The sequence below is a fragment of the Lagenorhynchus albirostris genome, chromosome 1, assembly GCF_949774975.1.
Source record: "Lagenorhynchus albirostris chromosome 1, mLagAlb1.1, whole genome shotgun sequence".
NCBI lineage: Eukaryota > Metazoa > Chordata > Mammalia > Artiodactyla > Delphinidae > Lagenorhynchus > Lagenorhynchus albirostris.
Window position 1 is genome coordinate 39,342,913 of NC_083095.1, and position 72,089 is coordinate 39,415,001.

The window sequence follows — 72,089 nt, forward strand, 5'->3', positions numbered from 1 at the left end:
TTAAAACAGATTTCCCAAGTGCTCAGAAATCTTATCTCTGATATGCTTCACTTCTTCTAACTTGCAAATTTCTTGCCCTTAATGAAAGAATTGTTTTGAGCCAATTCAGAATCCTAAGATTTAATCAAATTCCTACACCACTTAGTTTAGCAGATTACTAAGAAGCTGACAGTGATCAACAGGCAGTGACCACCATGGTAAGTGGTCCCTGGAAGATGGCACTGTTCTTTTCACGCCTGGGATATTTGATGGGCTAACTAGTAAGCAGTAGGTGATCCCCTTTTTCCATCTTTCTGTCCTTCTCTAGAAGTTAGGGTGGCATAGCTGGACACCCCATACTTCCAGAAGTGCTTTGCTTTGTGCTTGTCAAACGTATGGCTGAGGTCAGACAATCTTGAAATAGGAAATTTTGAAAATTTACCTTGAAAAAGGAAACTAACCCAGCCACACAGGAATCAAGACTATGACCTCAGCATCTCCAACTCCAGGCTCTTATAACTTCAACCAGCCAGCCACTCAGGGGGCAGAGCACCCACCTGGCACTGTGTGAAGGCATCTCATGGGAAACACGGGCTGTTAGTGCCGAAAGGTACAGAAGCAACTGTCAGACCCTACACTTCTCTGCAGGTAAAGGACTAAAGCCTGGAGAAGTTCAAGGACCTGGAAAAGGGGATATAACTAGTTAATGGCAGAGGCAGGACCAATGCCCAGGTTGCAGCTCCTAGGTTTTAAACTCTTACTAATTATGGAAGTAATTAAGAATGATATGTGATATGACTTCAGCAAAAATTAAAATATTATAAATACATGTAAAGAGCCTTCTGATATCACACATATGCAAAAATAGTTCAAAAATTCACATAATTAATTATAGTTTTCCTATGGAATCAGCTGTATCACAGCAACTACAATTTATTGAATATTTACCACATGTAAAGCACTGTGGTAAGAATATGGACATTGTTACCCCCATTTTAGAAATCAAGGCTGAGGAATAACTGAATAACTGTATAACTGAGTAACTGAATACGGGTAAGTCATTGAAAAGTTCATTAACTAGTAGGAGGCAGAGTCTGAATCCAGGTCACTCTGTGTTCAAAGTGGACCCTCTTAGTCACAATGCTATACCTCCCCTTTGAACCACATCACCCTCCATGGATGGCTGGATTTCTTTAGGGTCCTGCAGCAAGCTCAGGTTCCTGCCAAAAGTAGATCCCCTATCCTTGTGACCCACCTCCAATCCCCCCCAACACACACACACCCACACCCTGCTGCCCAACTTCAGATCTCCGGGATTCACTATCAGTTTACCACGGGAAGAGTCTACACACCTTCTAACCAGGGTCAGCAACGCCCTTTCCTAAAGGTCACCTGATGGCTAGATTGTCCTCTTTGGAGAGCACTTTCCTATAGACTTCAAGTGTAGATACCTAGGATGTCTTCAGGGGAAGGAAGCAGGAAGCAGAGTGGCATACTGGAGGACAGGACAAACGTACCACCTCCCTCACAACTCTGCACAAACAAGTCCAACTTTGAAGACAAGGGAAAAAAGCAGTTTCCTCAGGCCCAAGTTCTCCTCTCTTGAGGAATCTCACCTTCATACCCCAACCTCTCCTCACCCTCCTCTCAAGTCCTAAAGTCTGACCCCCTTCTCTTAGCGGATGACCTAGCTGAAGACCACTCACGACTGTAAAGTTTATCATCCCAACAAGGACACTTTGATAAGTGTAAGGGAGCATTATTAATAAATACGTTGGGACATTCAGACATAAGACAAACTGTCCTCGGCCACCTCGATGAATAGTCACCTTGTAATATCTCCCTGTTGCCTTCTAGGCAAGACAAAATTTTAATGGGCAGGGGAGGAAAACGGTCCATCTGCAGGGACAGCACTTTCCCAGTGGGGGCTCTTGTCCAGAGTGTCCACGCCCACGGCATCTCCCCAGGTGGCCACCATCCCTGACACGTAGAACCTACAAGGGCAACAGTTGGCAAAGCTGGTTGGCTTGTCTTAATTCAGATTTCTTTCCTTCTTCCGACATCTAATTTCTTCAGAAGGGGGTGCTGGTTGAGGATAGCGTGTATGGAGATGAATTTCTTAGCAAACTAAGGCATCAAAGAGAAAAGGTGCGACACTTGTGAGCCTTCAAATTTGGCTGAGACTCACTCCGGAGGGGAGCAAAAGCGATGGTTTGCTGCCCCCTGCTGGTGAAGATGAGTCTCTACCAAGGAGAGGACAGCAGCTGGGCTCAAGGCATTTGAGCGTTTCACGAAGTCTTCAGGAACCCAGACGCTTCAACTTATACCAGTACTGAACCACAGAACTACCATTTCAAGCATTCATTCAACAAGCACTTACTGTGAACCAGCTGCACCCTAAGCCATTGGGGAGACAGTAAGATGATTAAGATGAGACTCTTGCCCTTGGTTTGATTGGTTTAAATCTATTTCACGAGAGGACAGATGACAGAGATATCGTGTAATACACCTTTGTATCTTACACACACACACACACACACACACACACACACAAGAGCCTATCCCTTGATATGTTGAAGTGTTTAGGAGTTTCCCAAGGACGATGCATGTTCTAGTAATTTCTCTCAGTTCATTTTGATTAGGAAATAATGAACGTGCCACACACAAACTAATCCTAGGGGTTACCTTTATTCCTACTTCATGCTTCTACTTTCCTTATGACCTCTACCTTTTGTCCTATTACCATAATACATAGGTACCCAACTGTCTCAGATTAAGATGGGGAAGTAATCTTGTAAGATTATTTCTAAAGTGTAATATTAAATCCTTTCCAAGTATGGTAGCAGTAAAGGAGGGAGAAGCAGGAAAAGCAGAACAGAGCAGGCATAATACTTATTAACTGGTTAAAGAGCAAAATGCCATGAGGTTTCAAATAGGTTTTGGGTTTTGCTTTGTTTCTGTTTTGTTACCTTAACTGCTGATTTGGGGCTGAATTGAGAGGGTTTCCCAAATTGGATTGTATAGATCGTCAGTATAGTCTTTAAGGCATGAACTTCAACTTGACTGCCTAGGAATTATGTAGGCTTAGGCAAATTACTTAACTTTCTGTGCCCATTTCATTGTTTATAAAATAATGGTAACAATATAACCTACCTCAGAGGTGAGGACACTTTGAAAGTGCAAGGGGGAAGTACTAATAATTATTGTTATTATTCTGATGGAAATCATCAGAGTATTAGAGGAATTAAAATATGTCAAGCAGTTAGAACAATGTCTGGAACATAGTAAACACAAATTGTTTGTGCTTGTACATGTCTGTATTTTTTGTGTATGTCCCTTAGGCCCATTCTGTCAGGTACCTACAATCAGGGAATGAACTAAAATTTCTATTGAGAGTTCAGTGACTTCTTCATATTAACCAATGGTCAAGTGGATGCTGGAATCTGCAATACAGTCATTACAGCACAGTCTGTAGCCTAGAATAACCTCCATACCATTGTTTACCACTTGCCTCTTAAGAGGTCTCTATCTTGAGAGTTTGTGAATCACAAGCAGAGGATACATGAACTGGTTAAGCAGCAAAACCCCATGAAGTAGCAACTGGGTCATTTTAACTGCTGATGTCAGTTAGGGAAACCGATAGAGCGAAAAAGAAATAAACTCGTGTCAGGCTTTCAGCAGCGGGAGAGATCATTTTAGATGTACTCTGGCTGAAAGTCATTCCCTTCTCCTCCAAAAACAACAGCTTATAAAGCCTTTCCACCTCTGCAGCATACATATTTTGTCAGCAGTAGCTACAATAAGCATTTTATAGCATCAGAGAGGAGCTGCCTTGAAATCCCCAGCTTTATGTCCCAATACAGAGAAACACGTTGGTAAAAACTCAATTTAAAGTTTAAGCTTTGAACAATTGCAGACAGCGAAACTGAGAATGCTCTAGAATTGGTAAACTGATCCTGGCAGCTGAATGTGAGCGATCTCAGACCAGAAGGCAAAGCAGAAGAGAATCAGAGTAGGAACACATTGGCCCTGACAAAGGAAGGAGATGCACAGAGAACCAGGAATGAGACATTTCCTCTGGGTGAAGTCTCTTCCCAGATTTTAGTGAGGAAGGAACATATTGTAGATGTAGTTATAGCTGTGTGTTATTTATAATGTGTTTTCTGGGTGTATTTAAACGTGTTTGGGAAAATGAACATAAGTCTTTCCAAGGTCTCTTTCCATTTCATCACTTATGTGGTCTTCATAAAATCCCAAGTTTAAAATAATTCCTTTAAATTTAAAAAAATGCCTAAAACAAGTCCATTCCTGCTTGGGTATGTGCTACATTACACTTGTCTTTCATTGGCTATGTTCTTATGCCCCAAATGCAATTCTTAAGTCATCAGACTGATAAACAAACCTCAGTGATCCAGTAGGAAACAATAGATTTCTGACCCAGTGAGTGTCATAGAAACTGGTCATCAACATGACATGAAAACAAGTAAAAATTAGTACCTACAGAACATCAACTCCTTAGCTTCAGACTCTATATTGATGACTTGACAATTTGTCCCAACGTTGTTTTTTTATACCAAATAAAGGAATAAACCCCTTCTCAGTTCACTTGAAGGATGACAAATTTATTCCTAATTCTACTGAGGCTACCCACATAATAGTTCTCAGAATCATCTACCACTTTATTACCTTCACCCTGAATCCTAATATATTTTTATGTTAACTTTTATATTAGAATATTTAGCATGGCCCTAGCAATGTTTCTAATGAAGGCAGTTACTGGAAATGGAGGGAAAGGCCAGACTCTGAGTCATCATAAAGAAGAGCTGATGTGGCATTTCGAGAACAGGTCACCCTGCTTCACGTTCACTTAAAATAATGCAGGAAACAGAAAAATCAGCTATTGATTTAGACTGAGCAAGAATTTCCAATTTGAGCGTGTGAGGTCGAAAGCATCCGCTAATGAATTGCTCAGTCAAACTTAATCGGTGCACACTCTTGACCTGTGACAGGACTGAGGAAATCTCAGGCTAGTGCTTCTTTCCTGACCTGAAGAGACTCTGGTTAATCACCTGAATAACTGTCCTGAACATCAGAGATGAACCGCTCAGAACCTGCCCTTCGGCACCTACACATCAGAGCCGAGACGCCACATGTCACAATGCGGTTGTTTGAGGTTAAGACAAAGGGAGACTCGGACTCTCTGATCCAACATTGTCTCTCTCAGAGAACACAGAATAAAGATGCTGAGGGGAAAAAAATATTTCAGTGGAAGAAAACGAAAAGCTTTACTAACCTTTCTCTCCATCTCATTAATTAGCATAGCCACTAACTCATCATCTCCTGGCAGAATGCCAACTGTGCCGCATGGATTGAGAGGGAGGTAATTCCATTAGGTCTCTGGAGTTTTCCTCCTTTAAAGTCCACTTTTTAAAGATTCTTTCCAATGTCCTGTTCTTTCTCAGCTCCCAGTTATTGCCTCTTCTTTACAGAAAAATTTCCAATGTAGGGGTAATCTAATCACACGAGGAACTAGAAAAGGGGTGTGGTACTGACTCCTCCTAATGGGTATGTGCTTAAGGAAGAAGGTAGAAGGAAGAAAAGAGGCAAACAGCTACTAAAGGCCTGATAGAACCTAAAAGTGGAAGAATATATTTAGTAAATATTTAAAGAGTCCCTAGAAAGAAAGAAATGTTCTGAAATGTCTTTAACAGTTGGCGGTAAATGAATTCTACACAGAGATGGCATCTATAAGTTCACAGTGACACTCAGTCACCAAATGACAAGTCATTGATGAGGGTTAAACCAGCTGTTTGGCATCGTGTACCAGAGAAAAGAGATTCCTATCCCAATCCAGAGAAGCAGGCATCAGAAGGCTGCAAGCAGTCCTTCCTGGGATAGAGAACAAAGTTTCTGATGGCACAGCCATTTTTGTGCACTAATAACTAAGCCACTTTTATCCCCTGAGACGGCTATGTTTGCCTAAATATCCCTTCAGTCCTAGCATTCTCTGAGCTTTGACCTATCCTTGCATTTACTCATTCAGCCAACAGTTGGGTAAGATACTCTACAAAATGCTAGAAAGGATTAAAAGACCCAGAACACACCCTGAGGGTCTCATAATCTAATAGAAAGCTCTACAAATAATTCCGTTTTAGAAAGGCAATCATTCCTATCATATACATATATAAACACACACATATATACACAATATACGTACACACAGAGGGAGGAGGAGAGAGGGGGCGAACAAATGCACTAAGAGCATAGACCAGAGTCTCTGTCAGCCTAGGAAATTCAGGACGTGTCACAGAAATGGGAAGGAATGTTTGAACCAAAACTTAAAGGGTGGGAAGATTTTGTCAGGTCAGCAATGGAGGGGACAAGGCAAGCGACGTTCAGCTAAAGGAATACCATGTGCAAAGCTCCAAAGACATAAGATAGCGGAGCTGTTCAGGGAACTAAAATCCTGTAACCACCCTCAACATTTTCCTATTTCCTCTTTGGTTGACTCTTGATGGACAACCATCAGCTTCATAGAATGATCCAAATGCGTTCACCTCATGTAAGAGTAAAAGCACTGGCTCTTTTCATGACCATGATCAGTGGTGGCTGATCAGTGAATTCAGTAAGCTTATGCGGTGAAGAACGGTGGCCCTCAAGACTAGCCACTGGAAGGGGACACGGGGCAGAGGTTAGTAATGTGGGCTTTGGAATCAAGGCACCTGCGAGCATTATGCAGGATAATGACACTAGGAGGTATTTAGCACAATGTCTGGCACAAAATCAGTGCAATTGTTGAAGCCTTTACAGCTGATGAACAAGAATTGGAACAAAATGCATTAGCTAACTTTGAGGGGAAATAGAAACTAAGGACAGTGAAATAGGGTGGCTGTTGCCAGCTGTTGATACTCTGGATTAAGACAACAAAAAGCTGAGATGGACAAATTGGCAGTTAAAAGCTAAGTTTAAGGGTTTCCCTGGTGGCGCAGTGGTTGAGAGTCCGCCTGCCGATGCAGGGCACACGGGTTCGTGCCCCGGTCCAGGAAGATCCCATATGCCGCGGAGCAGCTGGGCCCGTGAGCCATGGCCACTGAGCCTGTGCGTCCGGAGCCTGTGCTCCGCAACGGGAGAGGCCACAGCAGTGAGACGCCCGCGTACCGCAAAAAAAAAAAAAAAAAAAGGCAGAGTACATCCTTGGTCTTGAATGAAGTGGTTCTTATCTCCTCAGCGGGAGAGAAGAAAGAGATATGGACCTCACCTAGGAACAGTCAAGTTTCATAGAATAAACGCCCAACTAAGGCAGATCAGCTGTGCCACAGTCAGGACCCTGATTTCAAAGAAATGAGATGCTGACACATGGGATGAGGACATTATGCTGATGGGCTCAAAAATCTTGAATCACTGCTGTAAACTCTCTAAGCCTGCAAAAGTGGCCCAATCCTCCCAGTGAAGGGTTAGCCCTCTTCTTTTGCTTGAAAGGCACGCAGAGATCTCACCCATGCCAAAACATATGTGCAGCTCAGAATCTGGCCCCACTCTCCCTCCTGCCCACTTGACCAATAACTCTAGTAAAATCACAACATAACTCAGTTGGAGACATGCTAGAAGGAGGGAGGCAGTACCCCAGAGTAACTGCCTGGTTCAGTAGCCAGAAAAAGCATAAACAGCACTGGATTCTGAGTGCGCTGGACCAAGGTGGGTAAAACATAAATGGGAATCAAAGTATTGATATTGGAGTAATCCTTCATGATACAACAATTAATCTGACAAGAACCCTTGGAAATAATGCAAACACAGCTAGGATGGCCTCTAGAAGCATGAAAAAGGTAATGGCCCAAACTAAGTGAGATAGAAATAGCAGCATTACTGTGTCAGACAATGGAAAAGGGCTTAAAAGATGTAGAGAAGTGGTTATGTCCACATGGATATACTACGTAAGACCAGAAAATCCGCCAGATCACTTTGTTTCACAGGAGAGCTAGAGGGTATACCATTTACCAAAGCAACAAGGAATGACTGGTGAGAGGGGCAAGGACATCACTAGAAGTTTGGTGGTAGCTCCCCTACGAAGGCCAGGAGATGCAGAGGTGGGCTCACATCTGATAACAATGAGCATGCTAACTCGCAGAAGCAAGCAAGCCCCTTATGTCAGCACTTAAACAATAGAAGCCAGGTGGATGCAAGTACTGTGATGAGTGGCAAGGTCAACGTGGCAGTACACGGAGGGCTGACCAGCTGTGGGATATGAAGATCGTTAACAGAGAGGCGTTTGGCTAGGGGTGAACTAGATGGGCAGTCAACAAAGGTGCTTTTCAATCTGTATAATTAGAAGAAATCCAAGATGGTTAATCAGGAATCTGAAGGCAGTCACCCCAATACAAAATCATGATTCCTTTATCAGTTTCTAAATCTGAGCCAGGTTTCAGCATCAGAACCCACTGATCGAAGGAGATGCTGGGTCTCCAGGAGGAAGAACCCAGCAACACCGTGGCAAGTATCAAGAAATGATTCCCCCAATCTTTTCCCAGAGACATAGACAATGGATTCAGGGAACTGTACACTTGAGAAAGGGAAATCCAAACATTTTAAGGACTTTTGACAAAGGGTCTGAGTTGACAGTGACACTTGGATACTCAGAGAGTCTGCACCAGTAACTGGTCAACACAGTTAAAACACGACCAGGCCTCTTACCAGAAACTCAGGGGATTCTGGAGGGTCATCCAGGCCCAGAGCTCCCCATGTGTTTGGCTGAGGCCTTCTTTGGGACTACTTTGCGTCTCATCTCTTTCTGCCCAATTCTTCCTCCTTCTCTTCCACCTGTGTGTATTGATTGCAAAAACACTTCATACTGAATCCTGCAAGCTAGTCTTCTTAGAGTCCACTCCCAGGTTAATCTACAACACTGGGTGAGTAAGGGAAACTGGTGGGAAATGAGAGGTTCCTTGTGTGTGATCTCCTCCTGGTCTGTTCTCCCCGCTTCTTTCTGTTTGTTCTCTGGACTGTGTCATCTAAGCCCCTTTTGCCCACTGGCTTCTCAAGGGAAACTAACAGGAGATTGACAGGTGGGAGAAGAAAGCAAAGCCTCCCTCACGGTCTTGCCACAGGTTGGGTCATGACTGCAATCCTCTCCTGAAGACCTTAGCTCCAGAGGGCGGCCTTCTCCTATGTCTAGAGCTACAGCTCTCCCCAGTTTCCCCTAACTGTCCCCCACATCCTCACTTATACCTTTGGATCTAGGAGTATAAATGACTCTTTATTGCTAGCCCTGGGAGCTTCATTTAACTTTTTTGAGGGGTTTCCCTTAATCCTGACCACACCTTTGTAAAGGGCATACTTAATAAACTCTGCTAAATACCCTACTTGACTATGCAATGCTTCCTGCTGTCCCCTCAAAAATACAGACCAGCTAGAGCCTACTGTTCAGGAGATTAGAAGTCAAGCAGATCTGGATTCAAATGTCTACACGCATGACCTGAAACAAATGATTTTACCTCTTCTATGAGCCTTAGTTTCCTTATCTAGTACCGGAGAGCAATGATACCTGCCTATAAGATGCATTCAGCTCTAAGAAACAGAAAATCTGAACCAAATTGACCAAAATTATCATGTTTACCTGGTATAGCAGGAAATTCAGAGGTCATGCGGACTGAGTGAAGTACAACCAGAGTTCCAGCACCATTTCTCTGCAATTCTCTTGCTTTAGCTTTGCCCTCCTTTGTGTGTAGGTTTTGTCTTGCAGCCAACACCCTTCACTACTGAAAGAAGATCACGAGCAGCAACGATGGCAACATGATTTCTGGTTCCCTTCCAGTGGAAGAGCGTGAACAGCTTTCACCTGAACCATGAAATGAAGGCTTTCCTTCATTCTGATTGGATCAACTTAGTTTGCTTTGCCCTACCCTTTCCCAGTGAACATTGCTCTGATTGGCCAAGGCCTAGATACTGAACCAATCACTGGCAAGGAGAATGATATTACCATGATTCATTTAATATAATTAGGATCCATCCCCTTGAGTTGGCGTTTCATAGGCTGCCTGGAGGAAAAAGAGATGCCTTTTGGGTGAGGGGCTCAGGTAAACACTGTCTTGTGGAGAGCAGGCTTGGGCTGGTATAGCTGTATGCAGGGTACAGCTGTGCTCTAAGGAAAGACTATCATTCCATGTCATTCTCCCTTTCTCTGATCTAAAACAATTGAATTTGGTCATCAACTTGTCTGAGTTGAGCCAAGTCCTTGTGATTTGTCCTCTTTTCTATACGTATGCTAAAATACATACAATTTTAAAAACTCAACTTCACCTTCTCCATCAACTACCACCCATCTTTCACATACTGTTCTAGCTTATCATCTTCCACTCATTCCTTGAGCCACACTCATCGGGCTACTTGCCCCATGATTCCCTCATAATCGGTCCAGCTACCATCACCAATGACATTCATGCTGTGAAGCCAATGGATTTCTTTCACTCCTAGTTTTATACGACTTCTGGGAAGCAGTCCACCCATTTCACCTCTCCCTTGTTTGGCTTCTACGGCTCCATACTTTTCCAGTGTTCCTGCCACAACCCTTGTCATTCCTTAGATCCTTTCATTACCCTCCTCTACAAAACTACTAAATGTTGCAGATATATTCTAGTAGTTCTCAAACTTTAGCATGAATCAGAATCACCTGGGAGGTTTGTTAAAACACTGAGTTCTGGGCTCCACCCCCAGAGTTTCTGATTCACTAGGTCTGAAATGGAGCCCAAGAATTTGCATTTCTAATAAGTTCCCAGGTGATGCTACTGCTCTAGGAATCATACTTTGAGGATCACTATCCTACCCGACTCTCTTCTGGACTCCAGATCTATATATTTAACAATACCATTTGGATATTTCCCTGGCATTGCAGATGCTACTTGTCTAAAGCTGATGTCATAATCTAGTGCCCACACCTGTTTCTCTTCCAGTTATCTATGACTTAATCAACTCAACTACTTGCTGAAACCTGATGCTGGGATGATTACTTGATTCCTTGATTACTCCCTTCTCCTCATTCCCCATATAATCAATTACTAACCCCTGAGTCATCCACCTCTTACATATCTCTCAAATCCATCACCTTTATACCCACCACCACCAAAACCTTTTGCCTGGAAGATTGCATAGCTTCCCACCTAGTCTCCTATTATTCATACACTGAGCTATTCTCCACAAAGCTGCCAATGATCTTCTCTAAACCTAATTTGATCCCATTATTTTCTTATTATTTTCTATTTTAAACCTTCACATAGCTCTCAGATAAATTCAAAAGTCCATAGTATGGCCAACAGGCGGCAGGGATTCCCCCCGCCCCCCGCCAGTCACATCTCATGCCACTCTCCACCGGGCACCAGCCATCCTGGACCCACTCTCAGTTCCCTCCCTCCTGGGGTCCTGTGCCCTGCCTGGCTCCCTCACCCTGTTCTTTCACCAAACTAACTCCTAGTCTCTCTTGGCTTCCCAAACTAGATTGTTTTAACTTCTGTAAGAATTTATTTGTAAATCTTGTAAGAAAATTGTCCTTTATGAATTTTTTCCAAAATATCATTAGTAATCAAGGGGCATTTCATTTACTACAGGGCTCTGAAAAGCGGAATCCGTGTGTGTCTCGTTTTTGTGAACCCCAAAAGTAGTTAGCACTCACTAAATATTTTTGAAGGAAGAATGCGTGAATGTGTGTGGGAGTACAAAGGCGGTAGCTAACTATCTCTGGATCTAGAGGGACCAAGAGAAGCTGTGTAGAGGATGAGATATTTGAGTTGAGCGGTCTTGAAAGATGCACAGTAATTTACTAGTTGATCGTCTCAGTGATTTTCCCCAAAGAGTGACAAGGTTCTTACCCATTTCTCCTATCTAAAGGATTAAAGAAGTCTCAGGCTATCCTGAAAGGTGGCCATCCATCCAGAAATTTTCATATTAAAATTCAATTTCTGCTCTGTTCATGTAGGAGAGAGGCTACCACAAAGAGAGAAGCAGGTGAGAGTGATTCACAGGGCACACCACCAATCCTGTCCTCAGAGAAGTGAAGATTCTCATACCTGCAGATCAGGAGGAACCCGGAGACAGAAGATGCCCTGGAGAGCTGTAGTTGGGCATAAGGAGGAAAAGTGAGATGGTGCACTGCCAGGTTGCCCTGAGCATAGAGAGGAAATGTGGTAGGGTTACATATTAAAACAACTTTGTGGATGGGAGCATATTTCCATCTTTTCAAGCTGCAGGATCTGCATCCTCACTGTACCCATGTAAATATTTACCCCCTTCCCCAGAGGCATGTCACAAAGAGCTAATGCCAAGATAGAATTTGTGGAGTCTTGGCCTTAAATAAATGCTTTAGAGACAAAGTGTATGTGACCACTTCCCCACTGTTGTCTCTCTTCTGTTTTAGCCGATCCATATACAATTGCGAAAACTGTCCTTATCCCTTCTGTGTAGTGACAGAGCAGGATTTTAACATGATGAAACATTGCCATCTACAGGAGAAGAGCATGCACTGCAGCATGTCGCCCAAAAGAGAATCTGACCACAGAATCCTAGAATCACAATACATAACCCTGCAAAGAGCAAAGTGGCCATATGGAGTAACGTGAAAAGCCTTGTCTCTTGGATCCCCTTTAAGGTGGAAAAGCCCCCTTTCAGGAATTTATTCAAAGGAACTTATTCACAAGCTGAGGTCAAAAAACCACCAGAAATCATTAGAGACCTTACAGGCCTGTAAACGCTAAAGTTCGTGAAACGATCTTAAAAATTAATCAATGGTTGCATGCAAAGATTTATACATTTCTTATCAGAGAGATATTTTTGACACCAAAAGAACTGAAAGAATAGCAATGTCCAACAATAGAGGTTTTTTCAAATTGTGGAACACTTTAGAATCACTAAAAATAATATTATGAAAAATATTGAATGACTTTAAAACATTTTTATAAAATATAGTGTATTATATGCAAGTGTGTGTGTATGTGTAAAAGTAAGGTTTAAATAAAAAACGGGGGCTTCCCTGGTGGCGCAGTGGTTGAGAATCCGCCTGCCGACGCAGGGGACACGGGTTCGTGCCCCGGTCCAGGAAGATCCCACGTGCCGCGGAGCGGCTGGGCCCGTGAGTCATGGCTGCTGAGCCTGCGCGTCCGGAGCCTGTGCTCCGCAGCAGGAGAGGCCACAACACTGAGAGGCCCGCATACCGCAAAAAAAAAAAAAAAAACGGTATGTCCAGTATTATCCTACCCTTGGGAGGGAAGGAAAGAGAAAGAGAAGGAGAGAGACAGAGAAGGAGGAAGAGAATGATCTATATGAAAATTCAGAGAGTGGTTATCTCTGAATGTTGAATTAAAAGTGATTTTTATTAGATTCTTTTTCCCTACCTATATTTTTCAGGTTTTCTACAATAAACATCAATGTTTTCACTGAGTTGTTTATGTTTTTCTAATGGAAAGAAGCATTAATCTGACAAAGTGTTTATGAGCACAAACAAGTTCCCTGCAACTCTGAGCTCCTATCTAGACTCAAAATGATACTACAGGGGAAAGAATTCAATCTCAGTCATCAGTGGGAACACACACACACACAGTTGTGCCAAAGTAATTCTGGGTCTGCATAGTGACAAGACGCAGGGACGCCCACTCTGGTGACAGCAGAGATGAGCACTGTCTAAGCCTGCGTAACCCCTTCAGATCCAGCTGTTTCAGGATGTGGAAACATCTGGCATAGACAGAGCTCCCCATGGCTGCAGTTCTGGCTCTCACCTTTACCCAAGCAGTGCACCCCTGCCTGCTCTTTTCTGGTTACATAGACCTTTATTCGCCTTCCAAGTCTAAGGGAAATCTCTCCTCTCCACAGTTTTCTGAAAATTAGTTCACTATTTTATCCTAATTGAATATTTGGAATGGAGATATTTCTTTCCCCCTATACTTATATACCAGGTATATCGGCCAGTCACTGTACAAATGAAGCTTTGTGCTTGGTGACTCCTGAGACGTGGTCCTTACATGTAGCGGGGCAGCCATTCCAACTGGGAAGGAGCTGGCTTGTGAGGAACAGCCCAGGTCCCTCCCAGCGCTATGGTAACATTGTCAGTGCCAGCAGGGGAACATCAAAGAGACCGATGAGATGGCCTACGAAGATAAAGGGATAGCTTAGACTATATCAGGCTTCGAATTCTGGAGGAAAATGTACAAATCTGCCTAAATTCTTTTTCCTTTTGTTCCTATCATTGGTGCTTGTTGCCCTTTTTGATGATGCCATTATAATTTTTAACACAATATTCGGTGATGTTGCATACTTCCTTTTTGTTAGAAAGGTGGCTAGTCTTCTTTTTGTTGACTTTGGAATTATCTAACTTCCCATACTCGCCATATAGGCTCTATGGAGTCTTAACATTTGCTTTGTCCACGGGTGTTGCACGTAAGGAAGCTCACCTGCAGCTCTGAGCAGTGTCCGCAGCATCTACAATGCTAAGGGAGGCTGCCAAGTGCTCCTTGACTGTGATGTTATCCATGCCTAGAGCCCAGAAGAAAGTAAAAGTCTCTCAGGATTGGCTTCCCAAGTACAAACAGTGCCAAAGGCGGGAAATTTGCATTTATAGGATGCAACACAGATCAAGTTAGCAGTGGAGTTACCAGGTTTTACATGGGAAAAAAAAAAGAGCCCTTTGTAAGACCTTTATACATTTTAATAATTCACAAAGATGATTTGAAAATGTCATTGATTCTACCACTGCCACAATTTCATACTTACCAAAAATAGCAGGGAATTAAATTCAGAGGTATTGATCAACTGGGCCCATTAATTCATTCAACAGATATTTATTGAGTGCTTACCATGCACAAGCTTGTGGCTTGAAATTGAAGAACAAGACAGACATTTTCCCTAGGATCAGGGGTCTAATACTTTACTGGGGAAACTGATGTTTAGAATGCAGAGCTCTACGAGTTATCATATCCACGGTCGCCAGGCACACCACTTTGGTGTCCTGACTTTTTATCTGGTATCTATTCCATCTCACTTTCTGTCTGAGGGTAGGACATGTGACCTAAAGCCAACACTATCAGCTCATTTTGCTCCTCTCTGTTTAGGGATAGGTTCTGGATTGGGTTCATAATCCAGGGAAAGCCAATAAGAGCTAATTAGGAACAATTCCCAAACTTTGGTTTGCGCCATCAGAGCGGAGGGTGTTCTTTTCCGGCTGGACTGTGACAGCCACCTTACCACCACCAGGGGGAGATGTTGGCGAGCAGGGGCAGCACAGGGAAGCCTGCAGGGCAGCGACACCCATGTCTGAGAGGTTGTCTAAGCCCCCCACATTTCCCCACCCCCCCGCAAGCCAGCTATAATTCCAGCACTTGTGTATCACTTAAGCCAATATTTTCCATGTTTGGATTGTGTGAAAATATCCAAATGGATAGGTGAAGCTCAACACACCATGGAGACTAACAGTCACCAGAAAAGGTTTCCCTGAAGTTTCTAGAAGTTCCCCAGAATGAGTAGGAGGGGGGAAATTGCTCCCAGAAGAGGGAACAGCAAACACAGGACTAAAGGCCAACAGAGCAGGGAGCCTGGGCTACCATTTGTCACCCAGTACACACTGCCTGCAACTGTTTCAACTATATATCTATTAGGAAATGAGCCTTGTGTGCATTCCTCACTTTCAAATGAAAAAAGAAATGTTTTGAAGCCCCTGAATAACCCCATCATTCTTAATGAAAGTGTGAGAAGTCTGTAAAAGAAGGAAAACAAAAAAAGATACAAAAACATCAGAAGCAAGTCACAAAGAAAACTCACATATACCAGACTCCCACCGAAGGACTCCTTTCCCAGAATGAATAACAGACAGACACACTCTCACCACACTTATGCATATGTATACATATTCCAGTGATGCTTCATGCTTTAATAGTGGTCACTCAGGGCTTCCCTGGTGGCACAGTGGTTGAGAGTCCGCCTGCCGATGCAGGGGACACGGGTTCGTGCCCCGGTCCGGGAGGATCCCACATGCCGCGGAGCGGCTGGACCCGTGAGCCATGGCCGCTGAGCCTGCGCATCCGGAGCCTCTGCTCCACAGCGGGAGAGGCCACAACAATGAGAGGCCCGTGTACCGCAAAAAAAAAAAAAAAAAATAGTGGTCACTTATTTTGCCATCTTTCAATGAAAGATAATAAAAATAGTACTACTAAGGTGTGGTGATACAAGCACTTTCAGATGCTACAATACAACCATTCTGAAAAATAATTTGAGAATACATATCAAGAGTCATAAATAATAACTTAATTTGACATAGTAATTCTGCTCCTAGAAATCTGTGATGAGAAGACTGAAAAAGCTTTAGGTATGATATAGATACCATCACCATTTGTAATATCAAAAAATTAAAGTAACTTAAATATCCAACGAAAAGGTAACATTACTGAACTTCTAATTGAATAAATATTTTATACCAAAGGATGTTTATCAAAAGTTAATAAAACAGAAGAATACATTTTTCTACAATAAGTGAAAAGCTAAATAAAATTTGCATGTACAGCACAATCTTGATTCTGGGAAAACAAGATACATTCACTTCAATCTTTTTGTTGATTCATCTTTTAATTTTTAGGAATAAGTGAGAAATGGATTAAATATAGTTCCCAGTGAGACTAACCTTAGCTTTTCAGGTGTGATCAAAGTAGTCAGCTCAATTCTCCCCTCAGTTATCTGGGTGTTCAATGTGGTCAGCTCCCTTAGGTGGTTTTATTTATGGCAGGAGCCCTGATAGCTCAGTACTAAACAGCTGACAGCAATACCAGTCCGGGCTGGGCTGCCGGCTTGTGAGCTGAGTAGTTGTTGATAATCGACACAACTTCTGTTAACAGTGTGATCATGTGCACTGCTTAGTGCTTTAAAAATAGTTTGTAGTTTATATCCTCATTTCTTCCCTTCTTTTAAGTGTGTATCATCGATATGTGTGGCCAAGAAACTCCATTACTTACATTCAGGCAGAAGTTACAATAACCTTAATTAAAAACACGTTTTCTTTCTTCCAGGATGTGAAAAAATAATTCACCTGACATATAGCCCAACTATCTGGCCCCTACATTAAAAACTAGGCAGTTGGCTGTTAAGAGAAGACAACAAGAGACAGTCAATTCAGTTCCCTGACGTACAAGGAGCCATTAGTGAAAGACATTTCCTTATGTCACTTTGGAGGATGTTCTGTTACACCCTGGAAAGTGGGAGGGAACAATCAAGTTGAGAGTACATTTCACAAACATAATAGTTTTCATTTGATGGAGGGCAAAAATAGCATTGGCTTGTACTATGACTGGTTTTTAAAAAATCACACAGAAAATGCCTTAAAAGCTTAAAAATCTCCCATAGCTGCCTGAGTACAATCCCCAAAAGCCTACATCTGAAGATCAGTGAGGTGACACTGATGTTGACGGGCGCAATTGCAAAGCACATACATCCTCCCTTGGCTGTGTGGTTCTTTTATTTCTCACACACCACGCATAGCCAGTTACCACAAAACCCAGAGAGTATGGAGTCTATTCATTAAGTTGGTCCCAGCCGACCTGAAGGGCCCCAGGGCTGCTGGGATCTCAATGGTGTGGAGATTCACAGGATCTCAGATCTGTTGTATTTTTATACCACAAAATACAACACCTTTGGAGACGTTTAGAATTTTCCCACTTATCTACAAGGTATTTCTACTTCAGTATCTCCTCTCTCGTGTCAAACTCATGGACTCAAGGTGTCCTAGGGCTGGAAGAAACCCTAGAGGATTCTACCCCGTTCACGAGGTGAAGGATGGGGAGACAGTAGGTAGCAAAGTCAGGGATACTTACAAAGGCAGGGGTGGGAGTGCTTGGCTAGAGGGAGCATTCATTCCAACTGATAACCTGTGGTTTGTGTCAGGAACTAGTTGCCCTCACGACCACCTGCTCTTCCTCAAAAGTTAGGGTCTCTCACTAATTCAGCCCCCTGCCTCTCACCTGGGAGGAGTGAACAGCTCAGCAGAAGAACCTTCAGCTGAGCCCACAGATCCAGTTGGCCATCATCTAATAGAGACAATGCATTTTCTTTCTTATTTATAACTAATTTTGTATTTTGATGGAGTTTCTTTTTTTTTTTGGATCTCCTGTGAATCTTTTGTTTTTTTCTACATCTTTATTGGAGTATAATTGCTTTACAATGGTGTGTTAGATTCTGCTTTATAACAAAGTGACTCAGCTATACATATACATACATCCCCATATCTCTGGAGTTTCTCTTTCAATAAAGTTCCTATATGTGGTCCAAGCACAGCAGGAACTCTTCTTCAAAACTCACCCTATTACTTTTGCCTTCCCAGCCTCATTTCTTCTGGGTAATGGAAACTTCTTTGCATTTTGGAAAACCGCATCTCCTCCATTTTCCATCTGTATGATTTGGAGAACCCTACCCTTGGCTCAACTTTCCTTCTCAAACACCTCCAATTCACTTAATAAAAATCTACCCTTCTTCTGATCTCCTAGCAATTTTGGAACTATTCTAGATTATTTCTCTTCTTCAAATCCAATCAATCTCTTGCTTATCCAACAGTTGCTTCCTCTGCAAAGGCTCCTCCCTCGTGCCTCTTGCTCTCTTCAGCACTTGACTTGACTCTGGGATTGCTAAGCAATGCCCTGGTGGTTCCCCTCACCATCACTTTTCTTCAGCTCAGTGCATATTGCACACTACTGTCAGACTAAGCATCCTTTAAAACTCATTGTCATCAAATCTAGAAACAATAAATGTTGGAGAGGGTGTGGAGAAAAGGGAACACTCTTACACTGTTGGTGGGAATGTAAATTGATACAGCCACTGTGGAGAACAGTATGGAGGTTCCTTAAAAAACTACAAATAGAACTACCATACGACCCAGCAATCCTACTTGTGGGCATATACCCAGAGAAAACCATAATTCAGAAAGAGTCATGTACCACAATGTTCATTGCAGCACTATTTACAATAGCCAGGACATGGAAGCAACCTAAGCGTCCATCAACAGATGAATGGATAAAGAAGATGTGGCACATATATACAATGGAATATTACTCAGCCATAAAAAGAAACGAAATTGTGTTATTTGTAGTGAGGTGGATGGACCTAGAGTCTGTCATACAGAGTGAAGTAAGTCAGAAAGAGAAAAATAAATACCGTATGCTAACACATATATATGGAATCTAAGAAAAAAAAAGTCATGAAGAACCTAGGGGTAAGACAGGAATAAAGGCACAGACCTACTAGAGAACGGACTTGAGGATATGGGGAGGGGGAAGGGTGAGCTGTGACAAAGCGAGAGAGTGGCATGGACATATAAACACTACTAAACGTAAAATAGATAGCTAGTGGGAAGCAGCCACATAGCACAGGGAGATCAGCTCGGTGCTTTGTGACCACCTAGAGGGGTGGGATAGGGAGGGTGGGAGGGAGATGCAAGAGGGAGGAGATATGGGGACATATGTATATGTATAGCTGATTCACTTTGTTATACAGCAGAAACTAACACACCATTGTAAAGCAATTATACTCCAATAAAGATGTTAAAAAGAAAAATCATTGTCATCTTGCTCGTCCCTTGCTTCAGAAGCTACAGTGACTCTCTGTCATCTGTCACATCAAACATAAACTCCTCTCCTTTATTTTGCCTTTAAGCACCTCAAAAAAATCTGTCCAAGTTTATTTTCTATGGCTCCTTGCGACAATGAACTTTTCCCTGTTCTTGAACTCACTGTGCTCTGTGACAACCACTGTGTATACACAATGCCCTCTCTTGTTGAAATGATCTCCTTCCCCCATCTCCCAGCACTTTTGTCTTCAGGTCATACCACAAGACCCAGCTCACAGGTCATCTCCAAAACAGTAGTCATTGGGCTCACACAGAATGCTAACACTATAGCATTCTTTATGCGGAATTGAAAGCATCCATCTTCTCCCACTAGATTGTGAGACCCTTGAGGACAACATATCCATAACTTCCATACCTGTCCCATAAAAGGGGCTTAATAATAGTTAACAACGATGATGATGATGAACATTATTAACTAATATTTATATAGAACTCACTATTCGCCAGGCATTTTCTAAGGGAAAATATATATATACACACACAAACACATATAACCATTCTCACCTCACACATAAGGAAACTGAAGCTCAAGGTGCTTGAGTAACTTCCACATTTTATCATTAGTAAATAGCAGAGCAGAGATTTAAGCCAGAGGTTTTTGAGACTATACTGATGGATGTTTTAATGAGCAATGAAGAAACAAATTCTAATCCCTGATACCTACCCTTCTATGCCTCAGTTTCTGCTCTGACTAGATTGTCTGCCACTTATTACTTCCAAGCCCCGGGCTGCGGTTCTGAATTCTGATACCTCCTCTCCCTGCCTATGGAGTAACTCTCCTGCTTAGAACTGGGTAACTCTCAACACTTGCATCTGTGCTAACACCTCAGACTCTGTAGTCACCTTCTTGTTCTGGGTCTTTCTGAAAGGGCATGCCCTTCCCTGCGGTGACATGTCTCATCATTGCCTCCGCCTTTGTCTTTTCTTTTTTTTCCTTTCAGCTACCATTTATTGTATACTGTGCTATGCCCTTAATATGATTTATTGAGTAACACTTCATTTGTGAAACCACCTTTATTATTTGTGTGTGTACATATATGTGTATAATATCATATATATATAATATATAAACAATATATATAATAGATAAAAAAACAAATATATTTGATTACTTAGAGTTGTATGTTAGATATCATCACCCGGCACCTGTAGCCTCCTATTTTTAATTATTATGGCTTTATAATAATATTCCCTGTCTGGCTCTGCAAGTATTTTCTCCATGTTCCCTCTTCAAACTTTGATTATCCATCCCCATATTTTTGTTCATTAAGAAAGATGTTAGAATCGTATTGCTGAAAGTTTTTTTTAAGTAGGTTTTGGGTTCCTGTGCAAGATGGCAGTGTAAGAAGATCTTGAATTCATCTCCTCCCACAAACAATCCAAATCTACAGCTACATATGGAACAACTTTTTCTGGGAAACGAAAACAAAAACAAAAAACCTAAAAACTGGCTGAGTGACTCCTATGCATCACCTCAGGTGAATGATAGAAGGCCCACATCAAACAGATAGGAGAGTCTAGAACACTGTCTCACCAGAAACCTCACCCCTGGTGCAGAGACGCACAGTTGGGAGAGTCCTCAAAACCCAGAGCCTCCCTCTGAGTATTCAAGGGTTTGAACCCCACATCAGTCACCCCAACTTTTAAGACCTGTACCCCCAAAACATCTAGCTTTGAAAGCCAACTGTGCTCACATCTACCACACCCACAAGGCTGTAGCAATCTGAGAAATGGCTATTGAAAGGCTTACATGCTCAGACACACCTGCCCCAGGGCCCAGCATGGAAGCAACCAGTGGAAGGGTGCCCAGACTTTTGTAAGAGAGGCTCCATGCCAAGTCTCCTCTTACTCTCCGTGAAGCTATTAACCACTGCTTCATTTTGCCTCTTTCCTTGCTTCACTTCACTTTTTTCCTTAATCTCACTATCCTTGGCTTGTGTTTCCCAAATACATGTCATTTTCATATGACATGTGTCTCCCCCTAGCTTTTATACTCCATTGTCTTGAATGAGTCTTATTTCTGTTACCTATCCGCAGTGATCCATGAAAATTTTGTTTCTAAAACAATTTTAAAAGAATAATATAGAGCTTGAGTCTTTAAAAGTATATACTTTCTCTTTAAGAATGATTTTTCTATCTTATCCAGTTTTGTAGCCATATTTCTGACCTTCATTTATTCTTACTTTTGTATTTAATGGATTTCAATGTTCACTGACAGTTTTTATACCACTTTCTCCATTCTTGATTTCTTAAGTGTGTATCAGCATTTCTTCAAGTAATTTTTTGTTAAGAATATGTTGAATTGATTGCAAAAATGTCCTCAGTTTTTCACGCCCTCCCTGTATCCATGTCTCCTGCAATTTTACAGGTCTTCCCATTAAGAGGTAGAGTCTATCTTCCTACTCTTGTGGCCTTGAGACTTGCTCTGACCATATCTGTATGGTGCAAGTGATGTTGTGTCCGTCTGAGCCTAGGCCTCAGAAGATCTTGTGTACTTCCACCATTGGAACCCTAAAACCACCAGCTGAATAAGCCAGGGTAGCCTGCTGAATGATGAAATATATGTAGCTCCCTCACCACAATGGTCTTACCTGATAGCCAGACAATTGTCAGCCAGCTAGCCATCCTAGCCCTCAGCCAATGCATTAGCTGACTGCAGATGCATGAGCAAGCCTAACCAATCAGCTAAGACAAGCCCAGCTCCACAGAACTGCCCAGCTGAGCTGTAGAGTTATAAGGAAAAATTAACATTTGAGGATTTAAGGAACTAAATTTTAGGATGATTTATTGAACAGCAATCCCTAACTGATACAAAAGTTAATTGGGTGGCATTTTCTAAGACTATGCACACCTAAGAATAATATATTTATGCCTCTTTATTACTTGACCATCAACCTCACATTTCAAATTGATTTAAAAATTCTTTCCTCAAAACTCTGTATATATTGCTCTATTATTTTCTGGCACTATATTTTGCTATTTGTAGTCCTTCGTATGTGCTTGTACTTAATGTCTGATTCCTTTTATATTTTTATTTATCTTCATAATTGAAACATATTTCCATGATGTGGCATTTTGTCAACCTTTCCTCAAACATAGGAAATTGATACAGAAGTGACATTAAAAGAGATCACTGAAGAAGATACTTATCTGTATGATAAGTATCTTCTTCAGTGATCTCTTTTAATGTCACTTCTGTATCAATTGTTTATTCCCCATAAATATCTGTGTTTTAAAGTTTTTCCCTCTGTTGTATGTCCTCTATAAATGCACTTTTTCATAATATTACAACTGTTTAACTGTTGCCTCTGCATTATGGGAGAAATCATTAAATTTGCCTTCATATTACTATTCCCATTATTAATGTTATATTGACATTCTGCTATGTTTTCAATATTGATTTTAATATGCTTCATATTTTTAATTACTATGTAATCTTTTCTAACCCCACTCAACTCCATCTTCACTTTTAACTATAGTTCATCTGATCATCTTTTCTTTGCAACTTGTTCTCTTGTTACAGCTTTCTCTCCCTGTTTTATAGATGCCACATCATTACATATGTTACTGTTGACACTAATTTTTTCCTAAATGTTTTTCTTATTTCAGGGATTACTCATGTAAAGAGATTTCTATTTCTCTGAGTTATAAAACTTATGTAATATTTCTTTTATTCTGAAATCGTTTTACATGTTGAGCAACATGCCAGCTGTTGTTGGAGTCTGTTCTTGTTTTTCAGTTTACTCCTCATGGAATAAGGAAAAAACAGCCTAGACTCAATGTTTGCCAACACACAGAGATTGTGGCTTAGTTTTAGTACAGTGCATTGCAACTGGAAGGCATAGTGAAATACACAGCATCTAGCTCAATCTCCAGGGCTTGGAGATAGTCCTCTATTATGGCTTTGCTGGATTTCAGTGAAATAGTTAATCACCCCCTATTCCTGCCATTTGACTCTCTGATATTGTGAAACATTGGAGAATTAGGGCTATTCTTGTTTTTGCCCACACCGACAGCCTTTTAACATTTTGGAACTGTATTTCCAATAATACAAAGCAAAACTCTTTGCTACCTCTCCACCCAAATGCCCTTTTTTTGTCCCGTGGTTTTGTGGAAGTTTCAGTGCCCAAATTAATGTATGAAAACAAGTACTAATGAGGCACGTGGAAATAGGAGGGGAGAGGTACAGTACTCAGATAGGAGAATAAAGTTCCAGTCAGAAAGCAACAGTGAGAGGGGGATGATGATGGTTTCATGGAGTTTCAGGTGGCAAAACAGATGTCAACAATCATTTCAGCTCCATTTGTCTTAGACAATAGAAAATATGACCAGAAGCTGGAAGCAGATAAGCTGCAGCTTAGTTTTAAAGGTATTTTGAGTTCTTGGTCTTGGTGTATGTGGCAAGGTTGAGGGGATTATAGGGAGAGGGTGCCTTTAGAGTGGACATTGTAGGGGAAAGTAGGAACTAAGTCAAGGAATTCTGGACATGTACACTTCAACCCTGAAGTTTTTGTCCCCACACCGTTTCCTTGAAATTCAGTTTTATTATTCATATAGGCTTGTGTAAATCTGTTAAGAAATTGTTGAGATGACCCATCATCTAAAAACTCCTGAAGTTGACAATTGCTTGATGTACCCAAAGGGAGAATACAGATACATTCAACCTCAGCTGGTATCAGGTAGAAGAGGATGAAATGAGATTCAGTGTTTTAAACACACTTAAATACCATTAACTTATGTTGAAGTTACTGACACTACTCATATTTTATGAATAATATTAATCACTGCTAGTAGAACATTCCTGTTCCACATGAGCTTACAAGTATCAGGAGAAACCCAAGTCTGTCACAAATCAGTGTAATAAGATAATAGTTCTGAAATATTACCAGATGTGGTTTTCATCTTCAGAAATTCTTGCACCACACACTGAAGCTGAGGCATCCAGTGCTTCAGAAGAAAGAGAGACACATCCAAGAACAACAAAGGAATTATCCAACATTGACTTTCAGAGCACACTTTTTAAGAGTGCAAGTACGAACAATAATCTTTAGTTGCCAGAATGAGGCATTGGAGAGAGGAGTTCTCTGAATCCAAGAGTCTCTTTAAATACCCAGAATTAGTCCTGGCTGATGCTTTTCCCCTCTGGCCTCAACTAGTTGGGTTTCCTTCCCATGAGACAAAAGGAATCCTTACCAATATATTGCTTTTTTAAACATGCTAAACTCTAGCCTCAGTAGCCAAGTGTACAATATCAGAGTCTACCTGTAAGGGCAGTGAGCTGAGCCCTGGGTTTGAAATTAAGAACCCCAAATTGTATATTTACTTACGACTGACTTTCAACGTAAGGTTGAGCAACCAATAATTTGCTGCTTCCAAGGAAGCACCTAAAACTTTTAATGGCTTGCACCTAAAACCCCATTTTTTTTTCTGAAGCCTTTCTAGGCTCTGGATAAATCATAGTCTTTTTTTTTAACATCTTTATTGAAGTATAATTGCTTTATAATTGTGTGTTAGTTTCTAATGTATAATGAAGTGAATCAGCTATACATATACATATATCCCCATATCTTCTCCCTCTTGCGTCTCCCTCCCACCCTCCCTATCCCATCCCTCTAGGTGGTCACAAAACACGGAGCTTATCTCCCTGTGCTACGTGGCTGCTTCCCACTAGCTATCTATTTTACATTTGGCGTGTATATATGTCCAAAAAGCATAGTCTTAATCCTTATCTTTCCATCTATCAATATGATCTTTTGCAATGCATTTAAAAATTAATATATAATACACTTACCTCCTTTACTCATTTAATTTTGGCGTGCTTTTATTTGCCTGTTTGAAGATATTCCGTTTGACCACAGTGCCACCAGCTGTTCTCCATGATGATGCCTACAGAGATTAGGAATTAGATCTGTTTACCTTGCCCTGAAAGCACCTTCCCTAGCAGCACATCCATTTGTCATCGTGTTCTACTTTAGCATCCACATTTATTTAGCACACCTTTTACTTGGTAGTTTCATTTGTTTGTTAGGTTTTCATTGGCAATATTGATTCTCCTGGACTGTAAACATCTAGTGAATAGGAATTGTGTGTTTTGCTCCAGGGACCTACTTTCACTATCAGAGCAAAAGACACTCTGTCTCTTGGGGACCTCAAAGTATAGAGAAGGAGACAGACAAAAATCACTGATTACACAAATCATGCTTAATATGGAAGATAAACTCTTAAATTCTCTAGCACTTGTTAATAATAATGTTAACTGCATACTAAAATAAGGCTAGAGAAAAAACTCTTCTACTAGTCCAAACTGTAACCTTTCAATAATGTACTTTTAAACAAACAGCTTTGAAGTTCCAATTCTCTGCCAATTTACCTAGCTGTGTTTATCTCCTCTCAAGATGAACTATGGGAGTGGGAATTAAAAATTGGACACATCATTGGTCACCATACCACGTTGCTGTGAATCAGACCAATAGCCATCTGGCTCGTGAGTGTGTTTGCGTACACCGCCAAGCTTGGGGAAGGGCTGTTACTCAGGCTTCTGACCACAAGTATTGAGTCAGATTCTCTGGCTGATTAGAGTCCTTTGTTGGGAGAAGGCTTTGTGCTTGGGAAGCCTGTAGTTGTGGTTGTGTGGTTGTGGACATCACTTAGCTCAGAAGAACATGGCCTGGAAAATACCCAATGGGGAAGGTTGTAGTCATGCTTTACTCTTTATCCCTGGCATCAGTTGCCCTCGTTTCATCTGTGGTGTGTATGAGTATATATACCTTAGGTTTCTCCAGCATGTGTTTGGCAGGAAAGAAGGCCTCCTCTTATTTTGAAGCCCCCCATGCAGAGATAATTAATACACACATTGGAGTAAAACAAAGCATATTTTCTAGAGAAAAATACCTCATGCTTTGAGAACTTTCCTGAGAAGTGTCAGAATTATTTTTGGGGAACCATGTTATACCAGGCCCTTTTGGAGGGGAACCCAAGGATAACTGGAAAACTAAAGATTTATTATTATTTCTGAATAAGTAACAGAAATTTACTTAATTGTGTTAATGGATTGGCATTTTTCTTGCATTGTTATTTATTTTACATGGCTAAAACTTTTTGAGTATAGAGCTTAAGTTGGGCATGGTAATAAATGTTGCACATGCATTAACTCATGTGATTTACGTAATAAACCTCAGAGGTAAGTGAAATCATTTCTCCTACTCTAGAGATAAGAAAACCAAAGTTTAAAGAAGGTTACAGAGGAACTCCAGAAAGTCCTACAGTTTTAGGTAGTGGAACTAAGACTTGAAATTGGGTCTGTCTGGCTCTGAAAATTATTTTCCTAAGAACTACCATATCTACCATACAACTACTGTCTCTCACATTGAAGTATCTGGAGTGACACCACTGGGATTCCAACTTTGGCTCCACCACTGATCAGCTAGATAGCACTGGATAAGATTCTTCAATCCTTTGTGCCTCCATTTCCTCATCTATAAAATTGGGAAATAATAAAGTGTAACCTATATGGTTGGTAAGAAGTATAAATATGTACAATGCACTTAGTTCAGTGTCTGGAATCAGTAAATGCTCAACAAATGGTAGCTATCTTAATTTTTATTCATTCAGCACAGCACTTGTTGAATGAAAGCAAATTGAGCACTTCAGGGAAGATAAATATGTGATGTCTGTATTCAGGGACCATATAGTCTAGGGGAAAAGAGAGAGATGTAATTAAAAATTCAGTACAAGGCAGACAATGATTTAAAGTTGAAAGAGAGGGAGAGAATCTCGAAAAAAGAGAGTACATGCAGTTGGAGTAATCCAAGATACTTTAACGAAAGAAAAAACATTGTGTCAAAAATGTGTGGGACAGCTTCAATTGCTGGGTATAGTTCGAGATACTGAAATCAAAGGAGAAAAATCTCACAGTCTAGTGGTGTTTTATATCCACCAATCAGATTATAAGATCATGAAGAGCTTCTTTGTTTCCTCCCAAAACATATGTGGAGGGTTTTCTTAGTGTTAATACTCAGATTACCAAAACAAATTAATTTGGTCACAGATGTGGCAGCACCCTGCACCCTTGCCTCCCACTCCATCCCAAGCCTCCAGCACCTCATTAGTCAACTGCATCTATGGGTATTTGAAACTAAAGAGAAGTTTGTAAGGATAAAGGCCCACATGGAAGATCAAAGAGATCCCTATATTTGACATTGATTCTTAAGAGGTATGCCAGCAAAATGATTTGTCATACAAATATTTGTCATAAAATAATATATTTTTCAGTCATTATCAGTAGTTCTGGAAGATTTAGCAACTGTCTTTATTACTGCTTCTCCCATTCAGCCCTCTCTTAATTCCGGATTTATGTTTTCAGGCGGTTCACAGTTCACTTTGATATTTCACTCTAAGCTAAAGTGTTAAAATCTGAGTTGGTGATTTCTCTCCCTCAACTAGTTCCTGCTCCTCCTTTCTACGTTCATTAATGGTCCACAACTGTCCTCGTTCTTCAGAGTCTAAACAACACTGTCAATAGAAATATAATGTGAGCCATACATGTAACAAAATTTTCCAGTAGCCATTTTTTAAATTTTTAAAGAAACATGTTAAATTACTTTTTAAACATCATGTATAATCCAATACATTAAAAATACTATCATTTAACAGGTAAGCAATATAAAAATTAATGATATTTGCATTCTTTGATGAAAACGTCTTAGAAATCCAGTATATTTTACACTTAGAGTACACCTCAATTTAGACCAGCCAAGGTTCAAGTGCTCAATAGCTACATGTGGCCCGTGGCTACTATATTGGATAATGCAGGTCTAGACCTTAAGTTACCTTTCACTCTTTCTCTCTCGCACTCTATATCCAAACATTTGGCATGTCTCTTATAACTATCTTGTCATTTCCATTTACCACATTATTTCCTTATCTACTAAGCACCTTAAATAACACACAGGTACCCGATCCATTGTGTTTTCTTGTTCTAATCCATCAGATACACTACTGTGAGGCTAACCTTCCCAGTGTGCTACCATCAATGGCTCCCAATTACCTACCAAATGGCATTCAAATACCTCACCCTGGTGTTCAACACCCTCTACAAGATGTCCCTTAATCATTTCATAGCCTCCTTTTTCATGGTTCCCCTCCAAAACTCTGTCCTTCAGAAACCAGACTACAGGTTGTTCCTCACTTACTCCTACATTCCCAACTCTCCCTTTGCTCACTGACCACCCTTTCTGCCTATTAAAGTCTTACCCTTTCTTCAAAGTCGTTGTGGAATGCTACTTCTTCATTAACTCTTGACTGTTCTTCCTAACTAGATAGAATCTCTTCATCCTTTCATAGCACAGTCCTGTATTTCTCACGCAATTTAAGCAAATCTATTTCTTTTTTTAAAATTTTATATTATTTTTTTACAGCAGGTTCTTATTAGTTATCTATTTATACATATTAGTGTATATAAGTCAATCCCAATCTCCCAGTTCATCACACCACCACCATCCCCGCCCCCTGCTTTCCCCCCTTGGTGTCCATACATTTGTTCCCTACATCTGTGTCTCTATTTCTGTCTTGCAAACTGGTTCATCTATATCATTTTTCTAGATTCCACATATATGCATTAATATATGATATGTTTCTCTTTCTTACTTACTTCACTCTGTATGACAGTCTCTAGGTCCATCCATGACTCCACAAATGACCCAATTTCGTTCCTTTTTATGGCTGAGTAATATTCCATTATATATATGTGCCACATCTTCTTTATCCATTCATCTGTTGATGGACATTTAGGTTGTTTCCATGACCTAGCTATTGTAAATAGTGCTGCAATGAACATTGGGGTGCATGTGTCTTTTTGAATTATTGTTTTCTCTGGGTATATGCCCAGTAGTGGGATTGCTGGGTCATATGGTAATTCTATTTTTAGTTTTTTAAGGAACCTCCATACAGTTCTCCATAGTGGCTGTATCAATTTACATTCCCACCAACAGTGCAAGAGGGTTCCCTTTTCTCCACATCCTCTCCAGCATTTGTTGTTTGTGGATTTTCTGATGTTGCCCATTCTAACTGGTGTGAGGTGACACCTCGTTGTAATTTTGATTTGCATTTCTCTAACGATTAATGATGTTGAGCATCTTTTCATGTTGTTTGTTAGCAATCGGTATATCTTCTTTGGAGAAAGGTCTGTTTAGGTGTTCTGCCCATTTTTGGATTCGGTTGTTTGTTTTTTTAATATTGAGCTGCATGAGCAGTTTATATATTTTGGAGATTAATCTTTTCTCCATTGATTCATCTGAAAATATCTTCTCCCATTCTGAGGGTTGGGTTTTAATCTTGTTTATAGTTTCCTTTGCTGTGCAAAAGCTTTGAAGTTTTATTAGGTCCCATTTGTTTATTTTTGTTTTTATTTCCATTACTCTAGGAGGTGAGTTATAAAAGATCTTCCTGTGATTTATATCCAAGAGTGTTCTTCCTATATTTTCCTCTAAGAGTTTTATAGTGTCCAGTCTTATCTTTAGGTCTTTAATCCATTTTGAGTTTATTTTTGTGTATGGTGTTAGGGAGTGTTCTAATTTCATTCTTTTACATGTAACTGTCCAGTTTTCCCAGCACCACTTATTGAAGAGACTGTCTTTTCCCCATTGTATACCTTTGTCTCCTTTGTCATAGATTAGTTGACCATAGGTGCGTGGGTTTATCTCTGGGCTTTCTATCCTCTTCCATTGATCTATATTTCTGTTTTTGTCCAGGACCATATTGTCATATTACTGTAGCTTTGTAGTATAGTCTGAAGTCAGGAAGTCTGATTCGTCCAGCTCTGTTTCTTTCCCTCCAGATTGCTTTGGTTATTTGGGGGGTTTGTGTCTCCATACAAATTTTAAGATTTTTTGTTCTAGTTCTGTAAAAATGCCATTGGTAATTTGACAGTGATTGGATTGAATCTGTAGATTGCTTTGGGTAGTATAGTCATTTTCACAATATTGATTCTTCCAATCCAAGAACATGATATACCTCTCCATCTGTTTGTGTTCTCTTTGATTTCTTTCATTGTGTCTTATAGTTTTCTGAGTACAGGTATTTTACCTCCTTAGGTAGGTTTATTCCTAGGTATTTTATTCTTTTTGTTGCAATGATGCATGGGATTGTTTCCTTAATTTCTCTTTCTAATATTTCATTGTTAGTGTATAGGAATGCAAGAGATTTCTGTGCATTAATTCTGTATCCTGCAATTTTACCAGATTCACTGATTAGCTCTAGTAGTTTCCTGGTAGCATATTTAGGATTATCTATATATAGAATCATGTCATCTGGAAACAGTGACAGTTTTATTTCTTCTTTTCCAGTTTGTATTCCTTTTATTTCTTTTTCTTCTGTGATTGCCATGGCTAGGACTTCCAAAACTATGTTGAATAAGAGTGGTAAGAGTGGACATCCTTGTCTTGTTCCTGATCTTAGAGGAAGTGCTTTCAGTTTTTCACCATTGAAAATGATGTTTATTGTGGGTTTGTCATATATGGCCTTTATTATGTTGAGGTAGTTTCTCTCTGTGCCCACTTTCTGGAGAGTTTTTATCATAAACCAGTGTTGAATTCTTTCAAAAGCTTTCTCTGCATCTATTGAGATGATCATATGGTTTTTCTCCTTCAATTTGTTAATATGGTGTATCACATTGATTGATTTGCGTGTATTGAAGAATCCTTGCATTCCTGGAATAAAACCCACTTGATCATGGTGTATGATCCTTTTAATGTGTTGTTGGATTCTGTTAGCTAGTATTTTGTTGAGGATTTTTGCATCTATATTCATCAGTGATATTGGTCTGTAATTTTCTTTTTTTGTAGTATCTTTGTCTGCTTTTGGTATCAGGGTGATGGTGACCTCGTAAAATGAGTTTGGGAGTGTTCCTTCCTCTGCAATTTTTTGGGAAAGTTTGAGAAGAATGGGTGTTAGCTCTTCTCTAAATGTTTGATAGAATTCACCTGTGAAGTTGTCTGATCCTGGACTTCTGTTTGTTGGAAGATTTTTATTCACAGTTGCAATTTCATTACTTGTGATTGGTCTGTGCATATTTTCTATTTCTTCCTGGTTCAGTCTTGGAAGGTTATACCTTTCTAAAAATTTGTCCATTTCTTCCAGGTTGTCCATTTTATTGACATAGAGTTGCTTGTAGTAGTCTTTTAGGATGCTTTGTATTTCTGCAGTGTCCCTTGTAACTTCTCCTTTTCCATTTCTAATTTTATTGAGTCCTCTCCCTCTTTTTCTTAGTGAGTCTGGCTAAAGGTTTATCAATTTTGTTTATCTTCTCAAAGAACCAGATTTTAGTTTTATTGATCTTTGCTATTATTTTGTTTGTTTCTATTTCATTTATTTCTGCTCTGATATTTATGATTTCTTTCCTTCTACTAACTTTGGGTTTTGTTTCTTCTTCTTTCTCTAGTTCCTTTAGGTGTAAGGTTAGATTGTTTATTTCAGATGTTTCTTTTTTCTTGAGGTAGGATTGCACTGCTATAAACTTCCTTCTTAGAACTGCTTTTGTTGCATCGCATAGGTTTTGGATCCTTGTATTTTCAGTTCCATTTGTCTCTAGGTATTTTTTGATTTCCTCTTTGATTTCTTCAGTAATCTCTTGGTTATTTATTAATGTATTGTTTAGCTTCCATGTGTTTGTGTTTTTTACGTATTTTTCCCTGTAATTTATTTCTAATCTCATAGCATTGTGGTCAGAAAAGATGCTTGATATGATTTCAGTTTTCTTAAATTTACTGAGGCTTGATTTGTCACCCAAGATGTCATCTATCCTGGAGAATGTTCTGTCTGCACTTGAGAAGAAAGTGTAATCTGCTGTTTTTGGATGGAATGTCCTATAAATATCAATTAAATCTATTTGGTCTATTGTGTCATTTAAAGCTTCTGTTTCCTTATTAATTTTCTGTCTGGATGATCTGTCCATTGTGTAAGTGAGGTGTTAAATTCCCCCACTGTTATTGTGTCACTGTCGATTTCCTCTTTTATACTGTTAGCATTTGCCTTATGTATTGCAGTGCTCCTACATTGGGTGCATATATATTTATAATTGTTATATCTTCTTCTTGGATTGATCCCTTGATCATTATGTAGTGTCCTTCCTTTGTCTTGTTACATTATTTTAAAGTCTATTTTATCTGATATGAGTATTGCTACTCCAGCTTTCTTTTCATTTCCATTTGTATGGAATATCTTTTTCCATCCCCTCACTTTCAGTCTGTATGTGTCCCTACGTCTGAAGTGGGTCTCTTGTGGACAGCATATATATGGATCTTGTTCTTGTATCCATTCAGCTAGCCTGTGTCTTTTGGTTGGAGCATTTAATCAGTTCACATTTAAGGTAATTATCGTTATGTATGTTCTTATTACCATTTTCTTAATTGTTTGGGGGTTTGTTTTTGTAGGTCCTTTTCTTCTCTTGTGTTTCCCACTTAAAGAAGTTCCTTTAGCATTTGTTGTAGAGCTGGTTTGGTGGTGCTGAATTCTCTTAGCTTTTGCTTGCCTGTAAAGCTTTTGATTTCTCCATCGAATCTGAATGAGATCCTTGCCACGTAGGGTAATCTCGGTTGTAGGTACTTCCCTTTCATCACTTTAAATATATCATGCCACTCCCTTCTGGCTTGTAGAGTTTCTGCTGAGAAATCAGTTGTTAACCTTATGGGAGTTCCCTTGTATGTTATTTGTCATTTTTCCCTTGTTGCTTTTAATCATTTTTGTCTTTAATTTTTGTCAGTTTGATTACTATGTGTCTCGGTGTGTTTCTTCTTGGGATTATCCTGCCTGTGACTCTGCACTTCCTGGACTTTGGTGGCTATTTCCTTTCCCACGTTAGGGAAGTTTTCAACTATAATCTCTTCAAATATTTTCTCGGGTCCTTTTCTCTCTCTCTTCTCCTTCTGGGACCCCTATAATGCAAATGTTGGTATGTTTAATGTTGTCCCAGAGTTCTCTTAGGCTGTCTTCATTTCTTTTCATTCTTTTTTCTTTATTCTGTTCCACAGCAGTGAATTCCACCATTATTTCTCCCAGGTCACATAGGTGTTCTGCCTCAGTTATCCTGCTATTGATTCCATCTAGTATATTTTTCATTTCAGTTATTGTATTGTTCATTTCTGTTTGTTTGTTCTTTAATTCTTCTAGGTGTTTGTTAAACATTTCTTGCATCTTCTCGATCTTTGCCTCCATTTTTTCCCCAAGGTCCTGGATCATCCTTCTTATCATTATTCTGAATTCTTTTTCTGGAAGGTTGCCTATCTCCATTTCATTTAGTTGTTTTTCTGGGGTTTTATCTTGTTCCTTCATCTGGTACATAGGCCTCTGCCTTTTCATTTTGTCCATCTTTCTGCGAATGTGGTTTTTGTTCCACAGGCTGCAGGATTGTCATTCTTGTTTCTGCTCACTGCCCTCCAAAAATCTATTTCAATTTAGAATCTTATTATATTTTTCTCTGTGTCTGGTATTTTTGCCTTAAGAATCTTTGCCATAGACATCTTTGCCACAAGCACTTTTACCACAAGTATTTTCTCTGCACAACTAATTGGTTCCAAGGTAATTTTGTCATAAAAGATTAAAAGTAAAAAATAAAAGAGGGACATTAAAAAGGACGTAATGAAAAATGAGAAGTGAATAACATAATTAAAAAGACCTTATTGAGAAATACAAAATATTGGAATATGTTTAAAATGTCTATAAACTCATGGCAATACCATATAAATAACTGATTTTATTTTGTGGGTTTTACCCAAACACTTGTCTTCCAAGTCTTTCCTTCATAGTATTTTATACTTTTATTTATTCATTTTTTTATCTATTCATTTTTAATATTTGTGTATTTATTTATGTATTTACTTGGATTATTGATTCGTCTCCTTGTTGGTATCACATTTTTTCTTTTTTGCTAAAATTTCTTCCTTCATTAAGAGAGGTATCAATTTCCAAATACTATGATGTATATTTGTAAACTAAATTTTGGACTGCATTGTGAAAGTCTTCTCACTCTTGTTTGTTCTTAATATATTGTAACATGTCCATTGACAGAAATTCCATAGTTCAGTGGGAACTATATGTTCAACTCTGAGCCTTCGAGGTCCCCAGCATCAGCCTCTTTCTCCTCCAATGTAGTGTGTTTCAAAATAAGAAATGAACTCCTGGGGCAAATCATCATCATCTGTCATGATTTTGTATATGTCAAAACAAACTTCTAACCAGTTATTTTGTCTTGTATGGCAAAATTGCCTTATGGACAATTACTTATGCAGAGAAAATTTATGTTGCAAAAATGCTGCAGCAAAGATGTCTATGGCAAAGAAGCTTACAGTGAAAGTAACTGGAACCATTTTTTCTTATCCTTCCTATAGTGTAGCCTGTGGACCAGGATAGTATCTTTAAAATCCCACCATCCCAGGCAGCACTCAACTGGTTCCATGAACCTATAAATAGACAGCTAAAAGAAGCAAATCTCTGAGAGCCATGGTGGAAGTAAGCAAAAGTGTGGGGAACAAAGTATTATATTGAACTATAGTTGATTTACATTATTAGTTTCAGGTGTACAACATAGTGATTCAATACTGATTTTTATAGATTATATTCCATTTAAAGTTATTATAAATTATTGGTGATATGCCCTGTGCTGTACAATACATCTTTGTAGTAGTTTATTTTATACATAGTAGCTTTTACCTTTTAATACCATAACCCTATCTTGCCTCATATTTCTTCCCACTCTCTGCTGGTAACTAATAGTTTGATCTCTATACCTGTGAGTCTCTTTCTACTTTGTTATATTCACTCATTTGTTTTATTTTTTAAATTCCACATATAAGTGATTACATACAATATTTGTCTTTCTTGTCTGACTTATTTCCCTAAGACTGATACCCTCTAGGTCCATCCATGTTGCTGCAAATGGCAAAATTTTGTTCTTTTTTATGGCTGAGTAGTATTCCATTGTGTGTGTGTGTGTGTGTGTGTGTGTGTGTGTGTGTTTATAAAAGAAGTGGTGAATATATATATATATATATATATATATATATATATTCACCACTTTATCCATTCATGTGTTTATGGACACTAAGGTTGCATCCATATCTTAGCTGTTGTAAATAATACTGCTATGGATATTGGGGTCCATGTATTTTTTTGAATTTGTGTTGTTGTTTTCTTCAGACATATGCCCAAGAGTGGAACTGCTGGATCATATGGTAGTTCTATTTTTAGTTTTCTATAGAAAACAGTATGGAAACTCCATACTGTTTTCTATAGTGGCTGCACCAATTTACATTCCCACAACAGTCTACAAGGGTTCCCTTTTCTCCATATACTCAGCAACATTGGTTATTTGTGGCCTTTTTGATGATAGCCATTCTGACGGGTGTGAGGTGATATCTCATTGTGGTTTTGATTTGCATTTCTCTACTAATGAGCATCTTTTCATTTGCCTGTTGGCTATCTGTATATCTTCCTTGGAAAAAAATGTCTATTCTGGTCTTCTGCCCATTTTTAAATCAGGTTGCTTGTTTTTTGATATTGAGTTGTATGAGCTGTTTATATAGTGTGGGTATTAACCCCTTATCAGTCATTTCACTTGCAAGTATTTTCTCCCATTCAGTAGGCTGTCTTTACATTGGTTTGTCGATGGTTTCCTTTGCTGTGAAAAAGCTTTTAAGTTTTATTAGGTCCCATTTGTTTAATTTTACTTTTGTTTCCTTTGCCTTAGGAGACAGATCCTAAAAAACATATTGCTACAATTTATGTCAGAGTGTTTTGCCTAAGTTTTCTTCTAGGAGTTTTATGGTTTCCAGTCTTACATTTAGGTCCTTAATCCATTTTGAGTTTTTTTTATATATGGTGTGAGAAATTTTTCTAATTTCATTCTTTTACATGTAGAGCTGTTCAGTTTACCCAGAAACACTATTGAAGAGACTGTCTTTTCCCCATTGATTATTCTTGCCTCCTTTATCATAGATTGATTGACCATAAGTGCATGGGTTTACTTCTAGGCTCTCTATTCTGCTCCATTGATCCATGTGCCTGTTTCTGTGCCAGTACCATACAATTTTGATGAATGTAGCCTTTTTATATAGTCTGAAGTGAAGGACCATGATACCTCCAGCTCTGTTCTTCTTTCTAAAGATTGCTTTGGCTATTCGGGGTCTTTTGTGATTCCATACAAATTTTATGATTATTTCTTCTAGATCTGTGAAAAATGTCATGGATGTTTTGATAGGAATTGCATAAAATTTGCAGATTGCTTTAAGTAGTACAGGCTTTTTTTTCATGTAATAAAATGTGATATACTTATTTCTCAAACAGTTAGACAGTGATAAGGAACAAGGACGATAGAGTTCATTTGTAACTGCTGCTTTGTTTACAGTGGGTGAAAAAAAAATTGCTTCCCAAAGCAAGCTCAGTACTTTTTAAAACACGTACATTTAAATCTGTTTTTTAACCAATATATTACTTGAGAGCATCATCAATCTAAAGCAGATATTGGACCTATATGAGAACCACTGAGAAAGAGGCTTGCTTTAAAATATTAAATATTACTATTGGAACTTTGCTGAATCTCATGGACAATTATAAAGGTGCCATTAAATTGAAAAGGAAAGTAAACGTATATCTTACAACAGTAAGATATACAGTAAAGCCCCAATGTTAGTTTTTATTAAGGTTAAAACATTCTTCCCACGAAATAGAAGATTGTTAAGAAGATTTTTAGGTAAGATGTATAGACATTTTAACACTATTAATTCTTCCAATCCATGGACATGGGATATTTTTCCATTTATTTGTATCCTATTCAATTTCCTTCATGAATGTCTTACAGGTTTCAGTGTACAAGTCTTTCACTCACTTGGTTAAATTTATTCCTAGGTATTTTATTCTATTTGATGCAATTGTAAATGGGCTTGTTTCCTTGAATTCTCTTTCTGATAGTTCATTCATTATTAGTGCACAGAAAAGCATGAGATTTCTGTATATTAATCTTGTATCCTGCAACTTTATTGAATTATTTGTTAGTTCTAATTGTTTTTTGGTGGAGACTTTAGGGTTTTCTATATTTAGTATCATCATCTGCAAATAGTGACAGTTTTAATATTTCCCTTCCAATTTGGATGCCTTTCTTTTTTTTTTATTTCTTGTCTGATTACTGTGGCTAGGACTTCCAATAGTACGTTAAGCCGAACTGTCAAGAATGAGCATTCTTATCTTGTTCCTGATTTTAGAGGAAGAGCTTTCAGCTTTTCATTGTTGAGTATGATGTTAGCAAGTTTGTCATAAATGGCCTTTATTATTTTGAGATATGTTCCCTCTATACAAACTTTGATGAGAGTTTTTTATCATGAGTGGATCTTGAATTTTGTCAAATGTTTTTCTGCATCTATTGAAATGACCATGTGATTTTTCTCCTTCCTTTTGTTAATGTGGTATATCACATTGATTGATTTGTGGATATTGAACCATTCTTGTACCCGTGGAATAAATCCCACTTGGTAATGGTGTATGACCCTCTTAACGTATTGTTGGATTCGCTTTGCTAGTATTTTATTTTGGATTTTTGCACCTATGTTCATCAGAGATATTGGCTTATAATTTTCTTTTTTTATTAAATCTTTGTCTGGTATGGGAATCAGGGTAATGGTGCCTTTGTAGGATGAATCTGCTAGTGTTCCCTTCTCTTCAATTTTGGAAGGACAGTTTGAGAAGGACAGGTATTAGCTCTTCTTTATATGTTTGGTAGAATTTTCCTGTTAATCCATCTGGTCGTGGATTTTTCTTTGCTGAAAGTTTTTTTTTGGTTTTTTTTTTTTTTTTTTTTTGCTTTTTACAAATTCAATTTCACTACTAGTGATTGGTCTGTTCAGTTTGTCTAGTTCTTCCTGCTTGAGTCTTGGAAGATTGCATCTTTCTAGAAATTTATCCATTTCTTCTAGGTTGTCCAATCTGTTGGCATAAAACTGTAACATTCTCTTATGATTTTTTAAATCTTTGCGATATTGATCGTTATTTCTCCTCTTTCATTTCTTATTTTGTTTATTGGATCCTCTCTCTTTTTTTCTTGTTGAGCCTGGTTAAAACTTTTGTTTATCTTCTGAAAAAAACAGCTCTTTGTTTTATTGATCTTTTTACTATTATTTCTTTGGTCTCTATTTTATTTATTTTCTCTCTGATCTTTATTATTTCCTTCCTTCTGCTGACTTTGGGCTTTGTTTGTTCTTCTTTTTCTGATTTCTTTAGATGGTAGGTTAGGTTGTTTATTTGAGATTTTTCTTGTTTCTTGAGGTAGAACTGTATTGCTATAAACTTCCTTCTTTGAACTGCTTTTGCTGCATCCCAAAATTGTTTTTGGAAAAATTATTTTTATTTTCATTTGTCTCATGGTATTTTCTGATTTCCTCTTTTATTTCTTCACTGACCCATTGGTTTTTTAATAGTATGTTTTTAGTCTCCATGTGTTTGTGTTTTTCCCATTGTTCTTCCTGCAATTGATTTCTAGTTTCATATTGTTGCATTTGGAAAAAATGCTTGATATAATTTCTATCCTCTTAAATTTGTTGAGACTTGTTTTGTGGCCTAGCATGTAATCTATTCTGGAGAACATTCCATTTGCACTTGAAAAGAATGTGTGTCTGCTGTATTTGGATGGAATATCCTGTCAATATCTATTAAGTTCAACTGGTTTAATGTGTTACTTAAGACCACTGTTTCCATACTGATTTTCTGTCTGGATGATCTGTCCATTGATGTAAGTGGGGTGTTAACATCTCTTATAATTATATGTAATGTCAATTGCTCCTTTTATGTCCATTAAAATTTGCTTTATATATTTAGATGCTCCTATATTAGGTACATATATGTTAACAGTGTTATATCCTTTTCTTGTATTTATCCCTTTGTCACTATATAATGCCCTTCTCTGTCTTTTGTTATAGACTTTGTTTTAAAGACTATTTTATCTGAATGAGTATTGCTATCTATCAGCTTTCTTGTCATTTCTATTTGCATAAAATATCTTTTTCCATTCCCTCACTTTCAGTGTGTGTATGTTTTTAGATTGAAGTGTCTTGTAAGCACCATATAGCTAGGTCTTTTTATTAATCCAATCACCCTGTATCTTTTGACTGGAGCATTCCATTCATTGATATTTAAAGTGATTATTGATAGCTATGTATTGATACTTATTGCCATTTTGTTACTTTTTTTTCTGGTTGGTTTTGTAGTTCCCTGTTTTTTCTTCTTTGTTCAGTCTCTTCCACTGTTGTTTGATGATTTTCTTTAGTGGTATGCTTGTGTTCCTTTTTCTCTAGTTTTTGTGTATCTATTGTAGGTTTTGATTTGTGGTTACCATGGGGCCCATATATGTTGACCTATAACTATATATTCTTGTTTTGAACTAATAATAATTTAACTTCAAACACATTCTAAAAGATCTACATTTGTTTACTCCCTTATCCCATGTTTTGTGTTTTTGATGTCATGTTTTACCTCTTCATGTTTATCCCTTCACTGTTTATTATAGTTATAGTTGATTTTACAATTTTTTTGTCTTTTAATCTTTGCACTAGCTTATGTAAGTGGTTGAGCCACAGTCTTTACTATATATTTGCCTTTACTAGTGGGATTTTTCCTTTCCTATGGATTCTTACTTCTTCTTGTAGCCTTTTCTTTTCTACTTAGAGAAGATCATTTAACATTTCTTTGAGGGTAGGTTTAGCATTGATGGACTTGCTTATTTTTTTGCTTGTCTAAGAAGTACTTTAACTCTCCTTCAATTCTAAATGAAGAGCTTGGCCAAGATGGCAGAGTAGGGAGACCCTGAGCTTAACTCCTCTCATGGGCAAACCAAAATTACAACTATTTACAGAGCAACTATTGATCAAAAAGACCAGAATGTAGCAGAAAAGACCTTCTACAATGAAAGATTTAAAGAAGGAACCACAGTGAGACAGATAGGAGGGACAGAGTTGTGGTATAGTCAAGACCCATATCCCCAGGTGCATGATCAACAGAAGAATAATTACAACTGCAGAGGCTTTCCACAAGGAGCAATGGGTCTGAGCCACACTCTGGACTCCCTGGCCTGGGGGTCCTATACCAAGAAGATGAGCCCCAGAACATTTGGTTTTGAGGGCCAGTGAGGCTTACTTTCAGGAGACCCAGAGGGCTGTGGGAAATGGAGATTCCATTCTTAAAGGGAGCACACAAAATCTCACAGACTCTGGGACCAAGGGCAGAGGTAGTAATTTGAAAGGAACCTAGGCCAAACTTACCTGCTAATCTTGGAGAGTATCCTGAAGATGCAAGAAGCAACTGGAGCTCACCTTGGGGACATAAGACACTGAGAGCAATCATTTTGGTGAGCTCATCCTACCACATGAACACCAGTTCTGGCAAATGCCATTTTGGAATCTTCCCTCTAGCTCTTTAGCACGGGACCTGACATCACCGACCAGCTTGTCGGCACCAGTACTGGGATGCCTCAGGCCAAGCAACTAGCCAGGCAGAGTCGCAGCCCCATCCACCAGCAGGTAGGCTGCCTTAAGACCTCCTGATCTCACAGCCACCCCAGGACAGGGCCCTGTCCACCAGAGGGCCCAAGATCTGGCCCCACACACCAGTACACAGGCACTAGCCCCAGCACCCCTAGAACCCTGCAGCCAGAGCCTCTAGTACACAACTCTGCCCTCCAGTGGGCAGGTGCCAGCCTCAGGAGCCCCCTGAGGTCCTGAGGGGGGCCCACCAACCAACCCACACACCAACTCTGGGACTCCCAGGTCCCTGCAGCCAGAGACCCTGGGACCTGGCTCCACCCACCAGTGAGCCAGCAGTATTTCCAGGAAAAAGACTATAACAAGAGGCAAAGAAGGATATTACCTAATGATCAAGGGATCGATCCAAGAAGAAGATATGCATGGGTCAGGGCATGGACTGTGGCAGACCCAGCCCCAGTCAGAGTTCCAGACCACTTTGAAGGTACCAGCAAGGAAAGCAACTTTCTAAGAATAGCTTTTCATTTTTCAGGCAACAAGAAATACCCAAAAGGCAAAATATGCAATGTGATAAGTTTTTCCAGTAAATTTTAACTGGGAAGTCAAGATTTAAAGTCAACACTTAGCCTATAAACTTTCTTTTGAGGATGTGTGTTATAGGCGGAGTTGTCTTGAAAAGTACTGGATATTAGAGAAAGGGCTGTAACCATTACTGAAGTGTTGTCATACTATAATTCAGATATAAAATGTAAGCTTCTTCACCATGTCTGAGAGCATTTTTCCAACACTGTCATTGATTATGGCTGAGGATATCACCTGCATTCTCCCAGGTAATGTCAAACTCTTACGGACCATTACTGAGTCTTTGTTCCAGAGTAATAGGACTCAAGTTTATAAAGCAGTGGGCCAGTAGTATGCAAAGAAATCTATGAGTTTCTTTAGATGAAACCCAACCAGTGAAAATAAATTAATTGTGAAGTACAGAAGTGAGAGTAGCGATCAGTTCAGCCATCTGCCTCATTCCCACAAAGCAAATTCAAAGAAGGAAAAACAACAACTCTAAGTCTTGGACCCATGCCCAGGGCCCTTTTCCTCTAAATATGGAAGTAGGTATTTAAGTCCCTGGTGCATTTGTACCCGCGGTCCAGGTTGTTTCTGTGGTTCTGCCTCCCACATGTGCCTGCTTCTTATGCCCAGGCAGAAAGCTCTCTCTGTACTGACTGCATCGATTGAATTCCATTCACTTATGCAGGGATCCAGGAAAGTGGAAGTAATGCAAACCAGAGACAATGAACTACTTAGTGTTGGAGACTTTTCCCAGTTCCTAATAGCCTATCAACTATAGCAGAATGAAGAGTTTTTAGAGTTGGCTTATTTTGAAAGCTAAATAGAGACAACAGTCACTGGTTTATTTAGATCTCCTGATTAATATCAACAGTGAAAACTTCCTTGGAGAGTTTGACATGAGAAGGAGTTTAGCCTACATGTGTTTTTTAAAAAATAGGGCAATCAGGATAAGGTTCCATTGTAAGGAGACATTTCCCTATTCACAGTAATCACAAGCAGTAAGGCCTAGCCCTGGCTGGTACCGGTTTCCATGGTGACACCTCAAGATTGACACTTGAGCCGCTGCTGCCTCTGATAGCAAGATGATCTGCCTTAAGGGGTCCTCCGTTCTCATCTTGGGCTGAAGCTGGCTAGTGACCCGTGGAAATGGCTCTCTGAAACACCTTGGAAAAGGCTTTCCCAGAAGAAAGACTGGACTTCCTGCCAATGAGGTCAAGTGAGGGTGAAGTCGTTTTAATTTGATAATTAAAAAATGGTGACCTAGTTTGCATCACAGATTGATTTTAAGAAACTGAGTATGAGACATACTGATAAAACTTCTGTGTTTGGCTCCCTCATAAACTATAGAAATGCTGTGATCATAGTCAGTCAAAGTGGAGCTATATTCTACTTGTACATATGAACTAATCATTTATTTGATATATCTTCTTTTATCTTGAGAGGAGTAATGGTAATTCAACATAACTTGTGTTTACACGGCACTGTTTACAAACATTTCTAATTATAAAATCCATGAGGCAACAGCAAAAATACCTTCCAGAGCAGTGAACGTTTGGGGGTGGCCCTCACCCTGTGGAACATATTTAATTCAGCAGACTCGTATCAAACAATTTTAAGGACACTGCCGCAGTATGAAGGAATGACTGTGATGATTTAACCAAGGCTTTATAAAGATCTGTCCTGGTAGAACTTGCCATGACTATTAATTAATTTCACTGATAGCAATCAGGTCACAAATAGAGGGCCTGGCCAGTGCTGGGGTGGAATGAGGTGGGGAAGTAATGTCGGGGAAATGGGAACAAGGAAAAAATGATTATCAAATCCTTTTGTGTGTGTGTGTGTGTGTGGTGGGTCTTTTTTCGAGGTTAAAACTTGGTTGTCTTTACTACTATCAACTCAACAACACTACTGTATTTATGTTTCACGATGTGGCTTCAAATTCTTATGTAGATTCCAGGCTTCTGGAGAGAAGTACCCTAGAGTATCCACCCTTCTTTTACTTCTAATAATAACAAATTTTAAAAAGCCTATCCCCCTGTAACCTGTGATTTCTTGGTGTGTGCGTGTGCATGTGCGTGTGCGTGTGTGTGTGCGTGTGCGTGTGTGTGTTCCTTAAACCTTCGAATAGGAAAGAAAATCATAAACACCTGCTTTGGGGCTCAAAAATAGAGCACAAATGGAAAAAATGCATTTATTTACAAAAAGAAAAACTAAGAGTCACTTGGACAACAAGATTTATTACCACAGAATACATACTAGGCAGTGTCCAAGGCACTTATATAACATATAAGGTTGTTTTTTGTTTTACTTCCAGAGACCAATTGGCTCTTTATTTTACCATCTTAGGTGTGTTCATCCGTATGTGTTTAAGTTTCCACTAACACATACATGAAAGTCTCTGTAATTTATATGGGTTAGTTGTTCCTGGATTGCTCAACTAACTATAAAATTAATCAAGATTTTGTCTTGCTGGATACACACAGAAAAATGTTTATTTGGAAATACCTTCTACTTGGGTATTGATGTCCCACATAAGTCAATGGATTATAGGGGGTTTCATAATCACTGGCTTGCAAAATTGATAATAAACACCATTTCCTACTAGAAAGAGAAGGAATCTATTTTCCTGGTGTGAGCCACCTGCCCTTTGCCTAACAAATCTATGAAGGACCATTGAGTACCTCTGCTGTTCTATGGGTAGAAAAATTATCTTTGACTCTGAGATTTATGATCTTATATTTGAAAAAGACCTAAATTGAGTGAGTTCTGTCAAGTGTTCTCATGACTCATGCTACCTCAAAAACATTTCGGGGTCAATTTTAGTGAAAAAAAAAATCCACCTAGAGATTGGAAATGTCTTCGAAATACTTCAGTAAAATTTGTGTTGAAAATAAACTATTGAAAGAAATAAAACCGTACGCCTTTAAAATGAGACCTCTGGAAGTGAGGGACATAAAGCAAATGCCAAAGTTCATGATCCCCCCGCCCCTACTTAATAAAGGCACCTATATTTCACCAGAAATAAAATTTTATTAGTAACATGTCAAATGTGTTTTAAAATACAGTGACCTTTCTTCTTCCTCTCAGCTTAAAAAACAATCCAATAAAAACTCTAAATCATGACCCAAATATTTTGAAATGTGAAAAAGACACATTTTAGATTATGTAACACATATACATTTTCCCAAATAAATGTTGTAGAACACTATCTGCTTGGTATTTGGGTACGTTCCCACAAAACTAAATTCCTGCTTTTCTCCTTTCGTTAATGGTTTGTGACAAATTTATGACACTATATTTCACAATAGCTATACCAATAATTTATGACCAAAGGAGAGCCTGACAAAAATCACTTGGCATGCTCAAATCGACAGTTTATCTGACTTCCTCATTTACACCAATCCTCCACCCCTCACTCAGACACCGACAACAAAAGAGAAACAGAAAGTCCATAGCAAAGGAAGGATCTCTCATGGAACAAAGCTCAAGAAAGAGTTCAGGCAAGAAGACGAAATTCTAAGTACCATTTTTCAGCTCAGGCTTTCCAAATTCTTCAGCCCATGCAGACACCCATAAGTCTGAATTTAACACAGAAGGTTTTTATAAGACTCTCTCAAATTTAGTCAAGCAAGAAATTGCCAAATTCATGTTAACTGTGAACAAAATTTCACCTTTAATGTTACCAAATGAAGCTCCCTTATCTGGGTATAATCAAGGGGGAAAAAATCAGGAGAAGAAATTTACCATGTGTCGCTTCCTGACTGATTAAGAATGGTACATGACTACATCCTTGATCCCTTTCTGCACTTGATGTAGATAAAATTTATAAATCATTTTCTAGATATTTTACTTTATAAAATATTGTAATATTTGTGACCAATTTGGAAAACCAGCTTATGATACTTACTTTTTGCTTTTCATTTCTTTAAAGAAAAAAATTGCTATGGAAAACAGACGTGAATGCATATGCTTTGAACCAGTGGAAGAGCAACACCCATATCACCTAGGAAACTTGAGAAATGCAGACTCTCAGACCCCACCCCAGAACTACTTAAAAGGGTTTGTATTCTAACTTGATATCCAGTGACATATATGCAAAAGAAGGTTTAAGTGCTAATGTAGAGGAATGTTCTTTATCTACCCAACTATAGAATAATTCTTGTGGAAAGTTAGAAACTTAATAGGGAAATATCATCCAAAGGGTTCAACCATGAATGTAACAACTTTCAGAAATGATCATTTAATAAGGAAATAAAAATTCGGAGACATGTCACACTGCTGATATACAGTAATGAAGTTTGAGAATGGGAAAAAAGAACATAAATTTAAATTCCAAATATTATATAAATACTCATGAACTGCTTGAATTAATTACACATGATCTTCCATTGTTTCCAACCTAAGGTATTTTCTTTAGCAAAACATGTAGAACTGATAACCTTTCACTGAACTCTAGAAACATAAAGATTACCTTAGTAGACAATTATTTAATGACGATGTAGAGTAGTTTTTAAAAGAATTGTATCAAGAAACTGAGATGAATTCTAGTTTGATACACTCTGGAAACCTTTCCCAAGGGAGTTCAACCAGTACTGCAAATTGTTGCTTTTTTCCAGGTACAATATTTTTGAGCAAATCAATATCAATGACGGAAGAAAGGAAAGGCAATAAAGAATTAGAACCATAACCTCCACTTTCAGCAAACTGCAAAGACAGGGGCTGTGATTCAGAGAGGAAGCCAGTGGAGAGAAGGAGCATGGCACCAGTAGCTGATGTTAAGAAATCCAGAGGTTCATTTTAGCAATTCAGCAACACAAGGCAAATTAAAGGAAGCTGCCCTTCTAACCTTGAGCACACTATATTCAACTCTCAGGCTGTGATCTCCTGATTTTGCTTCTCCTTCAAGGATCTCCTTGACATTGATACTAACCTGATTTGCCCTGTAAAAGAACCTCACAGCTAGAGAGGTTGGGGAGGAGAAATTGTTCTGTACTTGCACTTGTCTCCCTACCTCCTCCTATGCCCCAGGTGAAGCTAAGGCCAGTGACACTTCCCTTCTGCAGCACTGGTTTTCCATCATGCTTCCAAATATAAAATACACTGCAAAGCAGAATGTACTCTCCTTCTGCTCTAAAATCTAGGTCAGTAGACATTCTCTTCCCCTGTGCATCTTCTTAGCTGCAAACACCTTTGGAGATACACGTCTGATAACCATCACACAGTTTGGAAGAGAGAAATTCAGGTGCTACTCCCAGTAAAGAATTCTTACATTAAAAAAACCCCAAACATCTCCGAGTTCCTCCCTTATCAATGAACTGCTTGGACAAAAGAACTGTGCATCGTTCACCTCTGTATCCCCAACCCTGGCACAGTGCCCAGCTCATAGCAGTTGCTCAATAAACAGTGGGGAATGGCACTTATTTCCAAGTCCTCTAGCACTGAGTTTATTAAATCTTGGGATGTACACTGAAATCTGATCATGTGTTTGAGCTTAACCACACGTACACAGGCTCACAATTTAGTTTTTCTTCCAACTTAATTTCTATTTTTTCTTTTCTCCTCTACCCAAGAAGTTCCATTTCAGGGATATTTCACAGTAGTACCACATTTCAAATAATACATATGCTGAATAGAATCTAGTCTTATGCATCATTGGTGAACGTAAGAAAACATCAATACATTGTGGAAATTTGGATTTGGGATCTACAGCAGACACAGGAAAGAACAATTGAGTACAGCAAGCAACCACCCACCCCCGACAGGAAACAACTTTTGCTTTCACTTACTAATTCTTCTCCTTATTTCCCTATCCCCTCCTGTTTTCTTCCTTTTACCCTCATTTTTCCTCTCTGTTTCATTTTCTTATTCTTTATCAGGTCTTTAGGCTGTCTGGGCACCCAGAAGATTGATCAACATTACCAAAGGCACTCAGATTTCCTATTCTATCTTTCTTACATTAAGCATGGCTCTTGTCACCAAAGAAAGGATGTCAAGGTTCTAAAAAAGTTGTCACTGTTCTCTTACCTTTGCATCTCCCATAATAGATCATGCAGGATGGAGTCAGCAGAGCAGGTCTGAATAGGGTCTCCCTGTATATCAGGTTGCCATGGTAAAATGACAGTAATCTTATTGGTTAACTCAGACAAGTTAACACAGTTTAAATACAAATTAGTGTTTTTTTAATAAGTCAAGATGACATTAGTCAACTCCTTGTCTATGAATTGTTTATTGGAAAAGAAATTAAATGTTCTAAAAGATATTTTCTAAATAACCTGTTTTGAAATCAACACATATTTCTTAAAAAAAAAAAGCATATTCACAAATACCACTGGTTTCTAAGACAGTTCCTTCTCTACATATGAATGTAAGATTCAGAGAGTTCAGTTAATGATGTCACCAAATAAAACAGACTTTATGTCTGTTATGGGTTCATTGTCCAAGAGTTCCTGCTTTAACATTTCTGACTACAGTAAATATTACAATTTTACACTTTCTTGGAAACTTCTTCTCTCCTTCTCTTTTCTCTCCCAAAGTATACACATTTCTGTCCTCAAACAATTTCAATATGTGGTATATTTGTAAGTCATACCTCTTAGCACGGGCATGTTTTCTTGTAGACACTGTCCTAAACGAAGCCAAACGTTCCTTTTGGTAAAAAGTTTTAAACTATTAGAGAGCTAATTCTATCTTTCAAAGTACATAATAATTATCCTATCAAATTCGGAGTATATTCAATTAATATTCCCATTGTCTAAGAAATCTACATTTTAATAAACACATTCTGAGGAATAAGGTGTGGTATAAGCAGTGAAATAAAGTTTTTGAACTTAGGTGACAAATTTTGCCCTTAAATTATTTTTAAAATATTTATATTTGTACGGCAAAGCTATCTCACCATTCACACTAAATTGCCTTAAAAACTAGTCTCGACTTCCCTGGTGGCGCAGTGGTTAAGAATCCGCCTGCCAATACAGGGGATACGGGTTCGAGCCCTGGTCCAGGAAGATCCCACATGCCGCGGAGCAGCTAAGCCCGTGCGCCACAACTACTGAGCCTGCGCTCTACAGCCCGCGAGCTACAACTACCGAAGCCCACGTGCCTAGAACCCGTGCTCCGCAACAAGAGAAGCCACCGCAATGAGAAGCCTGCGCACCGCAACGAAGAATAGTCCCCACTCCCCGCAACTAGAGAAAGCCCGCGTGCACCAACAAAGACTCAACGCAGCCAAAAATAAAAATAAATAAATGTATATAAAAAAATTACCTTCAATTATAATTTTCCAATTTGTTCTAAAGCATTTTTTCCTAATTCTGATTGAGCAATTAAATAGAAACCCAATACTTTTATCAATTATATATCTATGTGGTCTTTAACAATGCATGCTAATTAGGGCACCAATATTCTTTATACCGAAAGCATCCATGTTAATCACCCCGATGATTCATTAGAGGGAGCAAGTAGTGAATCAAAACTAAAAACAAAATTCTCTTTAAGAGATAAAGGCCTTCTTGTTTACAAGATGGCATCCAATGAGGGAAGATACAATGTTGACAAGTCACCATATTCAGATTTGCAAAAACATATGATCACTGAAGGCCCAAGCCGTGCCCTTGACTATCGTTATTATGTATGTATAAAGTGCTCTGAAAGCACGTTAGTAAGCAAATCGTTCCAAATCTCTTTAACCCTGTTCTTCTATGCCCTGTACAATCCTTATTTTAGATTCTTATCTTCATTATCATAGTCTCTCTAACACTCATCTTTGGGTCTTTGGTATTTTCTTGAATATAGCTTTGGCACCTAGTTTTCCAATCTGTGTTATCAGTTAATGACAATTCTTTAAATGATGTTTGCGCCATGGAATGTAAGTCTGGACATTGAAATCAGACATCTCACTCAAACCTCAGAGAACATCACGAACCATTTCAAACAATTTCAGGAATCTATGAAACTTGTTAAATAATTACCTTTCAAATTGCAAAATATAGGAACTTATCTAAACTTCACCACCAAAGGCATTCTGAAACATTTTGTCAAATAGTGAATGGTCGACTATTATACAAAAATCAGTGCAAAGTTTCATCCAGACAGCCTTAAATGAACTCTTAGATGAAGAAATAACATCATGTAGAATTTTTGTTGTTCTCACCAGTTTTTGCAGGTAAGATTTTTTAAATTACCTGCCTATTAAAATCAAATATTACCTGCCTACCCTTTTCCTGAGCTTCACAGCCTATAAAAATGACATCATAAATAAATTTAAACTCAACTAAAAGCCCACCACAAATTTTAACTGACCCCTAGAACTTAGACAAAAGCCCATCTGCAAGGCTATTTTATTAAACTTCACTTTGAAAGAGAAAACTCTATGAAGTCAAAAAAAATAATAATAATGTAAAATGGATCGATGTGGAGTGTTCTGGTTGTTACATTCAGCAGTTAAATTGCAGTAGGTTTGCCACATCTTGAATTGCCACTAATGGTAAAAGGAGAATGGTGTCAATTACTTGGCACAATGCTTGACAAGCCAAAGCATTTCAGAAAGGATCTACCCTTCCTCTCATCATTTACAGAAAATTTAATTCGTTCCACATTTAATCCTCAGGGACAAGACATTATTTGTTTAATCTGAATCTGTTACTTTTTGTTACTTTCCATTAAGAGTAGTAGAATTTGGAAATAGGGGGCTTGAAATGTTTAAATCTGTGTAAGAACTTAATATAGGTCCCTTCCTACACACCTTATCTTAAAAAAAAAAACAAACTTTGCTTCTAAAGCACTTATTCTCCGCTTTATAATATGTGGACATATTTTCAATTTGGCTGGCTGATAATAAGGACTGCTGAATAATAACCAGGGTTCTCTCCAATCAGTTCAGCATGCATCTCATCTTTGATCTCAAGGGCACTGATAATTAGTGCCTTATGTTAACATCTTCACTATAAACAGTTCAGGCATTTAGAAACAAGGTATCAATGGACTTTAACAGTTACTTTAATTCATTTTATAAATAAGCAACTGAGAATTTTGCTCCAAGTGGCTGCTAGTGTAGCCCATTCCATAAATGGCATTCTCCGAAGCATAAGGCACAATATGATACGAATGCAGCTCTTCATAATAGAGAGACTGAGAACAGCATTCCTGTACCATAAACTTCAGCCGTTTTCTTGTATCAGAATAAGCAGTCTTATAACAGGGAGCTTCTTTAAAGTATTCATAGCTCTCTTTCTCCGTCTCTAGATGGATCTTCCTCAGCAAATTGTTAATTAACACAGACCTTCTTAAGTAGGTTTCTGGGTCTTCAAGAAATCTGAGCTTCTCTAGAGAAAGTTTGAGAATGCAAGTCCTGTCCTCAGGCAGTATCAGGTGCTGGAAAGCAAATACATCATTCAATCTACATTTTAGAAAAATGAGAACAAGAGCCTTTGTTATCGACGAGACTCATAAAATTTTTTAAAAAAATAATAAATAAACCCTTACTTTTGGAAAATACCCATGGTAATCTTGATGTAAATCTTCTTCTTCTGCATATTTTCTCTTAAAGTAGGCTACTTTCGACGTTGTTAACGTATGTGTTAATACTTTTGTTGGATAAGCTATAGAAAATAAATTGGAGAAAAATCAGATATTACTGTAGCAAAAGAGCATTTTATAACATAAGTTCTACTTGTGAAAAGAAACTGGTGACCCCAGAAATTAATATTCTCTCTTCATTTACTGAGCAACGCAGTGAAGCAGTCAGTGGCAATTGTCCCGTTGCTGAGAAGCCTGTTTGCAGGCACATGCCACTATTCAGACCCAAATTAGATGTTCTAGGTTGGAGAATTATATTTATTTCCTTATGCAGCCCCTCTGAAATAAAGTACATACTTACCAATCCTCTGTTTAATTTCATGCCATTTAATGTCAAAACATACCCACATTTGAAGTTGATGCACAAAATGCAATGGAAAGAGATGTTACCTTTCATCATTCTTTTAGTAAAACTGCCTCATTTACAGAAGGAATTTAATGTTGCTAGGTTAACCAAATTTGTGTAAAATGGTTGGTGACCCCATTACACTTTAAAAAAAAAACTGCATGTCTATAGACAAACCCTATGATATGGTCATGGTATAACCATCCTCATAACACCTGGCTTAACAGAGGTAAATCATAAGTAAATAAAAGTTTAAATAGCACACTGACTTGAAAACTTGACCTTGGTATATAATTTCTGAAAGTGAAAATTTTGTTCTCTCCTTTAACATACTATTGTTGAGAATTCTGACTTGTTTAAAAAAGGACAGTGTTCTGAAGGCAGATTTTCAGAAAGAGATGGTTTGGTTTAAAGAGAGTTTTTAGTATGTACGCTAGGTGGTGCTGATATCACGGAAAAGAGGCAAGTACAGCCTTGAAAGCTGAAGATACATAAGGAGCTTCCTAGTGAAAGCCTTGAATGAATTTAAAATACTACAAATTGTGTCCTGTTCAGTACTCATTCAACCTCAGTGGACCAGATCAGAGAAAAAGTTTATACTTAAGCATCAACAATTTTACCTTTAAACACACCCTGGAATATTTTTAGGTGCTGACACCATTTGATTCACAAAATGAGTAGTTTATTAATGTGTTGGTTAAATAAGTTCATAGTCAAGACATTTGATGTTTTCCTCTAACATCTTAAATGTTTTAAATATTAAAAATGTGCTCTTTAAGAACATGCCTCTTCTAAGTTTTTCCTCCATTTGGTGGCATCTGTATAACATTTCCTGCAGCTTTTTGTAGCTGGGTGGTTTTCCTTAACAAGTAGGAAAAGCTACAAAAAATCACACCTAAAGCTTTCCAATTTTTCACTGGCACCACTGTGGATTATAAACCCCAATTAGAGTTGGCATGTTTTGTAAGGGAAATAAGAATGTTAAACCACTGGTGTGTCTGACCTAAAAAGAGACAAATGTGTAATAATCGTTCACAATTGGAACAAAGTCAGGATACAATTTCTGAATGCAGTAAGCACATTTCAGTTTATACGGCGTTTTCACAGATTTCAGAAGTTAGAAAAAAGGAAAACAAAATTGTTTATAATGAAAACAAAGGAAGCATCACTGAACCCAGTTTTCTCAGGGGTTGTTCTTTAGTAATTATTTTCTTAGGTGGATTTTTAAAGGATTGAATCAAATAATTAGGTGAAGCTTTGGGTTGTTCTGTGATGACAATTAATTATTGTGACTGATTTCTTTTTAAACTGCTTAACTAGTGGATGCCACCATGGTTCTCAAAAGTTAGTGAACATTAGAATCATCTCTCCAGAATCATCTCTCCTAAAAACACAAACTGCTATTTGTCCCACCCCCAGAGTTTTTAATTCAGTAGATCTGGGCTAGGAGAAGAGAATTTCTATTTCTCACAAATTTCCAGGTGATGCTGATAAGGCAGGCCTGAGAGGCTCTATGTCACAGCATTAGGCAAATGTAGTAGAAGCACTACAACAGCAATTTGAAAAACAGAACATTCAGCCAATCAACTGATTGCTTAATCACGACAATGCCAAGCAATCGGCTTGATGGATTTTTGTCATTGTTGTTATTGTTATTGTGACATTGGCTACATTGGCTTAGATGTTTTAGCTTTATGAGCAAAGACAGACTCCACTTTAACTAATAGTGAAGAAAGAATCAAGTCACTTTTCAACATAAATTCCTGGGTTCACATTAAGAAGTATCAACGACTGACGGCTATTAGCATTATAGCTGGACAGGTCACTGATTTTTTTTTTTTAACAAGGATCAGTGAATTACTGTAGTGCAGGAAAGTATGAGGAAAGATTTGGAAATAGATATGTGTATATATATTCATATATATATTTGGAGGTGTATAGATATATTCATTTTATTTTATAAAGTAACACAATGTCTACAGCATTTATGACCAATTAAAAACTTTTTAATGAATGACACAAGGGAGGGCAGGTGGCAGCTTGGAGAACCAAATATCAAGTAAACCAAGTGATGACCTAGTAAAATATTTTTTATTTAACATCAAGACCAAAAAATTATACCAATGGCTCCGAGGTTCATAAAGATTCTGTCTGCTGTATTCAGGCAGTTATCCTAAGATAGAGAATGTATTAGACCCTGGAAACACAGTAATTTCTCAGGGGTCTAGATTTGTGTCTCAGCTCCATGGGCAACACGCTTAGCCACTTAGTTTATTGCTCTTAAGAAACACCCCCATGGGTTGTTGAAATGCTGAAAAGTTTTCACAGCTGCTATCTGTTTGACAATTACTTCCTTGCATGCTGTTTAGCTATTTGCAATGTTTTCAGCATCAAATTTTGGAGGATGCTTTTAGCCACTTTGAGGCTAAAATATATGGCAAACATAAGTTCCTACATCTATTTTCCCGGCTGGATGAGAACTCAAAAAATTCAGAGCTGGAAACTATTTATTGATCACATGGTTCAGCCTACAAGATTTACAGATGAGGAAACTGAGGCCCAGAAGGGTTCAATGATTTCCAATTTGGTGTGTGGCTAAGAGTTTGGGTTTTGAAGTCAGATGCAAGTGGCCCAGCTCTACCACTTCTTAGCTGTGTGACTTTGAGAAAATTACATAAACTCTTTACATATTTCATTTGTAAAGTGGGGATAGAAATAATACTGTCTCAAAGGATCACTGACATAATTCATGGAAAGTGACTGGCATTATGCCCAGCATATAGTAAGCACTCAATCAAATCCTAGCTCTTATTAGTGCCAATAAGCACAGCTCTATCCCAGAAGCAAATCCCAGCCTGGCCTCCTAGCTCTGGCGCTAAGATTCTTTCCACCGCTCTGCCTCCCACAGATATTCAATTATAATTAGAGAGTTAAAAGACTGCAAAAGAATATTTCAAATGGTCAAGTTGAAAATAGCACAAGTACTATAGAAGCTCCAGAAAAATGTTTCTGGATATATTGTCACTGGTCATACACTTGGAGTGAAGGAAATGTAACTGTTTTTAAAATATCCAGATAGTCATTTAGAGAATTAATTAAAGTTAGTCTGAAGTTCCAAATGTTTGCCTGTATGATCCAATAAACATATGTAAATCTATTTATATAATTCTCCCATAATGAAAAAGCCCAACTCAACCCAGCCTGTTATTCAAATAAAGCTGATGAAATAGACAAGGAAAAGTAAAATGATCTTATGTCTTCATAGCCCATGTCCTGAGCTCTGAGAACAGTATATAAATTATAAAACGAATGAAGTTGAGCCTAAATTTATCTCTAAAAGTAAAATAGCTAATGCTGGCTTGAATATTCAAATTGTTTTTAATGTTCTAACCTCTGGGCACATAAAATATCTGCGCCAGCCTCAATGCTTCAATGCATTTCCTAGTCTAAAACTTCAATCCAGCAGGTTAAGAGTCACAGAACACAATGGCCATCCCTGTCATTAGAGTTCTGACAGTACAATTTATACATATTTCTTTAAATAAACGTTTCAAATGTAATTACAAATGATTGCTCCAATGCTCTCCCTTATTCTCCTGCTTCTGCCTCCAGACAACTGAAATCCTATTATTGTACAAAAGCGATTTCATTTGGTGCACGGCCCACAGGCAGTACCTTAAAGAAAGATCATCAGCAAATTAATTTACAAACACTTTGCGAGTACAGACGATCATAAAAGAACGACTCCTGTCATAGTAAACCATTCTTTATCCAAGACCGTGAAAAGCCTGAGAGATGGTAAGGAAGCAACGAGTATAATGTATCTTAATTTTGGTAAGGTTTTCATTCTCTGCCTCACAACACTTGAATCAACACACTGCAAAAACAGAGTTCAGACCATCCTATTGGCCATGGGCATCTGTAGCCAAAGACAAAGGAAGGGTTTGATCAATGGGGAAAATAAGGTGCTTCTAGTCTCAGATCAACAACGCACCCGTGATGTGGACAAACCACGTGCCTCAGCTTCCAGTCTCTCAGTGATTTCTCTTTGTATAGTGTTAGCCTGGCAAGAGCCTTTCAAAGCACATAACCCTACCTATCTACATAATGCTTTGCTGGTGGCAAAGCTACCGAAATCCTTCCTTAAGGGCCATGGGCACTTTTGTTCCAAGAGCTGCTCTACCTGTCACTGTGAGTTACATTCTGCAATCTTACTGCATGGCTTCAAGCACTTCAGCACGACCTGCTGGGGCTATCCTACAGCACTGGTTCCAATCCCAGTTCCTCATTTTATTTTCTCAGTGATGTTGGACAAAGCATTTAATCTCAAAGAGCCTGAGTTTCCTCATTGATTAAGTGAGGCCAAATATCAAACTCATTGAGTTATGTGTGGATTAAATGAGATGATTAAAAAGCACTGACTTCATGCCTGTCATATACCCACATATTTTCTGCTCACTAAATATTAGGTATTATTACTGTAGTGGCCTCATTTTTGAAGTCACATATATAGGTATATAAACGTGCTACTCGGAAGCACTGTGTTCTATGGAGGACATCTGTCCTCTCTTGTTAAGCAGAGGGTGCGTGAAACATCCGTGTGTATGCAAGAAGGCAGGCAGGTGCCACATTCAAAGCTGTAATGCCGCACCTTCTATAGACCTTCCGCTTTGTTGATGTTTAGCAATATGCCATCAGTCTTCTCCCGCATAACCTCTTGTCTGGCCCCCTTCTGGATAATATGCTCTAGAGGAGCAGAACTCAGTGCCAGTTTTTAGCTCTGAATCAATGGAGCAACCTGTCCCTTCAGATCTATCATCCACCCTAAGCACATGATTGTCTCTACTGGCAGTTTAGAATTACCGACAAGTTGCAGCTCCTGGAAAACTTTCTTAGGAACTCCCAGGGGTACAGACAGCCAGAGAGTTAGAAATGTTTTTCAAGAAACCAGCAGCATTGAGGATAGCCCCAAGCACAGATGTGGAATACTAAATAAAAGACCACTAGTTCCACACGCCTACCTTGTTCCATTGGTGATGGTCTCTGAAGCAAAGACAACATCATTAAATGGGATATGACCAGTCATATAATCATGAAGTTACCTTAGATGGTGCACTGAAGCCTACCTAACTCCTGCCATGAGCTGGCCCTATTAATGAGAGAGACCAAGCGCAACAGGTTCCTCGGGGAAGCTCTGGGATTTACCACCCCTCAGAAGTGCATCCCTTGTTTTGGAGGATGAGGCTCCCTTTCACTCTACCTTTTACCTTGGAAAGCGGGAATGAATCAGAAAGAAAACTGGCAAAGCAATAACACTGACAGATGGAGGTTCCAAGAAATATCTTATGTCTAGGGAGATGCTCTCACTTCCTTAGGTACCCCAGTCTCTTGCTCAGAGAGAAGGGTTTTTAACCCCTGACATGTGCACGGCAGTGGTGTTTTGAAAAGTACCCCATCTGTATCACCCTCACTGTCTTCCACTTTGATACTAACACCAAGTTTGGGTATATCACCAAAAACACTTAGCTAGATATCCCAGAAGGGTTGAGGAAAAACATAAAATGGAACTAACCATTAACTTTACTCACTAAGAATACACAGTCGTCCCTCAGTATCAGGGCATTGGTTCCAGGGCCCCCACGGATACCCAAATCTGCAGATGCTCAAGTCCCTTATGTAAACTGGTGTAGTACAGTCGACTCTCTATATCCGTGGGTTCCACACCCGTGAAAATCGAGGACCGACTGTATGAGAATTTGCTCTGGAGTTGGTTAATTCTCTGCCCTCACTCATATGGTGCCTGCTTTGTGTCGCCACCTGGAGTTGCTCTAGTGATGAAATGTTCTTCATTCACGGGGCACCTTTATTCTAAAGAGTGATAGGTGCTTCAGTAAATTATTATATTGTGTTCAACTCAAGCATGCCACTTAGTAGATGGGCTTACCCCCCATATTAGACATGGAGAAACTGAGCCATAAAGCAGTACAACAGGTAGCACATGGAGACAGAATTGAGACTCCAGGCTCCTGAGTCCTGGTTCTCTTTGCAACATCCCCAATTTTTCTTGACGTATTACCACACACCCCCTTTTAATAAGCATTTAAAAAATAACACAAACTCTGCTCCACCCCTGCAGAGGGGGTTTCCCAGCTTCACACCTCTCCCTCCACCCCTTTTGATCATCACTGATATTTAGAAGACTCTTGTATCTCTACCTCCCAAGAAGATTTTTGTGTTGCATTTTACTTTCTATAATTTATAACATGAGAAAAGGTTCAAATTTTTTCTAAATATACTTATATTACAATACTGAACATAACACTAGCAAACCCTTAGTACTTTTTAATATCCTCCTACCACCCCACTGAGAATTATTGCAGCAAACTAGATGACTCTGTTTTTAGCCTGTTAAATTTAATCAGGAAAAATTAAAAAATAATTGGTTAGGTTAAAAAGGGGAAACATTAAAGCAACGTACCAAGACTATTTAGACAGACCTTATTAAAAATAAGATGGAGGGTGGGGAGGGTCGACAAGGATTACTTCCTCCCAATATCTAAAGGTGTACTTCTTCCTCGGTTTTAGTACTACACAGTTATAGTCAATTTGCCACCCTGCTTCTGAAATCGCTATTTTATTTCAGCTTTTTCTGGGTTTCTGAAACATATTGCTTTTACAAATACAACAATCTGAACTGGTTGTGCCTTGGCTCTAGAGCTATTGTTGGGATGTTGGTGTTTTGACAGCTAAAGCCAGCTGGCATGAGTTCTCAGTGGACAGCCCAGATGTAGAGGTAAGGGCCCCAGCATCTTAATCAAACCTTTTAACATTTCTCCATGTTTCAAGCATCTTCTAAATCCCATGAAAGTAACATGACATAAAACTGAACATGGAATGTTCATAAACACCTAAAAGCTTCCAGATAGAGTATTTGATGAAAAACTGAAATTAGACTTGATTTCAGTTTTAACTTGCTTAAACTCAGCCTTATCTAAGTCTTACAGACCTAAGTACACCCCTTTTTATAATCCATGGTATGTACAAGTACAGCTGGTGTTCCCATTGATAAGAGTGACTAGATCCTTCATTACAGGTTGGTGGAATATTTTTCATGCTCTAACTTAGGATCTACCAATGTCTCTAGGATTAAATGTTTACACTATAGTGATTTATTTGATTTATTTTTATTTATTTAAACTAAGGACCATGATAATATTTTCTGATGAATGACTTTAAACAGATATGGACATGAAAATTGCACAGTAAATATCCTGCACATTATACATTCATGATAGAATCAAAATTAAAATTTAAGAGCCCCTTTTCCGTGACCTTTTGATTGTGACAGTGATCTCAATGAAAGGGCAGACTCATTCACATAAATTAAAGGGCACTGAATGATTTTAAACTTCTATGCATATTACATAGAGATAGGATATGTATAAATTACTAATACACAAGACTAATGCATATACATGAGCAAATACTTGTGGCTGCTTTATTCAAACTTTCCTCAGATTGATAGCATGACTAGAAATTTATATGCATCTCATGACAGATGACAGTAAATCTTACTGGTCTCTTTGGATTTGTTTCTCACCATAAAATGTAGTAATTATAATGGAGGAAGGGAAAAGGGTGGGTGGTGCTAACGGCTAATGAAACCAACATTTTTGATGGCTCAAACAATCATCTTTAATGCTTAAATTTATTAAACTACAGATATTTTACTAAGTGACTACATAGACCAGTACTTTTAAAATCTCATGATATCCATAAAAACTATACAACCAGAACGGAGTAAATTTTCAAATAGGTTTCTGAATAAAATTGTTCAATTATTTATTTTTACAAAGGGAAGAAAGGAAAGGGAAGAAATGTGGCATGGTATACTTTCATGAATTTGATTGTAATTTGCTAGGTTGGTTACCTCTAGGAACTGCATATGGATAGCTCAGTACATGTGAAAGTTATACAATGCTGGAGGGCTGAACCCTCATTAAAATTTTTATACATAAAAAATAAGACTCTATTATATTCTGAAAACGGAGTTTAAAATGCTTAACACTCATGGGTTTCTATCACCATGACCTTAATGCAAATTAAATTTTAAAAATCACTACAATCTCTTTTTGCAGAGAGAGCTCTCTTCATTGCCTTCATATCGGACATGCACCAGTGTGCTCACAGGGTTTCCGCTTGGTATGTTCCCCAAGCCAAGCTACCTAATTTGACCTCACCCTATTCACATGGGTCTTAGAGAGGAAAATCTGCCAGCCTACAAATGTCCTTTCTACAGAGAACCTCTATTGACTTCTGCCCAGCAACCACCTATATAAACAATCCCTTATATTGATCTTGTAAGTTATGGTAATGCTACATTAGCATTTATTTCTCTGGATACATATTTAAACAGTAATTTCTTTTAAGCTAGTGATTACCTGGTAATGCTGAATCAATCTGAAAAGTGTATCTCTAGGACAGCTTCAGAAAATCTGGTGAGAGTTCCCCTTTGCACAGCGAGCATTTCTCAAAGCCTCGGGCTCATGAATGGCTACCTGAGATTTTGAAACAAGGAGCAAGACACAAATAACATTGGAAGAGTCAGAACTGCACTGACTTGAACTAGTTACCAAGTCAGGAGAAGGCATGCAGTAGGAGGACACTAAGATGTTTGAGGTGGAGTTGATCTGAACCAGAGAGATAAACCTTCAAACATACACAATTACTTCAATGTTCTCCAGATTTAACTGTGAACATGAGGAATCTTAACTACCCTAAGAAATGTGAAAATAAGTGAATCACAGATCTCACCAACTATTTACTAGGAGATTATTTGGGGGACATTATCAGTACGCTGATTTTTTTAAAAAAAAATCAGAGTCAGATATATTTGTTTTTAAATGCCAGATTTTGTATAATTTCAAGAAATATTCTCTCTAAAGTAACAATTCAGCAGTTAACTCAAAACAGACTAACTCAATCGTTCACTGGGATACACACTATTTCTCACAAGATTTGAAATAGCCAAATAGTACTTTTTCTTTGAAGACAGTTTTTCTTTAAAGGGCCATAATTAACTGCACCTTTTTTTTTTTTAACATGGATGTATGCTTACAGATCTCATCATCTTCTATATTTAGAGAGATGAGCTTTCCAAAGGAAGATAGGCAGCCAATGAGGAGGATCCCATCAAAAGAGAGGTGAGTTACTATGGTTACTTTTCAGGAGATTGAGTAACAGTGAACTGGCTGCTCCCGGCCAAATGGACCCTTTCCAGAGCAGGACCTAAAAAGAATGTTGCTCTCCGTACGTGTTGATTCAATTAGTCGAGACTACACTATCCTTTTCGCCTTAACCATAGGTTTTCTATGGGAGCTCACTGCTTCCAGCCCTCCTAGCTGCACACAGTCAGCGAAGTCAAAGGGAAAACAGGGAGGACTGAAAACTTCCAAGCACAAACCTAACAGCGACGGGCAGGAGAATCTGCAAGAACAACCCCAAGATTTAAAAAAAAAAAAAAAATCAAATCATGTTCTTTGGGACCACCAGCTAGCCACTTTTCAATGGCTGGGGGCGGGGTAGGATCCCAGAATACGTCCCTATCCACACCCTCAATGAAAGAGTCTTTTCTGAGTCTCAGAGGAGGGCACCTGGCTGGATGACTCCAGACGTACCTTGCGATCTGGGTCCACTCACCAGGAGACAGGTGCACGCACCTGTTTCATAAAGGCGCGGGATCCGGTGCTCCCTCCCGTTTTGCGGCGCTGTCACTCTTCAGACGGGCGCTGACAGCGACGGCGGCGGCGGCGGCGGCGCGACAGTGGCAGCAGCGGCAACTGCAGCTCGGCGGGCTGCCCTGGCTCCTGCAGGTCCGTCCCTCCAGTCTCTGAAGCTCCTCTCGCTCAGGGTTCGCGACGCGAGGCGGGCGCGCAGCTGTTCTCGGCTCGCATTGGACCAGAGGGAGCAGATGTTACCGGTTGCTAGGAGCGTTGCTAGGAGGCGATGACTCCCCTCCACAGCTAGAGAGCAACTTTCCTGCGGTTCGGGTGCGCTGGCGGCGGCTGCTGGGTGGAAGGTTTGGGAGCAGGAACCAGGAGGGAGGCGAACAAATAACCCCAAACAGGGGGTCCTGTGCTCGCCTGAGTTGGGTCCTGGAGAGCGGCCTGGGGAGCTGCGGTTGGCTTAGCGCGCGGGGCTTCAGGCCCTGCTCCGCCGGCTTGGGCAGGTGATGGGGGCCGCGCCTCCCACGGCAGGGTCACTCGCTGTAGACCCTAGCTGGGTGTCCCGTGGAAGGATCGGGTCTGGGGACGCGTGTGGGTTGGCACTTCCAGCGGCTGTGAAGCAGGACTCGGTCAGTGCCTTGAGACCAGCTGGGATGGCCTTGGGGTAGGTCCCCAGCAAAGGGAGAGAGAGAGGAGTGTGTGACATGAGGTGAGGCACGTGGGATGAGTAGGGGATCTTCCACCCTCTGGGACTCTTCTCCCCAATGTTCCTGTTTGTGTATGCAGGTTTGAACAGTTGATAGATTTTGAAGAGGGTAAAAATAACTAATACATGAAAATCAGTCCAGAGTCTAATTCCTTTTGGCAGTGTCCGTGGCTGCCTGCTGGTGCCAAAGGTTTCAGAAAAAAAATGATCCTGTGGTCTAAAATACTTTATGCAGTTAGAAAGACTTCATTTTGATTCAGTGGCTAATTAAAACCTCAGGCTAATAGGCAAACTTCTTTAAAATAAAAACATGCAAGAGAATGTATTTTTCACAAGGGAGACTGGAGAAGATATGCATGTTTCAGTCATTTACACTTTAGTATAAATTCACCCAAAGGCTTGTATTGTCTCTGTATTGGATCACTCAGGCTACGTTTTTATTTTTTATCATTGCTTCTTCTTCTTGTTGTTCAATGCAGTTATTGTTCTTGGGTGAAGGGGGATGTTGAGAATGTCAAAGTGGGCAAATTTGGGTAGCCAATAAACGATATTAAAGAAGGGAAGATGACAAACGTAGCAGAGAAATTTTGCCCATGCTATTCTCAGAAAGGGAATCTCATTGAAGAAGCAGATACACAACTTCCCTACAGCTTCAGGCCAGGGCCTGGAAGGAAGAAGGCAGCACTGGGAATCAACTAAAAAGAAAAGCTGCAGTCTTTGGAGCCAGGGCAGAGCTGCTGTACAGTGTCATGTTGACTCCTGTAATAGCAGACATTCTGCAAGGTTGAAAGGGCTACGGAAAGTGGCCCTACAAATCTCAGGGGCCCCTGACCCCTCAGGCACCCAGTACCAACTCAACACCTATGACAAAACGTAGAGTTAAGAGTTTGTTAGCCCTAAGATTTAAAAGCTGATAACTTTGTGTTTATTATTAATCTTGTGTTAATAATAAACTCAGTTTTAGCCATCCATTCACAATGAGGAGAATCAAATCATTATGTTGTATGCTTTAAATATCCTACGGTTTTGCCCGTTATACCTCAGTAAAGCTGGAGAAAAAAGCTGGTAACCTAACATCTAGCTGTGTGGAAGAAGTAATAAGTGGGTTGAAGATCTGATGATCACATTTCAGCTATAAGGTATGAAAGGGGGCTTTGAGACCAGCACACCTCAAATCTGGGCAATAGCCACAGCCAGGATTGCACCACTGCTACTTCTTTCTTTTTCACTGTCAAGGAAGAAAGGAGCTGATATCTCAGTCGGCCTTGCCTTCTTGGCTAGCCCATCTCAGGAGGCGCTTTCCTTTACTGTTCACAGTCCATTTTTTTCAGTTTCCTTGAATACGGAAGGTTCTCATTTGTCTCAGGTATTTTGCACATGTTGTTTCTCCTTCCTTAATGTGCCTCCCTTTCACCTGGCTTACTCCTACTCAGCCTTCAAGTCTCAGCTGAACTACCACTTCTTCATAGTGGCTTTCCCTCGGAGCCTCCCACCAACTAGATTAGGCTCCTAATTACATTCCCAAATCATCCTACTGATCCCACTTCACAAGAGTCATCACGCCAGGTTTCCAGCTTGTTCCGCCTTAACACTGTATCCCCAGCTCCTAGCACACAGTGCCTGGTACATCAAAGGGAATCACAAGCACATGGGAGTGGATGCACCCACCCTGCCTGGTTCAAGGCTTCTGTTTTCACCTTAGCTATGCAGCTATCAGTGAGCTTACATAAGCCATGAGGGCAGCCACTAGTTGCTGTACTTTTTGTTAAGTGAAGGAGAGGAAAAAAGCCTCTCACATAGAAAACTGTTTTCTGCCCTTAGTGAGATGTTGCACTGATATAGTAACTTCTTTTCCTTCTCAAACCATTTTATAAAGGTCACTATCTGTACACCTGAAACTAACATAACATTGTAAATCAACTATACTCCAATATAAAATAAAAATTAAAAAAAAGAACACTCTGGCTGTTTGGTTGGAAAAAAACACAAAACAACTGATTTCTACAAAAAAAAAAAAGTCACTATCTGAATTTTAATGGCATTGGAAAATAACCTAAAAGTCCTTTATCTGTTTTCCTAATTCTCTTCTTTCTGTGTCCTCCAAAGTAGGTGTGAGAACTCTGAGTTGAACTGTTTCATCTTTCCTTAAAATTTTCCTCTACCTCAGGTGAAACGTAGCCTCCATCATCACATGCTGCATCTCTATGGAGCGAAAAAAAAAATCTGTTTAGAAGCAGCTAGCTAACTTGACCAAAATGAACAGCACTTTTAGTATACCTTTTAGAATGGACCAGGAAATTGCCTTTCCTGCTGCCAATATAACTCACCAAATAATTGCCGAATTCCCTCTTCATCTTGAGGGACCACCTCAAGAAAAATAACAGATTTTTGAAGACATGAAGGAAAAGGTCAAGGTAATCTCAAGATTGCAGAATTGCTTGGTGGCAAAGCCAGAAATAGAACATGGGTATAAGAGTTTAATCTTTACTGGACCCACTGTGTCTGCAGATATAATTTTATAAATTCTTCAATTCTTCTGGTGATTAGAGCAAACCCTTCACTAAACAATTTTGGATTTAAAAATTAAATATTAAAATACCATACTAACCACCTTAGCATTCATCTAAATTCTAATCTTTTCACCACTGAATCTTGTCCTTCCTTGAGACGACCACAGAAGTAATGCTAATCCTGTCTCCTACTCCTTATCTGTCTGCTGAAAAGGATGAGATGTTGTATAATGTAGTAGAATGCGCATTAAAATTCATCAGAGCTCTGAATTGTCACCCAAGTCCTCTTGAGCCATGTCTCTGAATCTCCCTGGAGAAACCCTAGAGAAACTGTAAAGAGACTATGAGGTTTACAAGACATATAATGTGATTTGATTCATCAATAAAATGTTATTCAAGATGATTATGATTTTTTAATTGCTACAAAAGACTTTAAGAATCACAGTCATAGATGGCTGTCTCAATTATTTTAACATTTAAGGATGTTTAAGTCTCTGTTGAAGGAATGTCAGAAGACAGCAATCAAATTTGTCAAGTTTTTCGTTCTGCAGATGATTTACTTTAAAAATCTGTTCCCTCAGCAATTTTCTGCTTTTGCTCACAATTTTATATATTTTCTGTTTTTTTTAAATATCACACATGCATCAATATGTAGTGCACAGACACATGTAGAAATGCTCAACTGTACTCAGTCAGAGTGCTCAAACTCTGCCCTGTGGCTTTAGAAATGTGACCTCAAATGATCTTTACTTGCAACCCCCCACAACCACTCTAAACAGTGTTAAGATGCTCTAAGATGACTAGGGTGAACAAGTAGAATTCTTAATCAGCGTGTAATGTTCTAGTGTCACCACAGGTTAGGAAGAACTTCAGCAACATAAGAAATGAGCTTGCAATTAGCAAGCTTTCCTTAAATAATCACCACTACCACAACATCTGAGATAATTTTTTTAAAGAGAAGAAAAAAAATGTGTGCCAAATTCTGCCTAGAAGATTCTCACTAAACTGATTCATTTTTCCGTATGCACAAATAAACAACAATTCCCAGCCTTCTTAAACGTAAGGGGAACCAAGTGACTAGCTCTGGCCAATGGACACACAGAAGGAGAGGTTGCCACCTCTTAGCCTGGCTCCTTAAAGCGATTCGATTCTCATGCCCTTTCTTCCCCCTCTATTTGTACGACCAACTAAATATTCCTTTAGAGGCCCTAAGGATTCTGAGATGGGCTTCAATTCCTGAGATGCTAAGAAAGCAAGCTGTATGGGGAAGAACAACTTAGTGAAAATAAACCTTTCTTATACTAACTCACTGACATTTAGGCTTGTTATAACACGTAGCATTAATTCCCTCAACTAATACAGTATGCAAAATGGTAAAAATAAATTTTCCCTGAAACATCTATAGTTTTTTTTTTCCATTTTCTTTTTTTTTTGTTTTGGGGATATTAGTTGTGTTTTTACTGCTGTGGAGGTGGCTGTTCATAATAGCTCTGCTCACTCTACTTCTAGCTTGCTGCATCGGAGCCTTGAAAACTTATCAGAACTGTCTATACGTAGAAGGGAGAGACCTCTGGACGAGAGCCTCCTGGATGAGTAATTACCCACACGTTTGTACAGGAATGCCTATATATTGCCTTCTCAGAATGCTCCTCAGATGAAATTAAGTTATTTCAGGTGATCTTTACATTTATAGAGCTCCTTACTTACCCGATATTCTTTTTTTTTTATACAGCACGTTATTAGCCATCCATTTTATACACATCAGTGTATACCTGTCAATCCCAATCACCCAATTCATCACACCACCATCCCCACCCCCCCCACGGCTTTCCCCCCTTGGTGTCCATACGTTTGTTCTCTACATCTGTGTCTCAACTTCTGCCCTGAAAACCGGTTCATCTGTACCATTTTTCTAGGTTCCACATACATGCGTTAATATATGATATTTGTTTTTCTCTTTCTGACTTACTTCACTCTGTATGACAGTGTCTACATCCATCCAGGTCTCAACAAATGACTCAGTTTTACCCAATATTCTTAATTTAAATTCAACACTTTAAGCTAGCTTTTGAGTTGATATACATTGATTTGTATCTGTGTTCCACATAAAAGCCTACAGCACCCTAAAACCAAAATAAATTATATGGGTCATAAATGTAATACTTATAGTTCTAATATATCTATGTCTGCAGTTGGTATGGTTTGAGAGTTAACGGTTTTTGTATATAATGAAATAAGTAATATCACTCAGGCCCATAAAATTTGCATGTTGATGCTGCAAAACTGTATCTTTTTTGACATACAAAAATTTCACATGTATACGTATAAGCCATCTGCTTAGACTTTATTGATAAAACCAGTAGCAGCAGTTTTACAAAACTGGAATGATTTTCAGTTTTGAACTAATGTGAGTTCAGTTGCAGCAGACATTTTGTACAAACTGGGGCTAATGCTTCTTCTATGTTTCTGTTTTAAACAAAAAGCAATTAGAACGTATCCTCATGCATTTAAATATCTAATACAGAAATAGTTTTTAGGCTGCATAAAATATGCTTCCAACATCATTGTGAGACTGAACAGCTGCTTTAAGGATTATTTGTACAAGAAAAACAGTATAATTCTTCCAATCACAAACTTATTCTTTATCACAGGTAAACAATTTTGTATTTTCTAACGTATTTTCAAAGGGTGTTTCTAACACAAGAGTATTAACATTGAATTGAGTATCGACATTGAATATTTCACTAGCTTGCCCAGTTAAAACACAAGACATAACAGTGCAAGAGTAATACATTAAAACCATTGTTGTTGAAATCTTGAACATTACAAAAATAGAAAGGTATTCTAGTTTTTAAGTTGACCAGTTTAAAAAATTCCAAACTGTTTTCTATACACTATTCACTGATAGAATTTAGTAATTTTAGAAATGGGGTGGGTCATTACATTCTATAGCTGTTTGTTCTGGTAACAGCTAAAGATACATTCATGCTTCTTAAATAGGAGACACCATAAGTCAATAAGTCATACTGTGAGAAACAGGAGGACACCTATTTGGAATGTTCTGAAGATTTTCAGACGTTTCTAAAAGAGAGTTAAACCCTTTGGAAGAAAAAAGTACTTTTCGTTTTTCTCTTAAACCTCTGGGCCACCCAGAGATTGACTCTCTGCTAGAAAATCTGAGAAAATATGACAGTAGCTGGGTCTGAAAAGGCCCATGAAGCAATGGGAGAGGTTTGGACAGCTCCTACCTTACAACCAGCAAGTCTGGCCCTGCACGATGAATTTGCCCAGGAACGCCTGCTTGTGACAGAAATCTAAAGGAAGACCACCTTTTATATTAAACCATGTCATACTAAACTATCCCCGTAAGTGAAATCCATAAAACTAATGACCAGCCTTCACAATCACCAAAAAGTCAGGGCAGTCTAGTACATATAAATAACTCGTTAAAGTAAACAAGGGAAAGAAAAGGTACAGGTTTATAATATTAATACATCTCCAGCATCCAGCTGTGAACAGAACAGAAATACAAAGCACACTCCCTGCTAAGGACAGTGTGCTCCATGTAGGGGAGCACAGTCTCCCCAAAATAGTTAAATATGTTCAAAATGAATGAATCATTCATATTTATATTTTTTTCATGCAAGTTCCTCAAGGACACCCATCAAAAGTTGAGATATAAAGGAAAACCAATAAAATATTTTAAAACAACAGAGTTGCACACAGTATGCATATGGTAAAACATAAATGTGTGAATGTGAACAACTGTTTCAGATGCCATATGAAGACTGAAAAAAAAAATCAAGAGTCAGATTTATCTTGCATTGTGAATACAAAATATTGCTATGAAATCTTGGATGTACCTTGAAAATATTTCTTTTAATCTTTACTTTTTTCTGGGAGATAATAAATGCTATTTAGGAAGAAAATGATTATGTGGGTGAGAGCAGAGAGGTGGAGGAGACTGATTCTTCAAAAGAAAAATAATAATGTAGATTGAAGGACCCTTTTTTTGGTGGGGGAAGCATCTTTCCAAATACTGTATTTAAAATCCCATTTTGTAAAAAAAAATGCTATTCAATTTAATACTTTCCTTGTGCTTGAAGTTAAAATGTTCTTAAAAAAAGGTCTGTGTTCAACTCAAAGATTGGCAAGCCTACTGAAAAGATGGATTTGTAATTTGTTCTGTGGTCAGGGTGTCTGAGCAAAAGAATTAGAAGATAATACTTTATTTTTATCTTCTCAGAGGGGGAATGGCTAAAGACCATTCCAACTATAACTTTTAGTCAAATTACTGACATTCTATGAATATACAGCTCAATGACTGGCAGAGATTTAAAAGTGTCAATTACTAGGATATAAGTAAGAATTGATTTACCTTAAAATAAAAATAATGAAACATCTCACAGTCTTCAGAAACTCTTAATTCTGCAAAATATTTTTTCATCTGTTACTTAGCCCTATGGCCCTGGTACACAGTGGGGACCCAGAGTGTTTGTTATATTAATGAAGGGATGAATGAAACTTTTTCTTACAACAACCTGGCAAAAATAAGTAAAATGAGTATTACCCTTCCCATGTGACAGATGCAAAAACGAAGGCTTAGAGAACTTGTGATCTGACATTCATTTTAGAGCTCATTAGGGGAAGGTTTGGTACCAGAACAGAGGCCTCATTCACCTAATCCAGTATTCCTTCTACAACCACACCTTCATCCCTGCAATAATCAATAATGCCCAGTTCCACAAGTTGCTGCAGCTACAAAGCAAAGGGTAATCAGTACACATATAAATAATGTCAAAATGTTCACCAGATATTGATCATCAGTCAAGCCTCCCCCTTCGCCCAGTGTGATTATCGGTGTTATCACTCCATCACCCACCGCTTGCTCAGTCAGCCTACGCATGATCAGGGCTCATCCTTCCATTCAGAATTCAGAGCTCCTGTATGATCCAGATGCTTACATACCACCTTTGGCTAATCTGTACAATTGACTATGACAAGCCACAATCACAAAGCTTCCTTTCTCTTGGCAGCAGTGATAAATGTCAAGTCATATAAACTAGTAACAGAGGTGGTTTTCGGTCATGAATCAGTAATAATGTAATTAGTACTTTTTATCAATGCATATTTAAATCACTGCTCAACAACAAAAACGCCACAGAGTATCTAAATTTGGGGATCATGTCCTCAGAGCCTTCGAAACTTTCCCTGCCTAGATTCTAAAGGAAGGGGAAAGGGCTTAGATATGTTAACATAAATGATAAAATTATGTGATTATTTTCATGAATCTTCTCCTCAAATGTAAAGTAAGCTCAATATCACATAGGTAAAATTGATTCCAGATTGGAGGTTGCTACATTTTATTTGATGAACCATATGAATTAATCCATCTATTTTTCTTGAGATCAGGCACATTAACAAAATGTAACACAGTAATTAAAACTGCAAATAAAATTAAACAGATAATAAACAAACCAGTATATCCAGACTGGTATATTATTACTCAGAGTTAAAAAGCAATGAGCTATCAAGACTTGAAAAGACATAGAGGAACCTATAATGCATGTTACTAATGAAAGAAGCCAGTCTGAAAAGACCACACACTGTATGATTCCAACCATATGACATTCTGGAAAAGGCAAAACTATGGAGACAGTAAAAAGATCACCAGTTGCCAAGAGTCAGCAGAGAGGGACGAATAAGCAAAACACAAAAGATTTTTAGGGTAGTGAAACACCTAGGAGTGAACCCTAATGTAAACTGCGGACTTTGGATGGCAAGAATGTGTCACTGTAGGTTCATCAATAGTACCGAATGTACCTACCCTGGTGCGGGATGTTGATAGTGGGGCGGGATGGGGGCGGGGGGAGGTGTAAGTGTAGGGGAAGGGAGTTACTTGCACTTTCTGCTCAATTCAGCTGTGAACTTAAAATCGCTAAAAAAATTGTTTATAAATTCTTTTAAAAAGTAAATAGATCACAAGGACCATCATGTTTTATTTCCCAAAAATAGAGGTCAAATCTTATTCCAACAGATATTTTTACAGAAATTTCTCAGTCACAATAAAGTATGCAAATACTAACTTCTTATTCATAAACTTAAAATAATAGAATCTTCAATAAAATTAAATTAAAAATTCTGGGAAAGACTTTGCGTTTCATAACACTAAAGTTTAACTTGTGGCTGCATTGGTATGGTGGCATAATAAAAGACTGCATTATATTTGGGGATAGTTGTAAATTAATAAACATTATCATGGTCCACAAGGAAATGTGGCAAAATTAGTAAGCCTTGCTGAAGGTGCCAACTATAAAGAACTTGACAGACTCTTGAGAGACACACAGCCCTAGAAAGTGAATGTATTATATGGAATAACTTACATGGAAATGTTCTTCTAGTGTACATGTTCTTCACCAATCAGAGTTTTCATTGGCAGCCTTCTGATATCTTTTCCCAAACCCCAAGGCCTTTAGCAAACTAGAGATGGGAACTTTTTGTAATGGATTTTATTATGGACCATCAATTGGGCAACACTAAGAAACTGTCTTCAGTAAGAATTTTTAGGCCACCAAACTTTTTTTTTTTTAACATCTTTATAGGGGTATAATTGCTTTACAATGGTGTGTTAGTTTCTGCTGTATAACAAAGTGAATCAGCTATACATATACATATGTCCTCATATCTCCTCCCTCTTGCATCTCCCTCCCTCCCACCCTCCCTATCCCACCGCTCTAGGGGGTCACAAAGCACTGAGCTGATCTCCCTGTGCCATGGGGCTGCTTCCCACTAGCTATCTGTTTTACATTTGGTAGTATGTATAAGTCCATGCCACTCTCTCACTTCATCCCAGCTTACCCTTCTCCCTCCCCGTGTCCTCAAGTCCATTCTCTACATCTGCGTCTTTATTCCTGTCCTGCCCCTAGGTTCTTCAGAACCATTTTTTTTTTTAGATTCCCTATATATGTGTTAGCATATTTGTTTTTCTCTTTCTGACTTACTTCACTCTGTATGACAGATCCTAGGTCCATCCACCTCACTACAAATATCTCAATTTCGTTTCTTTTTATGGCTGAGTAATATTCCATTGTATATATGTGCCACATCTTCTTTATCCATTCATCTGTTGATGGACACTTAGGTTGCTTCCATGTCCTGGCTATTGTAAATAGAGCTGCAGTGAACACTGGGGTACATGACTGTTTTTGAATTATGGTTTTCTCTGGGTATATGCCCAGTAGTGGTATTGCTGGGTCATATGGTAGTTCTACTTTTAGTTTTTTAAGGAACCTCCATACTGTTCTCCATAGTGGCTCTATCAATTTACTTTCCCACCAACAGTGCAAGAGGGTTCCCTTTTCTCCACACCCTCTCCAGCGTTTATTGTTTGTAGATTTTTTGATGATGTAGGCCACCAAACATTCTGACTTAACTTACGTGGATTGCGACATGTTTAGTATATATTTGAGATAAATTTTTATGACGTGAAGAATTACAAGCAATAAATCCACTGGAAAAATTCCTAGTTTTGCCTT

General features: G+C 38.8%; 1 protein-coding gene across 1 annotated transcript; it reads right to left on the reverse strand.

Annotated features, from left to right (window-relative positions):
• Positions 1-27,218: 27,218 nt before the first annotated feature.
• Positions 27,219-59,776, reverse strand: LOC132527807 (SERTA domain-containing protein 4-like). Its single transcript, XM_060163851.1, has 5 exons — positions 59,737-59,776; positions 51,175-51,290; positions 50,972-51,063; positions 47,719-47,783; positions 27,219-27,307 (listed from the first exon to the last, which is right to left on the reverse strand). The coding sequence occupies exons 1-5, from the start codon at positions 59,774-59,776 to the stop codon at positions 27,219-27,221; spliced, it is 402 nt and encodes a 133-aa protein (XP_060019834.1).
• Between the last annotated feature and the right edge of the window lie 12,313 nt (positions 59,777-72,089).

Bases quoted from the DNA above. Each gene is read 5' to 3' on its own strand.
- LOC132527807 (XM_060163851.1), bottom strand. From the start codon at position 59,776: ATGAAGGCAATGAAGAGAGCTCTCTCTGCAAAAAGAGATT. The intron at 51,291-59,736 runs GTAGTGATTTTT...TATTTTCTATAG, and splicing joins TCTCTCTGCAAAAAGAGATT to CTTATCCAACAAAAGTATTA. The intron at 51,064-51,174 runs GTAAGGGTTTAT...TTTGCTTTCCAG, and splicing joins ACCATGGGTATTTTCCAAAA to CACCTGATACTGCCTGAGGA.